This window comes from Ranitomeya imitator, chromosome 5 (assembly GCF_032444005.1).
Source record: "Ranitomeya imitator isolate aRanImi1 chromosome 5, aRanImi1.pri, whole genome shotgun sequence".
Lineage (NCBI taxonomy): Eukaryota > Metazoa > Chordata > Amphibia > Anura > Dendrobatidae > Ranitomeya > Ranitomeya imitator.
In genome coordinates this window covers 263,616,372-263,677,319 of record NC_091286.1, presented here as the reverse complement: position 1 = coordinate 263,677,319, position 60,948 = coordinate 263,616,372, and the positions used below count along the sequence as shown (strand labels likewise).

The 60,948-nt window shown below is 44.9% G+C and overlaps 1 protein-coding gene across 1 annotated transcript; it reads right to left on the bottom strand.

The window, feature by feature from the left end:
• Positions 1–1,087: 1,087 nt before the first annotated feature.
• On the bottom strand, positions 1,088–31,670 carry SERINC1 (serine incorporator 1). The gene is made up of 10 exons (XM_069726133.1): positions 31,439–31,670; positions 30,361–30,522; positions 30,058–30,251; positions 26,241–26,320; positions 24,698–24,835; positions 10,705–10,874; positions 7,482–7,572; positions 5,325–5,466; positions 4,704–4,931; positions 1,088–2,337 (listed from the first exon to the last, which is right to left on the bottom strand). Exons 1-10 carry the CDS (start codon positions 31,475–31,477, stop codon positions 2,199–2,201), a joined length of 1,383 nt encoding a protein of 460 aa, XP_069582234.1. The 5' UTR covers positions 31,478–31,670; the 3' UTR covers positions 1,088–2,198.
• Between the last annotated feature and the right edge of the window lie 29,278 nt (positions 31,671–60,948).

Sequence of the window (60,948 nt, the reverse complement as noted above, 5' to 3'; positions counted from 1 at the left end):
GTCAACCCATACTATCCCTCGGCGTTTGAATGAAAAGGGACTGTATGGTAGGAAACCCAGGAAGACCCCACTTCTTACCCCCAGACATAAAAAAGCCAGGCTGGAGTTTGCCAAAACTTACCTAAAAAAGCCTAAAACTTTTGGAAGAATGTTCTCTGGTCAGATGAGACAAAAGTAGAGCTTTTTGGGCAAAGGCATCAACAGAGTTTACAGGAGAAAAAAAGAGGCATTCGAAGAAAAGAACACGGTCCCTACAGTCAAACATGGCGGAGGTTCCCTGATGTTTTGGGGTTGCTTTGCTGCCTCTGGCACTGGACTGCTTGACCGTGTGCATGACATTTTGAAGTCTGAAGACTACCAACAAATTTTGCAGCATAATGTAGGGCCCAGTGTGAGAAAGCTGGGTCTCCCTCAGAGGTCATGGGTCTTCCAGCAGGACAATGACCACACACTTCAAAAAGCACAAGAAAATGGTTTGAGAGAAAGCACTGGAGACTTCTAAGGTGGCCAGCAATGAGTCCAGACCTGAATCCCATAAAACACCTGTGGAGAGATCTAAAAATGGCAGTTTGGAGAAGGCACCCTTCAAATATCAGGGACCTGGAGCAGTTTGCCAAAGAATGGTCTAAAATTCCAGCAGAGCATTGTAAGAAACTCATTAATGGTTACCGGAAGCGGTTGGTCGCAGTTATTTTGGCTAAAGGTTGTGCAACCAAGCATTAGGCTGAGGGTGCCAATACTTTTGTCTGGCCCATTTTTGGAGTTTTGTGTGAAATGATCAATGTTTTGCTTCATTCTCCTTTGTGTTTTTTCATTTAAGACAAATTAAATGAAGATAATAATACCAAAGAATGTGTTTGCAATCATTTTCAGGAAGAAAATGAGTATTTTATCTGACAGAATTGCAGGGGTGTCAATACTTTTGACCATGACTGTATATCGGACTGTCAGCTGATTGTCCACTAATCTGCTTCTTTATCTGCAAAAAATTGATCATTATCAAAATTCTCAATTTGGATTTACAAAATATGGGCATTCCAGAAATAGTGAATATTATTATTTTGTATCAAGTAAAAAAGGCCTGTGCTGCAATAGAAGTATTTGCTTTATTTAGTAAGACAACACATAATTCCACAAATAGAAAGAAACTGATGGCATTGTATTGTAATATCATAATTATACGACCTAGGTTTCCATTTACACAAAAAAAAGCCTGAAAAAATACAAAACCAAAAACACGTAAATAAATCACACTTACACTATACATCTATTGTCACAAAAGCATCGGAGAGTGGGTGTCCCACTTTACAATACTGACCTCTGGACAAGTGACTGCTCATTCTTTACACACAATTCATTGTCAGTACATCCTTGCCCAACCATGAATTCATCTGGTTATACATTCTTTTCTTTGGAACTTCAGGTACAAACAACGGAGAACTACCATCTATGTCAGGCCATATGTAGGTTCTGTGCAAAATATACATCTATAGCCATTAACACTGGTAACTGCAAGTTTCCTCAGAAATGAATGGATTAAAGAGGGTACACCTTTTTGTCATTGACCTAAGCGCTCCGACCTCTTAAAATTAACGTCATCAGTTCTGATGACTCTAAAGCACCGTACGTGGGGTTATGGAGACATTTTAGATCACATCCAAGTACAGTAGTAATAAAGCACCTTGACTCTTAGGTCTCAAATGCTGTGGGGTATTGGTGGTCAATTATCCCATCTTGAGATACCTAGATGAAAAACGGCTAAACGTAGAGGTGTCCAGAAACTCTCTAGGCCCTATATACCGATTTAGGGGTTGTCAAATCTGCATTTAAATTTTATGTAGTCTTGTTATTTTCCTACTGCCAGATAGGAAATGTGACTATCTGCTTGCACAGTAATGTCTCCTTCGTCGTCTACTACTGACTTATGTGACAAACAATTATAATACAAGTGTGTGTTTTCTTATTAAATATGGATCTCTTCAGAAGCCATATCTCACACAGTTACACTACAACAAAACCGCAGTGAAAAAGGGAATGAGCAGATTCTATGGAGTGTAGCTTTAACGACTAATCTTACAGGGCAAACTGTAGCATCATGCAAAGGTAATGGGAAGACAACATGCAAAACTGGCAAATGTTACTATACAAGCCTAGTGCTCCCGGCACGTGGTGGCATACTGCATACTATATTCACTTCACTAGTCAAAGTCACGATTGGTCAGCACCAATGGAGCCACCAGTGTCCAAACATACAGAACAATGCACACCCAGCTTGATGAGATCTTCACCCAGACAGAGGGCCATTTGCTCGTCATGGTCTCATAGGAAGAGTCAGGGCTAGGAACAAAAGAAGGAAAAGAAAGTCAGTAGATGGTTCTACTATATACAGTGGGGCAAAAAAGTATTTAGTCAGTCAGCAATAGTGCAAGTTCCACCACTTAAAAAGATGAGAGGCGTCTGTAATTTACATCATAGGTAGACCTCAACTATGGGAGACAAACTGAGAAAAAAAAATCCAGAAAGTCACATTGTCTGTTTTTTTAACAATTTATTTGCATATTATGGTGGAAAATAAGTATTTGGTCAGAAACAAAATTTCATCTCAATACTTTGTAATATATCCTTTGTTGGCAATGACAGAGGTCAAACGTTTTCTGTAAGTCTTCACAAGGTTGCCACACACTGTTGTTGGTATGTTGGCCCATTCCTCCATGCAGATCTCCTCTAGAGCAGTGATGTTTTTGGCTTTTCGCTTGGCAACACGGACTTTCAACTCCCTCCAAAGGTTTTCTATAGGGTTGAGATCTGGAGACTGGCTAGGCCACTCCAGGACCTTGAAATGCTTCTTACGAAGCCACTCCTTCGTTGCCCTGGCGGTGTGCTTTGGATCATTGTCATGTTGAAAGACCCAGCCACGTTTCATCTTCAATGCCCTTGCTGATGGAAGGAGGTTTGCACTCAAAATCTCACGATACATGGCCCCATTCATTCTTTCATGTACCCGGATCAGTCGTCCTGGCCCCTTTGCAGAGAAACAGCCCCAAAGCATGATGTTTCCACCACCATGCTTTACAGTAGGTATGGTGTTTGATGGATGCAACTCAGTATTCTTTTTCCTCCAAACACGACAAGTTGTGTTTCTACCAAACAGTTCCAGTTTGGTTTCATCAGACCATAGGACATTCTCCCAAAACTCCTCTGGATCATCCAAATGCTCTCTAGCAAACTTCAGACGGGCCCGGACATGTACTGGCTTAAGCAGTGGGACACGTCTGGCACTGCAGGATCTGAGTCCATGGTGGAGTAGTGTGTTACTTATGGTAGGCCTTGTTACATTGGTCCCAGCTCTCTGCAGTTCATTCACTAGGTCCCCCCCGCGTGGTTCTGGGATTTTTGCTCACCGTTCTTGTGATCATTCTGACCCCACGGGGTGGGATTTTGCGTGGAGCCCCAGATCGAGGGAGATTATCAGTGGTCTTGTATGTCTTCCATTTTCTAATTATTGCTCCCACTGTTGATTTCTTCACTCCAAGCTGGTTGGCTATTGCAGATTCAGTCTTCCCAGCCTGGTGCAGGGCTACAATTTTGTTTCTGGTGTCCTTTGACAGCTCTTTGGTCTTCACCATAGTGGAGTTTGGAGTCAGACTGTTTGAGGGTGTGCACAGGTGTCTTTTTATACTGATAACAAGTTTAAACAGGTGCCATTACTACAGGTAATGAGTGGAGGAAAGAGGAGACTCTTAAAGAAGAAGTTACAGGTCTGTGAGAGCCAGAAATCTTGATTGTTTGTTTCTGACCAAATACTTATTTTCCACCATAATATGCAAAAAAAATATACTTTTTTGCCCCACTGTATATATATATATATATATATATATATATATATATATATATATATAGTAACTTTATACAGTATATAATATGTACAGCAACAACTGGACTTTCAGACTTAAAGGGGTTTTCCCAGGAACAACGATATGTTGTGCAGCACATAAGACCATTGCCTGAGGAGGAGCGCCATCCTGTGTAAGCAGGACTCGAACTACTGGGAAAATGTCAGGCTACGTGCACTGAGTGATCCATTATAGTGCACGGTATTTGCTTTGGTCAGCTTGTGTAAACAGGCACTCAAACAACCACTGATTTTTTTCACTGACGACATCTGTCGGGGAAGCCTTGAGAGGTCCCACCAACATGAGTGGGTTCAGCCATCTTTCATCCACTGTGTATGTTGGCTGTAAATATTGAAATACCAGCGGGGAAAACAAAGCGTTACATGGTTCTCACTGAAATCATGGCTGTCCATGTAATGCACAGACGTGCCTGTAAGCTTCTAACCGAGGGGCTTCTCTTTATTCTTAACAGGATATTAAAAACACGATGACCTGCAGAAATGATGTGAAATACAATAATTCATGGCAGGCTGCTCTGTGTCACTTGGTGTCAATCCCAGCAGCCAAGCTTCCTGCTGGCTCAGGCCCCAGCTCCTTCTGTATTCATAGGATTATAAATCTAAACTCAAGTCTCATTAAATCAAATCTGAAATTGGTTTTGTATTCAGAAGACAGGAGTAACTGCAGACAGAGCTGACAAGGAGCAGCCATGCTACATGCAAGGGAATAATATTTAGAGCATTGCCTTCGATCGCAGGTTTCCAGACACATTCTAAATTAACTTCAATTTGGAAATATGATAAAACGCACCTGTACCAATTGGTAAGGGTCATCATGATGTAAAGAGAAGCCAGGAAAAGCATGAAGTGAAAGAATGAGTAGCTGTAAGTGACGCCATCCCGCTCGTTGTCTACAGCACGATGCACGTCATCAGACTCGCCCTGGGAACCATCGCTTCTACTCCCATCTTCTATCAGAGTGGACTCATCACTGGTCAGCGTCAGCTTGTTCACCTGGCTGTTACTTGATGTCCGGATGCTGCGGAACAGAAGCCATACTAAATGTTCAGTGACTAAGTATATCTCGAATGCAGAATATTGAAAACGTGTGTATAAACTAAATATTCCTGTAGACCGGGGGCACAACCCACGGCCACTCGTGGTCCTCAATGCCTTTCTGTGCAAGTATATGCTTAGACTCCTCATAGATACAGGGAAAAGTGAAGCACCCAACTGTGCAAGCATGTCACACACGCTACAATGGAGAACGTGGAATCCAGGGTCTCTTCCATTCAGGACTGTGTATAGGAGAGAAGATGACTTGTATTCTCCAGCGCCTATTAGATATTTCTGTTGTGATGTTGTACTGCGCCCCATGCAGTAGGTTCAACTTGACAATGTGGCACTAGACCCAAAAACTACGTGCTAATACCTTGAGTACAAGACGCAGAGCAAGAAGAGAACAAGTCCAACGATTCCTTGCGCGTCCCACCACTGCACTACCTGAACCTGACCTGGAGAGGTAGTGGAATTGTAGCCGATGATGCGGAGCAAGCTGGGATTACATTTCCGATCTACAAACCAAAGGAGAAAAAAACAGTCGTTTTTTTATCATATGTAGGTGCTGGGAAATCTTTATTAAACCATATTTAAAAAAAAAAAAAAATAATAATCTGTCTATTGGTTTTTGCTGCCCCATCTGAGAGCAGCAAGATGTAGGGGCAGAGAGCCCGATTCCAGCATTGTAAACTTTACTGGACTACTTCCTACAGTTTTGGTAAATTCACTGTTTTATCGGATGAATATCTACCAGTTCTCTGTGCATAACCCTGCCCACACCACTGATTGGCATAGTATACACAGCTGCCAATCAGTGGTGGGGGCAGGGTTATATAGAGCTCATAAATATAGAGAACTACAAGACAGCAGGTTTACTACACCTATAGTGATAATCTCCTGCTGATAAAACTGTGACTATATCACAACAATAGCAAATAGCCCAGTAAGGGACACTTCACTAAAATAAGGCTCTCTGTCTATACCTTATATTGCTTTCAGATTAAGTGGCAAAAAACTGTTTATTGATTCTCTTTAAAAGAAACCTAAGCATAAAAATGAGTAATTACTTTAAAAAAGAAATAAACGTATTTTACTCACTACTTGCTAAGCCCCCCATACATTTTAGATAGCCGTCAACAGAACAATTGTTAAGTCGGATCATTTGTCTGGAAGCTAACTCTCCCATACACAGAAGAACTGGCACTGCTGAGACCTCCCATGTTCTTTATTTAAGGCAGGAGACCAGGCTAGGAAGTCTGAAATCGGACAAGCCAGATCATTAAAGCCATTCACATCTTAGGCTACTTTCACACTAGCGTCGGACTCGGCCCGTCGCAGTGCGTCGGGCCGAGATTCCGACGCTAGCAGTGAAATGCGCAGCACAACGGAGGCAGCGGATGCATTTTTCCTGCGCATCCGCTGCCCCATTGTGAGGTGTGGGGGTGGAGTTCCAGCCGCACATGCGCGGTCGGAAAAAGCGGTCTGTCGGCAGCAAAGAACGTTACATGTAACGTTTTTTGCTCCCGGCGGTCCGCCACAACACGGCACAACCGTCACACGAAGGTTGCGACGTGTGTCAATGCGTCGCAATGCGTCGCTAATGTTAATCTATGGGGCAAAAACGCATCCCACAAACAACTTTGCAGGATGCGTTTTTTCCCATAAACGACGCATTGCGACGTATTGCAAAAACGCCAGTGTGAAAGTAGCCCTAGTGGGAAGTCGGGAGCCTTCATACACATTAGGAAATCAGAGAATTCCCGACAATTCATGGAAGATGTAACCTTATATCTTTATTACATCGTACTGATCCAACTGAACATTTCAGCCCATCCCGACCTTTCCATGAGCGTCGAGACTTCTGATCATGCACCAATTACCCTCCTCGTGCACCATCCCTACAATGGAGTGCCGATCAGTTTGGAATTCATATACATTGGACCGTCGGCTAAATCCATTGATATCAGCGGGCTCGGCAGACGTTAGTCTAAAATGTATGGGGGATTAATCTCCTGCTCACTAGCTCCATCCTTTATCTAAAACCCTACCCGCTATCTTTTGGCCCTCCCCAAACATGCCAACCAATGGAGGCTTTAACTGCAGCCAATTATCTTACAGCCAGAAGACAGTGAGCAAGACATGGCAGATCTCCTGAGGCAAATTGATGATTTCATTAATATTTCTAATATTTAGGGCTCGTATTTTTGGTCAGTATTCTGTCTGTGTGTTAACGCACAACACACTGCTGCGCACATCAAAATCATAGCATGCACTAGTCTGGTCCGAATTACGGGCCGACCTAGTGCATTTCTATAACAAGGAGCTCCAGAGCACAAACACAGGAGCTGCACAGGTTATCAGTCATGTTTTAAGTCTTAATACAGCTGTTTGTGCGTGACCTTAATGAAGATACAATTGAAGCAAATGAATGGAGGAGATAAAGGAACAAAGCGCTTGGATATTTATTTTTTTTGCTTTTTCTATGTTTATTATTCCTTTAATTGCTCAGAGTGCCATGTCATGTACATACCAGGCTCATTGGTCATTGCAGACCAAGTGAGATACATGGTGTAAATGGTTATCACGGAAGATTGCAGCAAACCAGATCTGGGCTGTGATTCCTATAAAAGAAAATGAAGAGAAATTGGTAAGTTTTCAAAAATATTTAACTCATCTGTATCATCAGGAAAAATAGGCTCAGGATATACAGTGCCTTCTTCCACATGCCATATAGGGGGCAATGTGATACTGTAGCATGTGGGAGAAGGTGCTCTGGTCAGATGAGGCCAAAGTGGAATTTTTGGGCTAAATGTAAAATGCCATGTGTGGTGGAAAACTAACAGCACAAAACCCTGAAAACACAAACCCCACTGTCAAACATGGTGGTGGCAACATCATGCTGTGGGGATGCTTTTCTTCAACAGGGAAGCTGGTTAGAGTTGATGGAAAGATGTATGACGCCGAGTACAGGACAATCCTGGAGGAAAACCTGTTAGAGGCGGCAAAAGACTTGAGACCCACATTGGGCGCAGGTTGCAAGACAACAACTCTAAATATACTGCCAGAGCTACAATGGGATAATTTAGATCAGAGCATATTCATGAGTGTGAATGGCCCAGTAAAAGTGCAGATCTAAATCCCATTGATAATCTGTGGCAAGACTTGAAAATTGCTGCTCACTGATGTTCTCCATCCAATCTCACTGAGCAAGAGCTAGTTTGGGCAAAGAAGAATGGGCAAACATGTCATTCCCTAGATGTGCAAAGCTGGTAGAGATGTACCCATAAGACCTGCTGCAGTAATTGCAGCAAAAGGTGGTCCTACAAAGTGCTGACTCAGGAGGACTGAACATACTGTAAATGGACGTCACAATTTTCAGATTTATATTTTTATAATATTTAGAAACCATGTATCACTTTCTTTACTCTTCACAAATAGTTGCTACTTTGTGTTTGTATATTACATAAAATCTATTTAATTTTGTGGGTCTAACTCGAAAAAATGTGGAAAGTTCTCAGGGTATGAATACTTTTTCAAGGCACTGTAGGCAATATTTCTACTAAAGATTGGAGATTTAGCACTTTATAGCAGAATTGACATTCTATTATCTGATGACTGTGGAAATGTATGTGAATTTTCTCTGCTTTTTTAAGAAATAAAACTAGTGAAAAATCCACTTATGGATGTTCCAATATAAGAAAGATAGTAGTGAAAGTGTTTCACACATACGTGGCGGAAATGATGGAGGACGTTTCTGATTTATGCTGCAGTTAGTTCAAGCAATATGAATCAGCTGTCAGATTCCCTTTAACTCCTTCAAGACCATACATGTACATCATCGGCTGTGTCACTGACTTTGATGCGTGCTCACACCCTTAGCCCGTACCTTTTCCCCACACTTCATGGCTGATGTAATCAGCCATCTAGTGTCTCTAACATCACCTGGTGGATAAGAGATTCACCAGTGGCTGTTGACCAGTTAAAGTCAATTACAGGCAGCAGCATAGACAGGCAGCACTTCATTGATCCGACCATTGCATGCCAGTCAAATGATAGCGGGGCACCGATGGGTTGTCATGACAGCTGGGGGTCTCTTGAAGACCCTCGTGCCGGTCATCACAATCCTCCTGTGAACGACCGCCCAATGCCTGCGTTCATAGAAGATCTTGACGTTTGCTATGCACAGCAGCGCTGAAGCTGATGTCAAATACAGTAAAAGAATTTTGCTCCATTAAAAATGAAAAAATAAATAAAAAATACACATATTTGATACCGCCGCGTTAAGAAAGGTCTCATCCTTCAAAATATAAATGAATCCTGTTTTGTTAGCGCCGTAATGCTAAAAAAGAAATAAAAACGCCAGAATTACTTTTTTGGTTGCTGCAACATTACAATAAAATGCAATAACACGAGATCAAAACATCGTATCTACCCCAAAATGGTATCAGTGAAAACGTCAACACAGCCCCAGATCTTGAAAAATTAGAATGCTACTAAACTCAGAAAATGGTGACAAAAGCGTAAGAATTTTTTTTTTTCTGCGTCCTCGTACTTCCTTGGGAAATCTTGTTGCCAGGTCAGTTTTACAATAAATTGAACATAGTAGAAAAATAAAAAACAAAACCATTCTGGAATTCAACTTTTCAATTTCACCGCACTTGGATTTTTTTTTCCTGTTTTGAAGTACACTATGTGGCAGAATGAATGGTGGCATTCAAAAGTCCAACTCGTTCCCCAAAAAACAAGCTTTCATACGGCTATATTGATAAAAAAAATAATGAAGTTATGGCTCTGGGAAGAGGGGTAGGAAAAAACTAAAAAAACACTGAGAATTGTGGGTGAAGGGATCAACACTATAGACACACAACATGATCCCACATGAGATGCCATTACCATCACTGCCTATATCATGAGATGCCATTACCATCACTGCCTATATCATGAGATGCCATTACCATCACTGCCTATATCATGAGATGCCATTACCATCACTGCCTATATCATGAGATGCCATTACCATCACTGCCTATATCATGAGATGCCATTACCATCACTGCCTATATCATGAGATGCCATTACCATCACTGCCTATATCATGAGATGCCATTACCATCACTGCCTATATCATGAGATGCCATTACCATCACTGCCTATATCATGAGATGCCATTACCATCACTGCCTATATCATGAGATGCCATTACCATCACTGCCTATATCATGAGATGCCATTACCATCACTGCCTATATCATGAGATGCCATTACCATCACTGCCTATATCATGAGATGCCATTACCATCACTGCCTATATCATGAGATGCCATTACCATCACTGCCTATATCATGAGATGCCATTACCATCACTGCCTATATCATGAGATGCCATTACCATCACTGCCTATATCATGAGATGCCATTACCATCACTGCCTATATCATGAGATGCCATTACCATCACTGCCTATATCATGAGATGCCATTACCATCACTGCCTATATCATGAGATGCCATTACCATCACTGCCTATATCATGAGATGCCATTACCATCACTGCCTATATCATGAGATGCCATTACCATCACTGCCTATATCATGAGATGCCATTACCATCACTGCCTATATCATGAGATGCCATTACCATCACTGCCTATATCATGAGATACCATTACCATCACTGCCTATATCATGAGATGCCATTACCATCACTGCCTATATCATGAGATGCCATTACCATCACTGCCTATATGGCCATACCTGGATTTTGGGTAAAACCGACATTATAGAAGCTCCGATGCACAGAAGCAAATTGACACTGATGAAAGCTTTATTTTCCGTGCAGCCATCGGGATGAGTGTAGTAGACATAGAACAGCACGACTGCCACCAGTGACAGGGCATAATTAATACCAGTGGCTGACAGCAGAGCTAGGAAACAAAGAAATATGGATTAGACAAGCTAAAGTGAGGAGCTTAACAATATAATAAAGATATTATTTCCGTATAACTTACACTGTGATGCAGAAATTTACCTATGTCTTAAAAGACATCGTTCACCTTGGGAAACATTTTTTTTATAGTTAAATACAAGTATTTACATCTAAAAATCATCTTTGCAATTGGTTTTGTTAAAAATGTTGTAGTTTTGCTTTTACAAATAACTACCCTGCACATTCAACTTTGATGAAGTCTGTGGCCATAAACAGCTGAGCGAAGCCCAGAAAAAGACATAAAAGACTTACAAACCATATTAGCGGGCTGACGGACTCTCAGTTAAAAGGAATCCGTCACCCGGTTCCTGCTACCTCATCTGAGAGCAGCATGATGTAGGCAAATAGACCCTGATTCCAGCAATGTATCCCTACGATTACTGAGTGCAGCAATTCTGACAAAATCAGAGTTTTTCGATTTTGCAATGAAGCAGAGCTGAGAAAGCTAACCCCGCCCACATCAAGCTCTGTATATAGGGATTTTTGTGTACTCACCGTAAAATCCTTTTCTCCGAGCCATTCATTGGGGGACACAGACCATGGGGTGTATGCTGCTGCCAATAGGAGGCTGACACTAAGTGATACAAAAAAAGTTAGCTCCTCCCCTGCAGTATACACCCTCCTGCTGGCTCTCAGCTAACCAGTTCGGTGCAAAAGCAGTAGGAGATCAATAACAATATATGAGCGTATAGCATGTCATATTCTAAAAAACAAGCATAAGCTAATAATAGGGTGGGAGCTGTGTCCCCCAATGAATGGCTCGGAGAAAAGGATTTTACGGTGAGTACACAAAAATCCCTATTTCTCCTTCGCCTCATTGGGGGACACAGACCGTGGGACGTCCCAAAGCAGTCCCTGGGTGGGGACAACAATAGATCAGGCCCTGTGTAACCGCTACTTACAAGTGCGCCACCGCGGCCTGCAGAGTCCGCCTGCCCAGACTCACATCTGTGGAAGTGTGGGAATTATAGTGCTTCAAGAATGCATGCGGACTGGACGAATCCGCAAGCTTGCAGGTGTGCCTTGCTGACGCCTGGTGCCTAGAACCCTTGATAGACAGGGAGATAGGCTGACATCTAGCACGGAAGGACTCCTGGATGGTGAAAAGAATTCACCATGTTATCATGGTCGATGAAATGGCTAAACCCTTCCTGAAAATGTCAGGAAGCCTTCCTCTACCGTCAGGAAGCCCAAATAAAACGTCCAACCTTCAGAAGGACGCCGTCCTCAAGACGTACCTACTCAGAGCACTCACTTCGTCCAGAATATGGGGGATCTTATTCCATTTTGTGGACTGGAGCCAAAAGAGATGACGGAAGAACTATGCCCTCATAACAGTGGTAATACAGTACCACCTTGGTAACAAGGGATGGAGATGGCCTGAGGACAACCTTGCCTCGAAGGTAATAAGGGAAAAAAGTCTGAAAGAGCAGAGAAGCTAGCTCCGAAGCTCCGACCTGATAGTAAAGTCTGCCCGGATGAAAAAGGAGCCTACTGTAAGGCTCCTAGGTATAATAAGGTCCCAATGATCTAACGGTATGCGATAGGGAAGAACTACGTGTGAAAACTCCCTGTGAGAAAGTCCCTACTTGCAGTTGTGCTGCGATAAGGCGAGAAGATACTAGCTCCGCAAACAAAAAACGGACGTGGTCAGTGCGGATCTCTGAAGATCACTGGGGCCCCTTTCTGCGTCCGAAAGGCTTTCGGAAGCAGTGGAAGGTGAGTTATGGAAACTGGTACCACGGCAAAACCAGAGCATGGAGAGCGATGGCTCTTGGATCTCGAGGCCGAACCACGAACTCGAGTACATTGGCCTTCAGTCTGGATGTCATCCCACCTACAACTGGAGAGCTCCAGTAAGGACAGATCTGATGGAAGACTTCGGGGTGAAGTTCCCACTGACTTGAGGCAGAACCCTGACGGCTGAATTTGTTTGCCGTTCAGAGTTCTACTTCTGGGATATATACTGCCGAGATCACCGAATAATAGACTTCGGCCCATCAGAGAAAGTGAGGTACCTCGGTCATGGCGCCTGACCGTGGGTACCTGCTAAATGACTGACGTAAGTCACCGCCGTGGCATTATCCAATTGAATTCGGATAGGGAGACCCGCCAGAAGGCAGTGGACCTGCTGTAAGACTACCGTTCGGATCTCCAGAACAATGATGGGGAGAAGAAGACTGGCATTGGTAGTTACTAATAACCATTGAACCGGGAGAAAGGCCCTCGATGAAGAAGGAGCTCAGAGACTATTGTCTGAAAGTCTGTTTGACTTGCTGAAAACGAGCGGAGCGAAGGAAACCGCTTCCATTGTCGTCACCATTTTTCCTCAGAACTCTCTTAGCAAATCGAATGAAATGAGGGGGTGAGTAATCAAGTCCTCAGAACTCTCCTTGCGCGAGCTCCCTGTTGAAGGGCGATGACCTTGTCTCGAGGAAGAATTACCATCCTTCTAGAAGTGTGCAGGATCATCCTCAAAAAGGATATCTGCTGGGCTGAAAATGAGGAGAACTTGTCTAAGTGTAGCTGCCAGCCCAGGAGAGAAGGTATCGCAAGAGATCTAGACGACTCAGCGTAGTCCTGGAAGGGCGGCTAGACAGACCAAACAGGGCAGGACGAGCACGCCTCTAGAGTGCAAGAGAAACATGACATCCGCCATGACCCGAGCGAACACTCTGGGTGCGGAAGCAAGGCCGAAGGACAAGGTTGTGACTTGAAAATGCTGTTGATGAATGGAAAGGCGAAGGAATTTTTGCAGAGGGCAAGCAACCCGAATGTCGATGGATGCCGGAAACTGCACTTTTTTCTGTTGAAGTAATGGCTGAGCGGAGGAACTCCATCCAAAGAAGGAGGACCATGTCAAAGGTTGTTAGAAGTTTGAGGTCCAGGGTCGATCTTACTTTTCGTTCCCCTGTTTGAAACCAAGATCCCTTAGATCTAGACTGTGCTGGACAATCCTTATACAATCCTTTGTCAGTCTCCCGCTCAAAGGATTTGATTGGCCAGTTGTTGCTGGTGTGAATCAAGGTAGTTAAGGTCTCCAGCCAGTAGACCATTGCTCTAGCAATCCATGCGGCCGCTAGGGAGGATAGAGCGCTGGACCCGAAGCCGCAAGACGGAACGAACCAGATTTGCCATCTGACAGTCCGTGGTATTTTTAATTGATGACCCATCAGGTAGGGATACTGGTAGGTATACCACAGGAGATTCTACCCGGTTAATCTGCCCCATGGCAGAATGTGCGGCTGCATCCAGCAGGTCATAGTCTCTTGCCATCTCCTCTTTTCACGGTGCAGAGATAAAAATTAGGAACCCTCGATCCATCAACCTCTTAACAGGGAAGTGGAGAGGAATTGTCCGCCTTCTTGCATCATCCACTAAATAGTAGTGATGCAGAGGGGGGAGCTCATACGCCAAAAATGGTGCCTCTATATGTCCACAGAGTTCAGGTCTCCAGGTGGACAGGACAGGTTGTCTGGCGTTAGGCCTGGATGCAGAAGAGGAAACATGGAGACGACACTCCGTGTGCTCGTCTGTTGATGGTGTGGGGAGATCGGTGCCCTTTAAAGGACCCGTCGCCCTTAAAAAACAGGCCAGGCATGGCATCCCACGTAGAGGCTTCTGTCCAGTGAATCGCTTATCCGAATTGAATGGCAAATGCTCTTGAGGGAGTTTAGTCTCTGAAGCTCTGGCAAGCTCAGGCAATATCCAATCCATATTCAGAGCCTTGTTGTCATCAAATCATTGGTGAGGGAGCAGGAAATGAAAAACTTCCGTTTTCTAGATGCCTGTAAGTTTCTAGACGCCTGCACGTTTCTAGAATACTTGCGGCCCCTGCTAGCCGACGGCTCCCATGTAGGATAGGGACCATGTATATTGGTTCTGCGAGCACTCCAAACACAGAGGGTACACAGAGGGATTCAATCTCTTGGTCAGAGAACCATGGATTGGTCAGTGAAGAAGTCCACTGAGGGGAACTAGAGGATAAAGCTGGGGTCGGCGGCGGAGGGCTCCTCGGACTGATCAAGCGCCTTTAAGACCAGGGAATACTGGTCATGCACCTTTAAGACCAGGAAATACTGGTCATACGCCTTTAAGACCAGGGAATACTGGTCATGCGCCTTTAAGAACAGAGAATACTGGTCATGCGCCTTTAAGATCGGGGAATACTGGCCATGCGCCTTTAAGACCGGGGAATACTGGTCATGCGCCTTTAAGACCAGAGAATACTGGTCATGCGCCTTTAAGACCAGAGAATACTGGTCATGCGCCTTTAAGACCAGAGAATACTGGTCATGCGCCTTTAAGACCAGAGAATACTGGTCATGCGCCTTTAAGACCAGAGAATACTGGTCATGCGCCTTTAAGACCAGAGAATACTGGTCATGCGCCTTTAAGACCAGAGAATACTGGTCATGCGCCTTTAAGACCAGAGAATACTGGTCATGCGCCTTTAAGACCAGAGAATACTGGTCATGCGCCTTTAAGACCAGGGAATACTGGTCATGCGCCTTTAAGACCAGGGAATACTGGTCATGCACCTTTAAGACCAGGGAATACTGGTCATGCACCTTTAAGACCAGAGAATACTGGTCATGCGCCTTTAAGACCAGAGAATACTGGTCATGCGCCTTTAAGACCAGAGAATACTGGTCATGCGCCTTTAAGACCAGAGAATACTGGTCATGCGCCTTTAAGACCAGAGAATACTGGTCATGCGCCTTTAAGACCAGGGAATACTGGTCATGCACCTTTAAGACCAGGGAATACTGGTCATGCACCTTTAAGACCAGGGAATACTGGTCATGCACCTTTAAGACCAGGGAATACTGGTCATGCACCTTTAAGACCAGGGAATACTGGTCATGCACCTTTAACCCCTTCCCGACCTGTGACACAGCGTATGCGTCATGAAAGTCGGTGCCAATCCGACCTGTGACGCATATGCTGTGTCACAGAAAGATCGCGTCCCTGCAGATCGGGTGAAAGGGTTAACTCCCATTTCACCCGATCTGCAGGGACAGGGGGAGTGGTAGTTTAGCCCAGGGGGGGTGGCTTCACCCCCCCATGGCTACGATCGCTCTGATTGGCTGTTGAAAGTGAAACTGCCAATCAGAGCGATTTGTAATATTTCACCTAAAAAACTGGTGAAATATTACAATCCAGCCATGGCCGATGATATTGTAAATACTAATGTGCCCCCACCCCACCGATCGCCCCCCCCCCCAGCCCTCCGATCTGTGCAGCGCTCCCCTCCGTCCTGTGCTCCGCTCCCCCGTCCTCCTGTCCGCTCCCCCCATGCTCCAGTCAACCCCCCCCGCACTCCGATCACACCCCCCGCACAGCGATCCCCCCCCCGTGCTCCGATCACCCCCCCCTGCACAGCGATCCCCCACCCCGTGCTCCAATCCACCCGCACGCACACCGATCCTCATCCGTGCTCCGACGCCCCCCACCCCGTGCTCCGACGCCTCCCCCCCGTGCCCTGATCTCCCCCCCTTATACTTACCGAGCCTGCCGGTGTCCGTCTTCTTTCCTGGGCGCCGCCATCTTCCAAAATGGCGGGCGCATGTGCAGTGCGCCCGCCGAATCTGCCGGCCGGCAGATTCGTTCCAGAGTGAATTTTGATCACTGAGATATAACCTCTCTCAGTGATCAAAATAAAAAAATAGTAAATGACCCCCCCCCCTTTGTCACCCCCATAGGTAGGGACAATAAAAAAAATAAAGAATTTTTTTTTTTTCACTAAGGTTGGAGTTAGAACTAGGGTTAGGGGTAGGGGTAGGGTTAGGGTTAGGGTTAGGGTTCGGGATGTGCACACGTATTCTGGTCCTCTGCGGATTTTTCCGCAGAGGATTTGATAAATCCGCAGTGCTAAACCGCTGTGGATTTACCGCGGTTTTTCTGCGCATTTCACTGCGGTTTTACAACTGCGATTTTCTATTGGAGCAGTTGTAAAACCGATGCGGAATCCGCAGAAAGAAGCGACATGCTGCAGAATGTAAACCGCTGCGTTTCCGTGCAGTTTTTCTGCAGCATGTGTACACTGAACTGTAAACTCATGGGAAACTGCTGCGGATCCGCAGCGTTTTCCGCAGCGTGTGCACATACCGTTAGAATTAGGCTATGTGCACACGGTGCGGATTTGGCTGCGGATCCGCAGCGGATTGGCCGCTGTGGATTCGCTGCAGTGTTCCATCAGGTTTACAGTACCATGTAAACATATGGAAAACCAAATCCGCTGTGCCCATGGTGCGGAAAATACCGCGCGGAAACGCTGTGTTGTATTTTCCGCAGCATGTCAATTCTTTGTGCGGATTCCGCAGCGTTTTACACCTGTTCCTCAATAGGAATCCACAGGTGAAATCCACACAAAAAGCATTGGCAATCCGCGGTAAATCCGCAGGTAAAACGCAGTGCCTTTTACCCGCGCATTTTTCAAAAATGGTGCTGAAAAATCTCATACGAATCCGCAACGTTGGCACATAGCCTTAGGGTTGGGTTGGAATTAGGGTTGTGGTTAGGGGTGTGTTGGGGTTAGGGTTGTGATTAGGGTTACGGCTACAGTTGGGATAAGGTTTAGGGGTGTGTTGGAGTTAGAATTGAGGAGTTTCAACTGTTTAGGCACATCAGGGGGTCTCCAAACACAACATGGCGCTACCATTGATTCCAGCCAATCTTGTATTCAAAAACTCAAATGGTGTCCCTCACTTCCGAGCCCCGACGTGTGCCCAAACAGTGGTTTACCCCCACATATGGGGTACCAGCATACTCAGGACAAACTGCGCAACAATTACTGGGGTCCAATTTCTCCTGTTACTCTTGAGAAAATAAAAAATTGCTTGCTAAAACATAATTTTTGAGGAAAGAAAAATGATTTTTTATTTTCACGGCTCTGCGTTGTAAACGTCTGTGAAGCACTTGGGGGTTCAAAGTGCTCAGCACATATCTAGATAAGTTCCTTGGGGGGTCTAGTTTCCAAAATGGGGTCACTTGTGGGGGGTTTCTACTGTTTAGGCACACCAGGGGCTCTGCAAACGCAACGTGACGTCCGCAGACAATTCCATCAAAGTCTGCATTTCAAAAGTCACTACTTCCCTTCTGAGCCCCGACGTGCGCCCAAACATTGGTTTACCCCCACACAAGGGGTATCGGCGTACTCAGGAGAAACTGGACAACAACTTTTGTGGTCCAATTTCTCCTGTAACCCTTGGGAAAATAAAAAATTCTGGGCTAAAAAATTATTTTTGAGGAGAGAAAACGTATTTATTATTTTCACAGCTCTGCGTTATAAACTTTTGTGAAGCACTTGGGGGTTGAAAGTGCTCACCACATATCTAGATAATTTCATTTCGGGGTCTAGTTTCCGAAATGGGGTGACTTGTGGGGGGTTTCTACTGTTTAGTCACATCAGGGGCTCTGCAAACGCAACGTGACGCCCGTAGAGCATTCCATCAAAGTCTGTATTTCAAAACGTCACTACTTCACTTCCGAGCCCCGGCAAGTGCCCAAATAGTAGTTTACCCCCACATGTGGGGTATCACCGTACTCAGGAGAAACTGGACAACAACTTTTGGGGTCAAATTTCTCCTGTTACCCTTGGGAAAATAAAAAATTGCGGGCTAAAAAATCATTTTTGAGAAAAGAAATTTTTTATTTTATTTTCATGGCTCTGCGTTATAAACTTCTGTGAAGCACTTGAGGGTTCAAAGTGCTCACCACACATCTAGATTAGTTCCTTTGGGGGTCTAGTATCCAAAATGGGGTCATTTGTGGGGATCTCCAATGTTTAGGCACATAGGGGCTCTCCAAACGCGACATGGTGTCCGCTAATGATTGGAGCTAATTTTCCATTTAAAAAGCCAAATGGCGTGCCTTCCCTTCTGAGCCCTGCCGTGCGCCCAAACAGTGGTTTACCCCCACATATGGGGTATCTGCGTATTCAGGACAAACTGGACAACAACATTTGTGGTCCAATTTCTCCTATTACCATTGGCAAAATAGGAAATTCCAGGGTAAAAAATAATTTTTGAGAAAAGAAAACATTTTTTATTTTCATGGCTCTGCATTATAAACTTCTGTGAAGCACCTGGGGGTTTAAAGTGCTCAGTATGCATCTAGATAAGTTCCTTGGGGGGTCTAGTTTCCAAAATGGGGTCACTTGTGGGGGAGCTTCAATGCATAGGCATGGTGTCCGCTAACAATTGGAGCTAAATTTCCATTCAAAAAGTCAAAAGGCGCGCCTTCCCTTCCGAGCCCTGCCGTGTGCCCAAACAGTGGTTTACCCCCACATATGAGGTATCGGCGTACTCGGGAGAAATTGCTCAACAAATTTTAGGATCCATTTTATCCTATTGCCCATGTGAAAATAAAAAAATTGAGGCGAAAATAAATTTTGTGTGAAAAAAAAGTACTTTTTCATTTTTATGGATCAATTTGTGAAGCACCTGAGGGTTTAAAGTGCTCACTAGGCATCTAGATAAGTTCCTTGGGGGGTCCAGTTTCCAAAATGGGGTCACTTGTGGGGGAGCTCCAATGTTTAGGCACACAGGGTCTCTCCAAACGCGACATGGTGTCCGCTAACGATGGAGATAATTTTTCATTCAAAAAGTCAAATGGCGCTCCTTCCCTTCCGAGCCTTACCATGTGCCCAAACAGTGGTTTACCCCCACATGTGAGGTATAGGTGTACTCAGGAGAAATTACCCAACAAATTTTACGATCCATTTTATCCTGTTGTCCATCTGAAAATGAAAAAATTGAGGCGAAAATAATTTTTTTGTGAAAAAAAAAGTACTTTTTCATTTTTACAGATCAATTTGTGAAGCACCTGGGGGTTCAAAGTGCTCACTATGCATCTAGATAAGTTCCTTGGGGCGTCTAGTTTCCAAAATGGGGTCACTTGTGGGGGAGCTCCAATTTTTAGGCACACGGGGGCTCTCCAAACGTGACATGGTGTCCGCTAAAGAGTGCAGCCAATTTTTCATTCAAAAAGTCAAATGGCGCTCCTTCCCTTCCAAGCCCTGCCGTGCGCCCAAACAGTGGTTTACCCCCACATATGAGGTATCAGCGTACTCAGGACAAATTGGACAACAACTTTCGTTGTTCAGTTTCTCCTTTTACCATTGGGAAAATAAAAAAATTGTTGCTGAAAAATCATTTTTGTGACTAAAAAGTTAAATGTTAATTTTTTCCTTCCATGTTGCTTCTGCTGCTGTGAAGCACCTGAAGGGTTAATAAACTTCTTGAATGTGGTTTTGTGCACCTTGAGGGGTGCAGTTTTTAGAATGGTGTCACTTTTGGGTATTTTCAGCCATATAGACCCCTCAAACTGACTTCAAATGTGAGGTGGTCCCTAAAAAAAATGGTTTTGTAAAGTTCGTTGTAAAAATGAGAAATCGCTGGTCAAATTTTAACCCTTATAACTTCCTAGCAAAAAAAAATTTTGTTTCCAAAATTGTGCTGATGTAAACTCTCTGGTTTAACAGAATAAAATTTCAAAATGTGAAAATTGCGAAATTTTCAAAATTTTCGCCAAATTTCCGTTTTTATCACAATTAAACACAGAATTTATTGACCTAAATTTACCACTAACATGAAGCCCAATATGTCACGAAAAAACAATCTCAGAACCGCTAGGATCCATTGAAGCGTTCCTGAGTTATTACCTCATAAAGGGACACTGGTCAGAATTGCAAAAAACGGCAAGGTCTTTAAGGTCAAAATAGGCTGGGTCATGAAGGGGTTAAGACCAGGGAATACTGGTCATGCACCTTTAAGACCAGGGAATACTGGTCATGCACCTTTAAGACCAGAGAATACTGGTCATGCACCTTTAAGACCAGGGAATACTGGTCATTCACCTTTAAGACCAGAGAATACTGGTCATTCACCTTTAAGACCAGGGAATACTGGTCATTCACCTTTAAGACCAGGGAATACTGGTCATGCACCTTTAAGACCAGAGAATACTGGTCATTCACCTTTAAGACCAGAGAATACTGGTCATTCACCTTTAAGACCAGGGAATACTGGTCATTCACCTTAAAGACCAGGGAATACTGGTCATGCACCTTTAAGACCAGAGAATACTGGTCATTCACCTTTAAGACCAGGGAATACTGGTCATGCACCTTTAAGACCAGAGAATACTGGTCATGCACCTTTAAGACCAGGGAATATTGGTCATGCGCCTTTAAGACTGGGAATACTGGTCATGCGCCTTTAAGACCAGGGAATACTGGTCATGCGCCTTTAGAGGGTATACTCTCCGTGCTCGCCTGTTGATGGTTCGGGGGAGATCGGAACCTTGAAAGGAACCGTCGCCCCCTTCACTCCGTTAATTAAAAAATAAAAATTTACAGAAAAGTAAACAATAAAATAAAAACGTTGGGGTCTGAAACAGACCCATGTGCCTCCTACAGACACTAAGCAAGAACTGGTTAGCTGAGAGCCCGCAGGAGGGTGTATACTGCAGGGGAGGAGCTGAGAGCCCGCAGGAGGGTGTATACTGCAGGGGAGGAGCTGAGAGCCAGCAGGAGGGTGTATACTGCAGGGGAGGAGCTGAGAGCCGGCAGGAGGGTGTATACTGCAGGGGAGGAGCTGAGAGCCAGCAGGAGGGCGTATACTGCAGGGGAGGAGCCGAGAGCCAGCAGGAGGGTGTATACTGCAGGGGAGGAGCTGAGAGCCAGCAGGAGGGTGTATACTGCAGGGGAGGAGCTGAGAGCCAGCAGGAGGGTGTATACTGCAGGGGAGGAGCTGAGAGCCAGCAGGGGGGTGTATACTGCAGGGGAGGAGCTGAGAGCCAGCAGGAGGGTGTATACTGCAGGGGAGGAACTGAGAGCCAGCAGGGGGGTGTATACTGCAGGGGAGGAGCTGAGAGCCAGCAGGAGGGTGTATACTGCAGGGGAGGAGCTGAGAGCCAGCAGGGGGGTGTATACTGCAGGGGAGGAGCTGAGAGCCAGCAGGGGGGTGTATACTGCAGGGGAGGAGCTGAGAGCCAGCAGGAGGGTGTATACTGCAGGGGAGGAACTGAGAGCCAGCAGGGGGGTGTATACTGCAGGGGAGGAGCTGAGAGCCAGCAGGAGGGTGTATACTGCAGGGGAGGAGCTGAGAGCCAGCAGGGGGGTGTATACTGCAGGGGAGGAGCTGAGAGCCAGCAGGGGGGTGTATACTGCAGGGGAGGAGCTGAGAGCCAGCAGGAGGGTGTATACTGCAGGGGAGGAGCTGAGAGCCAGCAGGGGGGTGTATACTGCAGGGGAGGAGCTGAGAGCCGGCAGGAGGGTGTATACTGCAGGGGAGGAGCTGAGAGCCAGCAGGGGGGTGTATACTGCAGGGGAGGAGCTGAGAGCCAGCAGGAGGGTGTATACTGCAGGGGAGGAACTGAGAGCCAGCAGGAGGGTGTATACTGCAGGGGAGGAGCTGAGAGCCAGCAGGAGGGTGTATACTGCAGGGGAGGAGCTGAGAGCCAGCAGGAGGGTGTATACTGCAGGGGAGGAGCTGAGAGCCAGCAGGGGGGTGTATACTGCAGGGGAGGAGCTGAGAGCCAGCAGGGGGGTGTATACTGCAGGGGAGGAGCTGAGAGCCAGCAGGAGGGTGTATACTGCAGGGGAGGAGCTGAGAGCCAGCAGGGGGGTGTATACTGCAGGGGAGGAGCTGAGAGCCAGCAGGGGGGTGTATACTGCAGGGGAGGAGCTGAGAGCCAGCAGGAGGGTGTATACTGCAGGGGAGGAGCTGAGAGCCAGCAGGGGGGTGTATACTGCAGGGGAGGAGCTGAGAGCCAGCAGGGGGGTGTATACTGCAGGGGAGGAGCTGAGAGCCAGCAGGGGGGTGTATACTGCAGGGGAGGAGCTGAGAGCCAGCAGGAGGGTGTATACTGCAGGGGAGGAGCTGAGAGCCAGCAGGGGGGTGTATACTGCAGGGGAGGAGCTGAGAGCCAGCAGGGGGGTGTATACTGCAGGGGAGGAGCTGAGAGCCAGCAGGGGGGTGTATACTGCAGGGGAGGAGCTGAGAGCCAGCAGGGGGGTGTATACTGCAGGGGAGGAGCTGAGAGCCAGCAGGGGGGTGTATACTGCAGGGGAGGAGCTGAGAGCCAGCAGGGGGGTGTATACTGCAGGGGAGGAGCTGAGAGCCAGCAGGGGGGTGTATACTGCAGGGGAGGAGCTGAGAGCCAGCAGGGGGGTGTATACTGCAGGGGAGGAGCTGAGAGCCAGCAGGGGGGTGTATACTGCAGGGGAGGAGCTGAGAGCCAGCAGGGGGGTGTATACTGCAGGGGAGGAGCTGAGAACCAGCAGGAGGGTGTATACTGCGGGGGAGGAGATCACTTTTTTTGTATCACTTAGTGTCAGCCTCCTATTGGCAGCAGCATACACCCACGGTCTGTGTCCCCCAATGAGGCGAAGGAGAAATACAATTTCCATAGACAGTGAGCTGCCTATCACAGGAGTGGGATTGTCAGACTTGCATGCACATGCTGCTGTGTCACAACAATGATAATCTCCTGGTGCTAAAACAATCATGATAAGCAAACAAAACCTTGGACCTTGATAAGAGGCATTGCTGAAATCTGTGTTTAACCCTTAGCTCATGATGTCTTCAGATTACATAGCAAAAACCTGCTGACAGATTCCCTTTAACTCATTCTTTAGCCAGCACTAAACAGTGCAACACAGAGGATATAGAGGGTAAATTGTGCAAAATCTTTACATTCACTTAAGTTAACCCCTTAGTGACGGAGCCAATTTTTTAAAAATCTGACCAGTGTCACTTTATGTGGTAATAACTCTGGAACTCTTCAATAAATCCCAGTGATTTTGAGAATGTTTTTTCGGGACACATTATACTTTATGATCATGGTAAATTTAGGTTGATATGATTTGTGTTTATTTATAAAAAATATCAGAAATTTGAGAAAAATGTTAAAAGATTAGCAATTTTCAAACTTTGAATGATTATCCCTTTAATCCAGATAGTCATACCACAGCAAAATATTAATAAATAACATTTCCCACATGTTGGCTTTACATCAGCAACATTCGTAAAATGTTCTTTTATTTTGTTAGCATTTTAGGAGGTTTAAAAATGTAGAAGTAATTTTTCATTTTTTCAAATAAATTTACAAAATTTATTTTTTAGGGACTTATCCATGTTTGAAGTGTCTTTAGGGGTCCAATATATTTGGAAACCCCCAAAAGTGATACCATTTTAAAAACAGCACCCCCTGACATTGAAAACTGCTGTCAGGTAGTTTATTAACCCTTCAGTTGCTTCTCAGGAATTAATGCAAAGTGACATGACAGAAATGACAATGTGCATTTTTACCACCTAAATGCCTCTAACTTCTGAACAGGTTACAACAGCCGTCAGACTCTAAGGCCAGAATTTGGTCATGACTGGCCAATCGCAAACATCAGGACCATATAATCATGATCTGGGGACACCAATTGGGATTAGGAGAAATCCCCCACAGTCTATTAACCATTTATAATGATGTAGTCACTATTGAAAGCAGCATCTAAGGGGTTAAACAGATTTGGACAAACACAGATCGTGGCTGATGCAGCAAGTCATCAGCTATGGTTTACAGCTGACAGCTGCGGGATTGTCAGCTGTATGGGGAGGCTATTCTCTTATATCTCAGGCCAGTTAAAAGACGTATTGGTTGTCATTAAGGGGTTAAAAAAAACATTCCCAAGGTGTAGACGCCCTTTAAGTGTATAGGTTAGGAAGTTTTACTGCACAGGACCGAACAAGTGTGGCTAACCTGCATACCAGCACCGCGAGTTTCCTTCTTCCATCTTTTCAACCCAGGATTCATTCCAAGAATGAGCAAAATCAATCAGCAAAACAAGCTGGATGAGTATGAAGCAGAATGCACCACCCATGCCAACATAGAACCACACTGAAAAACAAAAAATATTACCTATCATAACTACTTATGTAACAAACATGTCCACAGCTAGAGCAGGAAAAGCACAATGTCCATCACAGCTGACCAAATAATATCAAGAACTCCCAAGATCTACAGATCACCATGCAATGATGTCAGTGATCAAACACAGCATGGCCATCACCGAGTCTCCGTCCCGCAGTAGTGGACGTATGCTGGATTAGGCCGGTTTCGAATGTTCTGATATTTCCGGTACCAGCAAAACCAGTACCGGAGATATCAGTGTCCGTGTGTGTAACACTTGCGGTACACGTGTGGCAACCGTGTGCGGAATCAGTACCATATGTGCCGGCTGCTGGGAAGCTGCGGTACAGTTAGCGCTGTTCCCCAACGCCAGGTGCTGAAGACTGCTCGCATCGTTCTCACCTGCTCTGCCGGCGATCAGCACGAGCAGAGGACAATGCTGATAGTTCTATTCAACTGATAGCAGTGAGAGTAGGCGGCAGCTGATGGGAATTTATCAGCTGCCGCCTGCGCTATAAATAAAAAAAAACAGTGTATTTTTGACAGCCAGCCAGGCAAAACCATCCTTTAGCAAGCTTGGTTATCAAGAATAGAAGGGTTCCCACGCTGTTTTTATTTGAATAATTCAAAAAAGTGGCGTGGCCCCCAACTCCCCATTTTTGACAACCAGATGTGCTAAAGCAGACAGCTGGGGGCTGGTACTCTCAAACTGGTAATGGGCCAGTGATATTGCCCTCTATCCCCAGCCTAAAAATAACAGCCCGCAGCTGCTGAGAAAAGGCACATCTATTAGATGCTCCAATTTGGGTGTGTTGGCCGGATCTTCCCACTTGCCCCGAAGCGGTGGCAAGTGGGGTTCACATTTGTGTGGTTGATGTCACCTTTGCATTTTCTGGTGACATCAAGCCCACGGCTTAGTAATTGTCGGCAGAGTAGGGGAGAATGATGAGAGCCGTTTTCAGCACTCGTCGCCAGCTATCAGCGTGAACTGTACGGCTGCTTCCCAGGCATCGGGGCATGTCACAGTGATGACACACAGATGTCATCCGTGTGCATGCATGAGAGATGTTTTGCGGCCCATGCTGCTGTTAATAAACAGACATGTCAGCGTATTTTGATTACGGACACCCTGGAAACACACTGATATGTGCACAGACCCATTCACTTGAATGGGTCTAGGTGTGGAAGTGTCTCCGCTACGTGTGAAAACTGTCATTTTATGTACTAGAGACACTGACGTGTGAAAGAGGCCTTAGAGAAATAGAGTATGTGTCTGTCAGATGGACATTATGCCCTTTCCTGGACATTTTCACCTTTCCTAAAATCTTTAGTTTGCTATTGGTTCTTCACTAAATGTCTACATGAAATGTCCTCCTGAAAAGGAGAGGCTTACCTGTGGTGAAAGGTCCTTCAGGGATGAAAAACGCACCAACTGTAATCCCAATGGCTGCCGCAAACTTGAAGAACCAGAAGCTGCAGAGAGAAAGTCACAAGTGAATAATCATTCATATAAAGTGGTGACTGATGTGGGAAATCATGAACTTGTATGAGTAGGATATGAAGCTGCAGACCAGAGGTTACACATGACTGTCCCTAAATTCAGGAAACACTAACCTACTGCAGCGCTTGTACATACCTACTACCACCCCCACACAAAGCCTGGGAAACCCATGCTGAACTCCACTGCCTGGAACTCCCATAGATTCTGAATGTAGATGAGTGTGATGTATCAATCTTGGCACAACCCCATTTAACCCTTTCTCTGCCAGGGGGCTTTGTTATTTTGTACCTCTGGTAGCCAAAGCAATTTCTGCACTTTTGACATGTATGAAAAAACTAAAATAAAATTACAAAATTAAAAAAAAAAAATGTATATCACTATATATTTTGTGAAAGTAAACACCTGTCAGATTGTCAAAGTGTTGCTCGACACTTTATACACGCAGGCAAGGTCCCCAAATTTGCCTATGTCTATATTTCATTTATCTTTCTAAAGACAGAGCTGGAAAGAGCAAACATCTAGTTTTATCCTAGAAAATTCAGATCTGGCATGTGTCACTTTATGCAGCCATAATTTTGGGATGCCTTTACGTACTGCAGTGGTTTTTAATGACACATTGTAGCTTACAATAATAGTACATTTAAATTGAAAAATAAATGAATAAGAAGTTTGCAAAAAGTACCATATCTCTCATATGCCTACTTTACGTTGGCATCATTGTTTTATATACCGTATATACTCGAGTATAAGCCGAGATTTTCAGCCCAAATTTTTGGGCTGAAAGTGCCCCCCTCGGCTTATACTCGAGTCACGGTAGCGGTGGGGTCGGCGGGTGAGGGGCTGAGGGCGCTGAGGCATACTTACCTAGTCCCAGCGATCCTCGCGCTGTCCCTGCCGTCCCACGGGCTTCGGCGCTGCAGCTTCTTCCTCTCTTCAGCGGTCACGTGGGACCGCTCATTACAGAAATGAATAAGCGGCTCCACCTCCCATAGGGGCGGAGCCGCTTATTCATTTCTCTAATCAGCGGTGCCGGTGACCGCTGATAGAGAAAGAAGCTGCGGCACCGAAGACCAGGCAGAGGGACAGCGCGAGGATCGCCAGGACTAGGTGAGTATGTTATATTCACCTGTCCACGTTCCAGCCGCCGGGCGTCGCTCCATCTTCCCGGCGTCTCCATCTTCCCGGCGTCTGCACTCTGACTGTTCAGGTCAAAGGGCGCGATGACGCATACAGTGTGCGCGGCGCCCTCTGCCTGATCAGTCAGAGCAGAGACGCCGGGAAGATGGAGGCGCCGGAACGAGACGCCGGGAGCTGCAATCAAGGGAGGTGAGTATGTGTTTTTTTTTTTTTATTGCAGCAGTAGCAGCGGCAGCACAGATTAATGTGGAGCATCTATGGGGCACAATGAACGGTGCAGAGCACCGTATATGGAGCACATCTATGGGGCACAGTGAACGGTGCAGAGCACTGTATATGGCACATCTATGGGGCACAGTGAACGGTGCAGAGCACTGTATATGGCACATCTATGGGGCACAGTGAACGGTGCAGAGCACTGTATATGGCACACCTATGGGGCACAATGAACGGTGCAGAGCACTGTATGGCACAGCTATGGGGCACAGTGAACGGTGCAGAGCACTGTATATGGCACACCTATGGGGCACAATGAACGGTGCAGAGCACTGTATATGGCACAGCAATGGGGCACAGTGAACGGTGCAGAGCACTATATGTGGCACAGCTATGGGGAAATATGAACGGTGTAGAGCACTATATGGCACAGCTATGGGGAAATAATTATCTATTTTTATTTTTGAAATTCACCGGTAAATGCTGCATTTCCACCCTAGGCTTATACTCGAGTCAATAAGTTTTCCCAGTTTTTTGTGGCAAAATTAGGGGGGTCGGCTTATACTCGGGTCGGCTTATACTCGAGTATATACGGTACATTCATTGTTTTGGCAACATTAGACAGCTTCTAAGTTCCCCAGCCATTATTTAGGGCCTGTTTTAGTTCTCAAGTGACTTTAATGGGCCTATATATTAAAAACCTCAAATAAAATCACCCCATTTTAAAAAGTGTGCTCCTTACAGTATTCACACTATGGTAATATTTAGGAAAGTTGGTTAACCCGTCAGGTGTTTCACATGATCCAACATGAAATGGAATGAATAAATGAAAAATGTAATTGTTTTATCCACAATTTTTTTCCCCAAAATGGTGTAATAGGAGAGAAATAACCCCACAATGGTTTAGACTATTACTTGCAAGTACAGCGATATCCGATATGTGGTTGACACTACTGACGTGGCGCACGGCACAGATCAGATGAGACGGAGCTCAAATTCTGCATGAATAGTTTCCTGTTGGCAGAGGAAACTTCTAGTACAGAGGAAAATTCTAGAAGGTGACCCCATGTTTGGAAACTACCACCTTCAAGGCATTTAAAGGCGTCTTGTGATCATTTCTCCCAAATTCCTCATTAACCCTGATTCTTAATGCAAGCAAATTAACTTTATCCAGTGCCATACATTATGACTGGACAAGAACACCCCAGCATGGTGGGTTGATTTGATTCACATCGTATTATGCTCTCCTACTTTATAGGGTTATAAGGAACTAGGCTCCATTTTAGGCCTCCTTCGCACCTCCTGGTGACCCTGTACTGGAAAAACAAGTACTGGTGAAAACCGTGGTCCATGTGTGACGTCCGTGAAATATGTCAATGTGTATTCTAAACAGTGCTTTGCATGCTTATTTTTCTGTATTTGAATTTTTTTTTTTTTAAATGGCATGGGCCCCCCCCCCAAAGCAAGATTGCTTTGCGCAGGCGTGTACTACGGAGGACAGAGAATGAACTTCAATCCAATATTGCAGCCAGCAAGCAGCCATCGGGTAAGGAAAGGGTGAATCAAACACCCGAAAACTCCGCCCATATGACCCAAAACCAGTCCCGCCAAATTCAGGTGACAGAGTCCCTTTAAAATATCAGGACATAAGTGCCGTGCCTGTGTGGGACGTGGAATCCACTGCATCCACAGCATAAGGAGACTTGAGAGATTCCTGATCTCCAAACTCTGTGCTGCACATGTTCAGAAGCAAGACAGATAACATTATCCAACACTACTGAGCAGGGAAGCTGTGAATCCAGCTCTGGGGCGAGATAAAACACTTAGAAGAAAGCAGCGGCACAGTCCATGTCTCAGTCAGCGGTAACATGCCACCTCAGTGAGCTGAAAGCTCATCTTGTTTTGAGCAGTATGGATTTTAACAGTTTAAGAACACTGATGAGTTCAAGAACGGTCTGCGGAGAAAGCTCAGGCAAGTCAGCGCTGTCAATCACCAGTGAGGAAGGCGGAGGCATGCACTATCAGTGAGCGGAACGGTGCACTAGGTTTCTCGGCCATTGATTAAAGTTCAGGTTCTGCAGCATAGAGGCAGCGATCAGAACTCTAGCTCCGGGTTTGTATACGGCCTATATCCCCTATAGGCTATGTGCTTAGTTCACACTGTCAGTTTGGGCTCACAGACTCCCTTTAAAGAAAGCAGATGTAGTAATGCAGAAGCAAATTAATGTATCATTTAGTAACCAAGGAAACCTATATGACAGCCAATATGGAGGATGCAAGGCAGTCATCCAGTTTTCCCACAAACAACTTCATATTTTAGAAATCTACTGATCTTTGGCAAACAGATCATTCTCACCCATTATGCACCGCAGCACGCGGATCCTGGCTACTCTTCACTTTAATCATAAGAAGGGAGAAGAGAAGGAAAAACATGGCCATTCCGAAGCACACGCGATACACCGCTTTGTACCCAACCAGCACGTCACAGTTCACATGTGCACTGACTCCTGGAATGGAAGATCCCATCCCTCCCTCGCAGAAGCCAGGAATCTGGAAAATAACAGGTCATGGTGTTATAAAAAAACAAAACACAGACGTGGTATAGCGCACATGATTGGTTTCCGTACTGTTGGAATATGAGACTTAGCTATTTTCTGACCTTTTTTAGATGCTCCTCCATTCCTGGCATTAACATCACACAAGCAACTCCCACCCCAAGAAGTAAAAAGAAGGCGTAGATGAGACGGGTAACGGTGGAGTTGTTCCCACTCGGGCAGCAGCGACACAGGAGGCATGGCGCACTGCCACATAGGCAGGGAAGCTGAAAGATAACCATCCAGGAGCATTAAACGGAGATCTCCACTGCTGGGCAACAGAACAAACCAGTTACGGCATTGGATAATATTCAGAAACATTAAGAGCCTAAAGGTGTTTCCAGCAATGAAAGAAAAGCCATAAATGTCTGGTTGCTGCAGAGAAAAAATGTTATGAAAAAAAAATTGTTAATGTTTTTTTTAAAAAAGCAGCGTTGACATGTCAGAATTTTTTTAATCACGGGTGTCGAGACTCCCCACCAAAAATAGCGGAAACAGAGGGTTAATCTACCCCGCTCACTACGCATCAGGAGGTAAGCGGGGCGGATGACGTCAGACCTGCCGACTGCTCGCGTGATCCAGCAGTAGACGGACGTCAGAAGCCCCCGGCCACCTCCTGATACAGAGGTCAGCAGAGGAGGAATACCCCTTTAAGTTGAGCGCTGTTCCTCTCTTCCCTGGGAGCGCGGGGAAACATATTCATGGCAAATATGAAGAGATTGGATGTGAGAGCAGATCAGAAGATGGTACATATTAACCCTTTATACGCAGCTCAGCATTCAGACAGACACATTGCTGGAATCAGCGGCTCCGCCCCTTCATCCGGCTGCTCTCATGATTCTCACCACCAATATGTAATATTATACGCTTAACCCTTAGTTTACTGTGTAACTCCCTCATGTATTTCTGACAGTATTAGGATACCAGACACAGCCACTAAGGTCCCATGATCGGTGAAGGTCTGAGCTGTCGGACCCCCAATCAGACACCTGCATGAGACCCCAATAAATGCCTGGAGTGTGAAAGTAACAGCAGCTGTGTCCTACCACACGGGGCGGCCATGTCACTGGCACACGTCCATGGTGGATGTGTCAGCAGCACCACACACTCCCTGTCACCCACACTGCAGCCCCCGGTAATTACCCAGCTGGCGGCGGAGCACAGGCCGAGGACTCCCCCCATATCGGCCTCGACGTCGTAGAACAGAAAATGGATCCTCTACTCCTTGTTTACAGCCAAAGCATTGAGCAAGCTGCAGTACGCCACTTCCGCCGCTAGATTCCACCCTGTGAGACGTCACCACTGCACTGTGACCGCCATTTTCCTGGAGACCAGTCGGCAGTTAGAATCCTACAGTGACACATGCAGAAGAGACAGTGGGAGTGGCGAGAGTAGGTCCTCTTGTGTGCGGCGTTATGCTGTCACGTGATATTGTTGTGTTTCTCTACGCTAGAGCGATTTTGGGTGACGTCACTTTTCCGTACGACATCGGGAAAATTGCGTAAATAACTATTCTTTTATGAAAATCCCCCTAGAGTGCAGAACAGTAGTGTCCACACTGTATGTATAACTATGGCTACAAAAACCCCATATACATACTAACAGACCGGGGTGCTGACATAGGTTGTCCGCAACCCCCTGATAAATATCACTAGACAAGTAGGAGGGAAAGGAGCAAACTAATTACATCTAGTAAAATCAATCATCTCATTTTATTAGTTCATTATATTGTAGAAAAGTATTTATAAAATGTTACAACAATACATAAAGTGCCATAAACAATGCAGATAGCTAAATATCCCACCCTCCCCCTTCCCCACACCGCAAATGTATATCAACCCCTTATATACCCATAAAGGTCCAGTGACCGTAAGAGGGGAAAAGACAATACATTGCAGATAAGCATCTAGGAGATCGGTGTAGTTAAATCGGATAGCTGGGAGAAGAAATTCCCAATGTATCTATTATTAGAAGATGCAATGATAGGCAATAAAGTGTACAGTGCTTACCAGCAAATAGGTGGGGAACTGGAGGTGTCGGATAGAAGGTCCCGACGCGCATTTCGTGGCAACGTGGGGCCGCTTTCTCAAGTGGCCCCGCGTACCTTCTTGCCACAGCTCGCATTGATGCGCCATCCTGGATGAGCTGCACTAACTGAGCTACTTCTATGGGATGTAGAGTCCGTCTCATGCTACCACGAGTGTGAAAGCACAACCAACATTCAAAAGTGACTAAAACATCAGCCAGAAAGCATTGTTACTGAGATGTGGTCTATGGTCCCCACCTGCAGAACCACTCCTTTGAGGGTGTCTTGATAATTGCCAATAATTTCCATCTGTTGTCTATTCCATTTGCACAACAGCATGTGAAATTGATTGTCAAACAGTGTTGCTTCCTAAGTGGACAGTTTGATTTCACAGAAGTTTGATTTACTTGGAGTTATATTCTGTTGTTCCCTTTACTTTTTTGAGCAGTGTATATATATAATATATCTAATATATAATTGCCTAGAATACTACTTCCTGCAATTTGTGCCAACTTCCGTGGCTTTGTCCGGAGCTAATGTCCGGAGCTAATGTCCGGAGCTAATGTGCGGAGATAATGTCCGGAGCTAATGTCCGGAGCTAATGTCCGGAGATAAGTGACGTCAACAGTGTCCAGTGTCTGATTGGTTGCCGCCTGCTGCGAGCGACCAATCAGAAACGTGCCGTACTGTGACACACTCCGCCCGCCATTTTGGTGTGATTTTTGAATTTTTACCTCACAGCAAGTTTCTACTGCGTGGAGGCGGGCCCAGTGACGTTGCTCTTCAAGCTCCTGCCGAATTTCGTCAAAAAAATGATAATACCATTTACCAAAACTATATATATTTAGTTGTGAAGTGGTTCAGTGACATTTTCACACCAATTTTGAACTTTTGTTTGGTGTTTTCTCCATATACTGCCTATTATTCACTGACTGTTATACTGAGAGACTGCCGTTTATTAACCTCTTCTTTGCCACATTGGGTATATTGCTCTATTATTTGCCACATAAGGACATTGTCCATTATTGCCCAGCAATTTCTCTGCAATATAAACTGCCTATTTATTAATATCTGCATTCCTGCAAAGAACTATTGCCTATTATTAACTGGCTATTTTCCTACTACCTGACACTGCCTCTTATTAACCTGTTGTTTGCCACCACCACGCTTAAAGCTGTTTAGCTTAGCCAACATGAGCTCTAATAGTAAGGATACTAGTGACACAGAGCCCAAAGCTGCTGATGGCGCACGTAAGATTAGGTCTGAGAGAAAGTATACTAATAATGCAGAGCAAAAAGACGCCGATGCCGCACGTAAGCGCAAACAGCGTGCTAACAAGAGTACAGAGGATAGATGCAAGCGCATGGACACTGTTAAGTATACTAATGACACAGAGTCCAAAGCTTATGATGGCGCACGTAAGATCAGGTCTGATATAAAGTATGGTAATGATGCAGAGCGAAAAGCCGCCGATGCCGGACGTAAGCGCAAACAGCGTGTTAACAAGAGTACAGAGGATAGATGCAAGTGCCTGGATACTGTTAAGTATACTAATGACACAGAGCCCAAAGCTGCTGATGGCGCACGTAAGATCAGGTCTGATATAAAGTATGGTAATGATGCAGAGCGAAAAGCCGTCGATGCCGCACGTAAGCGCAAACAGCGTGTTAACAAGAGTACAGAGGATAGATGCAAGCGCCTGGATACTGTTAAGTATACTAATGACACAGAGTCCAAAGCTGCTGATGGCGCACGTAAGATCAGGTCTGATATAAAGTATGGTAATCATGCAGAGCGAAAAGCCGCCGATGCCGCACGTAAGCGCAAACAGCGTGCTAACAAGAGTACAGAGGAGAGATGCAAGCGCCTGGACACTGTTAAGTATACTAATGACACAGAGCCCAAAGCTGCTGATGGCGCACGTAACATCAGGTCTGATAATAAGTATACCAATGACGCTGAGCGAAAAGCCGCCGATGCCGCACGTAAGCACAAACAGCGTGCTAACGAGACTACAGAGGACAGACATAAGCGCCTGGACACTGTTAATGCTGCTTGCAATAAACGCATTACTAATGAGTCTTTTGAGGACAAAACTAATCGATTAAGTAATAAAGCTGTTGCTGCACGCTCTCAACGTTGCAAACATAATATTTCCACGTCCTCAGTCATAGATTCTGCCCACAATACAGCTTCTTTGTCTCCATTCATAGAATGTGTGCAGCTTGAAGCTCCTTTAACCGTTGGTAAATCTGCACGTAAGCGCAAACACTGTCCTACTTACACTCCAAATGATAAACGCCGTCGCCTGCACACTGTTAAGTCTGCTTATAAGACATGCTTCACACCTGACTCTTCTAAGGCAACAAACAAACCATTACCAAATGCAGCTGGTGCACGCCGTGAATGGCGCAAAAAAACCGCTTGCACCTCCATATTAATAAACTCTGACCACGATACACCTTCCAACTCCTCAGTGATTGAATCTGTGGACAGTGAAGATCCTCTACCAGGTCCACGCTTTATATATGTTGGCTTACAGAAACATTCCAATGCTCCGTTATCACAACCTGTACCTCAACATCCTACAGGTTTTACTAATGATGACAGTACCATAGTAGAACACTCCTGTGGTCCTATGAACTATTTATGTGAACATTGTCAAGCATTACATTTTAATGCTGAGATACCAGCAGATAAAAATTTTACTCTGTGTTGTCACAAGAGTAAAGTGCATATACCTATACCCCAATATCCCGAGGTCTTTAAACGATTGCTGACAGGGGAGAGTGAGTTCAGTAAGAATCTCATGGAAAATATTCGTAGTATTAACAGCTCATTTGCTTTCGCCTCCATGGGTGCCAATATATCCCCTCCACCTGGACATGGCCCTTACTGTTTCCATATACATGGACAAATATATCATCGTACTGGAACTCTACATCCCAGTGATGATCAAGTTCCAGCTTATGCCCAACTATATTTTGGATACCGCTACCGCGAATGAACAACGTTTAAACTGTGAACAAAATCAAAAATGTCATCCCACTTTGATGAGTATAATTGCTCTTTAGTTAGACAATGTGAATCCCTTTGTTGCTGCCTACAAAATGTTACGAGATGTGGAACATGAAGAACATCTTAAAGCTGAAGCTAATGGCACTCTCATGCCAAATATCATCATGGCCCTTAAACAAGATCGGAATCAAGACCCTCGCCGATATAATAATCCAACTGTCGATGAAGTTGCTGTCGTATTTGAAAATGACAATGGAGAGCCACCATTTAATCGTGATATTTTAATACAATTACAACCGGACCCCAAAAATCCTTTGGCGCCAAGAACACAACAGGTCAGCATTCTACACAGTAATTTAGATGCTTTACTCTATCCTTTATTTTTCCCTTACGGAGACCAGGGCTGGCATGATGGCCTCAAGCAACAAGGGCAAAGTCCACGCAGAGTTACACAACTGCAATATTACTGCTATGTGCTGTCTGTCCGTAATCAGTTTAATCCACTCCTGAATGGTGGCAAACTCACTCAGCAGTACTTAGTGGATGCTTATGTGAAAATCGAGGCAAATCGCCTAAATTATATCCGTCAACACCAAAAGGATTTGAAAGTAGAGGATTATTGTGTACTCCAGGAACATCTCCAGAAAAAATCCATTGAGAAGGGCATCCCCATTGGAAAAACGGTCATTTTACCATCTTCGTTTGAAGGCAGTCCCAGGAATATGCAGCAGCGGTACCAGGATGCCATGGCTATTGTGACTAAATATGGTCGTCCTGATCTATTCATCACCATGACCTGTAATCCGAAATGGAATGAGATTACTGAGAATTTGGAACCTTGGCAGCGTGTGGAACATAGACCTGATTTGGTGGCACGTGTTTTCAAAATAAAACTGGAAGCACTCTTAAAAGACATTAACAATGGATTATTTGGGAAAGTTTGCGCTATGGTTCATGTAATTGAATTTCAAAAACGTGGCCTTCCACACGCTCACATTTTGATTATTCTGGACAGCAACTCCAAACTAAGGACTGAGGAGGACATAGACAATACAGTGTGGGCTGAAATTCCCAATCCTACCCACTACCCTCAGCTCCATAAAATTGTTCTCCAACATATGATTCATGGTCCGTGTGGAGAACACAACCCAAATTCTCCCTGTATGGATCTGGGGAAGTGTACAAAAGGTTTCCCTAAAGATTTGCAACCAAGAACCATCATAGCTAAGGACGCCTATCCTACTTACCGCAGACACTTTGGCCCATCTTTTCAACACCATTCTAACATGATTGATAATTCGTGGGTGGTTCCATATAATCCGTTCCTGCTATTAAAATACAAGTGCCATATAAATGTCGAAGTTTGTGGTTCCATTCAGGCTGTGAAATATTTATTTAAATACGTCTACAAAGGACATGATAAAGCCAATCTTGAAATCTGCCAGACTAACATCCAACATGATGAAACACACCAATTCATGGATTCAAGATATGTCAGTGCACCAGAGGCAGCTTGGCGAATATTCTCATATCCAATGCATAAACAATCTCATAGCATCATTCGCCTTGCTGTACATCTACCGCATTCTCAGCCACTCTATTTTCATGAGGATGACTCTATTGGAAACATCAAACAAAAGCTCCATCAAAATTCTACACTTATGGCCTACTTCAAGCTTAATCAGAACGACCATCATGCTCATATTTATTTACACCGTGAAATTCCCGAAAACTATGTTTGGAAAGAAGGTTCTTGGGAAGTTAGAAAGCGAGCAGGTGGTTCTGTGATTGGACGAATGTATACTGTCAGTGTGAAAGACCAAGAACGCTACTATTTAAGATTGTTATTGTTACATGTCAAAGGTGCAACCAGTTTTGACAGCATAAAAACTGTACACGGAGTCACACATGAAACCTTCAAAGATGCGGCATTAGCTCTTGGCTTACTATTTGATGATAGTCTGTGGAGAAATACATTACTTGATGCCAGTATTCTCAACATGCCAGCAGAGCTACGTGACATGTTTGCCTACATTTGTATTTTTGGTCCTCCAGCTAAACCTCGGGACTTATGGGATGAATTTAAGGAACACTTTGTAGAAGACTACTGCCATGCATACCACTCCGACACTCTGGAGTTTGTCAATTGTGAAGGCTATGCTATGACAGATGTCCAACATGTTCTTAAAGCTCATGGCAAAACTTATATTGATTTTAATTTGCCACGTCCAGTCAAGAAACAACACCTCCTCCCACAGTATGATAAAGATTATGAGTTATCAGCAGCTGCTGAAATGAAAGCTACTCTAAATGAGGACCAACTTTTTGCTTTTGATGCTATCACTCAAGCTTTAGAAGACACTAATTCTACAGCAAAGTGTTTTTTCCTTGATGGTCCTGGTGGCAGCGGAAAAACGTACCTATATCATCTACTCCTACATCAGCTAAGAGGACAAGGAGACATTGTGTCACCTGCTGCCACTACTGGAATTGCCGCCAACTTGCTACAAGGTGGACAAACCATTCATTCTCTTTATGGGATTCCAATTCCTGTGAATGAAACATCTGTTTCCAGGATTAAGAATGATACCGATGCAGCAAAAGATTTGCACAGCACTAAACTTTTTATTATTGATGAGTGCACAATGCTATCCAAATATGCATTGCATGTCATTGATAGAGTTTTACGTGATGTCATGACAACAAATGTAGCTCACAAAGAAAAAACACCGTTTGGAGGTAAAGTGATTGTTTTTGGAGGCGACTTTAGACAATGTCTTCCTGTCATCCCTCATGTGACAAGAACTGATGTTGTAGAGAGCTGTATAAAATATTCACAACACTGGCAACATTTTACTCGCCTGCCACTTATTAACAACATGCGCTCCATTGATCCTCACTACAGCAGTTGGTTGCTTCAACTGGGAAATGGTGAACTATCTAATGAACATAACCTTGGAGATGATGTAATTGAAATTCCTCCAGACATGGTATGTACTGGCTCTTTAATAATTGAAATTTTTGGAGATAATCTTTGTATTGATGTGAATGACACCGAAAGTATAAATACAGCTGCATCTCATGCAATTTTATGTCCAAAAAATGAGGACGTTGAGAAAGTCAATTCCCAAGTCATGGATTTATTGATAGGTGACTATACTGAATATATCAGTGATGATTCCATCGATCCTGATGAAGCTGATGACCTCGATCAATACCCACTTGAGTTTTTGAATTCACTAACACCAACTGGTATGCCTTCACATCGGCTGAAACTTAAAATTGGCACCATTGTCATGTTATTACATAATGTGAACACGAACAAAGGTCTCTGCAATGGTACGCGGCTCATTGTCACTGCCTTACATGCCAATATCATACTGGCTAAAGTAATTAGTGGGTCAGCAGCAGGAAATGTGGTATTCATTCCACGAATTGATTTGTGTCCATCAGAGACTGGATTACCTTTTAAATTAAGACGGAGACAATTTCCCATCAAGCCCGCATTTGCAATGACCATAAATAAATCTCAAGGCCAGACCCTCCATCGAGTTGGCATTTATCTACCAGAACCTGCTTTTGCCCATGGTCAATTGTATGTTGCTTTTTCCAGGGTGAAGCAATGTTGCAATGTGAGGGTTAAAGTGGTTAATACACCACTTCAAGGACAATTATTGGCTGATAGTACTAAAGTCTTCACACATAATATTGTGTACAAAAATATTTTAGTTTAAACTTAATTTTCTTTTTTTTCATTATTCAGTTTTTCTAATAACATAGACAGCAATAGGCAAATTCTATGTGTAGAGATAAGGAAAAATAAAAAAATAAAAAAAAATTAGTGTAGCCATAGACATATAGATTTTAAACCCTTCATGACCCAGCCTATTTTGACCTTAAAGACCTTGCCGTTTTTTGCAATTCTGACCAGTGTCCCTTTATGAGGTAATAACTCAGGAACGCTTCAACGGATCCTAGCGGTTCTGAGATTGTTTTTTCGTGACATATTGGGCTTCATGTTAGTGGTAAATTTAGGTCAATAAATTCTGCGTTTATTTGTGATAAAAACGGAAATTTGGCGAAAATTTTGAAAATTTCGCAATTTTCACATTTTGAAATTTTATTCTGTTAAACCAGAGAGATATGTGACACAAAATAGTTAATAAATAACATTTCCCACATGTTTACTTTACATCAGCACAATTTTGGAAACAAATTTTTTTTTTGTTAGGAAGTTATAAGGGTTAAAATTTGACCAGCGATTTGTCATTTTTACAACGAAATTTACAAAACCATTTTTTTTAAGGGACCACCTCACATTTGAAGTCAGTTTGAGGGGTCTATATGGCTGAAAATACCCAAAAGTGACACCATTCTAAAAACTGAACCCCTCAAGGTACTCAAAACCACATTCAAGAAGTTTATTAACCCTTCAGGTGCTTCACAGCAGCAGAAGCAACATGGAAGGAAAAAATGAACATTTAACTTTTTAGTCACAAAAATTATCTTTTAGCAACAATTTTTTTATTTTCCCAATGGTAAAAGGAGAAACTGAACCACGAAAGTTGTTGTCCAATTTGTCCTGAGTACGCTGATACCTCATATGTGGGGGTAAACCACTGTTTGGGCGCACGGCAGGGCTTGGAAGGGAAGGAGCGCCATTTGACTTTTTGAATCAAAAATTGGCTCCACTCTTTAGCGGACACCATGTCACGTTTGGAGAGCCCCCGTGTGCCTAAAAATTGGAGCTCCCCCACAAGTGACCCCATTTTGGAAACTAGACGCCCCAAGGAACTTATCTAGATGCATAGTGAGCACTTTGAACCCCCAGGTGCTTCACAAATTGATCCGTAAAAATGAAAAAGTACTTTTTTTTCACAAAAAAATTCTTTTAGCCTCAATTTTTTCATTTTCACATGGGCAACAGGATAAAATGGATCCTAAAATGTGTTGGGCAATTTCTCCTGAGTACACCAAAACCTCACATGTGGGGGTAAACCACTGTTTGGGCACATGGTAAGGCTCGGAAGGGAAGGAGCGCCATTTGACTTTTTGAATGAAAAATTATTTCCATCGTTAGCGGACACCATGTCGCGTTTGGATAGCTCCTGTGTGCCTAAACATTGGCGCTCCCCCACAAGTGACCCCATTTTGGAAACTAGACCCCCAAAGGAACTTATTTAGATGCCTAGTGAGCACTTTAAACCCTCAGGTGCTTCACAAATTGATCTGTAAAAATGAAAAAGTACTTTTTTTTCACAAAAAAAATATTTTCGCCTCAATTTTTTTCATTTTCACATGGGCAGTAGGATAAAATGGATCATAAAATTTGTTGGGCAATTTCTCCCGAGTACGTCGATACCTCATATGTGGGGGTAAACCACTGTTTGGGCACTCGGCAGGGCTCGGAAGGGAAGGCGCGCCATTTGACTTTTTGAATGGAAAATTAGCTCCAATTGTTAGCGGACACCATGTCGCGTTTGGAGAGCCCCTGTGTGCCTAAACATTGGAGCTCCCCCACAAGTGACCCCATTTTGGAAACTAGACCCCCCAAGGAACTTATTTAGATGCATATTGAGCACTTTAAACCCCCAGGTGCTTCACAGAAGTTTATAACGCAGAGCCATGAAAATAAAAAATAATTTTTCTTTCCTCAAAAATGATTTTTTAGCCTGGAATTTCCTATTATGCCAAGGATAATAGGAGAAATTGGACCCCAAATATTGTTGTCCAGTTTGTCCTGAGTACGCTGATACCCCATATGTGGGGGTAAACCGCTGTTTGGGCGCACGGCAGGGCTCGGAAGGGAAGGCACGCCATTTGGCTTTTCAAATGGAAAATTAGCTCCAATCATTAGTGGACACCATGTCACGTTTGGAGAGCCCCTGTGTGCCTAAACATTGGAGATACCCCAGAAATGACACCATTTTGGAAACTAGACCCCCAAAGGAACTAATCTAGATGTGTGGTGAGGACTTTGAACCCCCAAGTGCTTCACAGAAGTTTATAACGCAGAGCCATGAAAATTAAAAAAAAAAATTATTTTCTCAAAAATGATCTTTTAGCCTGCAATTTTTTATTTTCCCAAGGGTAACAGGAGAAATTTGACCCCAAAAGTTGTTGTCCAGTTTCTCCTGAGTACGCTGATACCCCATATGTGGGGGTAAATCACTGTTTGGGCACATGCCGGGGCTCGGAAGTGAAGTAGTGACGTTTTGAAATGCAGACTTTGATGGAATGCTCTGTGGGCGTCACGTTGCGTTTGCAGAGCCCCTGATGTGGCTTAACAGTAGAAACCCCCCACAAGTGACCCCATTTTGGAAACTAGACCCCCAAAGGAACTTATCTAGATGTGTGGTGAGCACTTTGAACCCCCAAGTGCTTCATAGAAGTTTATAATGCAGAGCCGTGAAAATAATAAATACGTTTTCTTTCCTCAAAAATAATTATTTAGCCCAGAATTTTTTATTTTCCCAAGGGTTACAGGAGAAATTGGACCCCAAAAGTTGTTGTCCAGTTTCTCCTGAGTACGCATGAGTGGGGGTAAACCATTGTTTGGGCACACGTCGGGGCTCAGAAGGGAAGTAGTGACTTTTGAAATGCAGACTTTGATGGAATGGTCTGCGGGTGTCGCGTTGCATTTGCAGAGCCCCTGGTGTGCTTAAACAGTAGAAACCCCCACAAGTGACCCCATTTTAGAAACTAGACCCCCCAAGGAACTTATCTAGATATGTGGTGAGCACTTTGAACCCCCAAGTGCTTCACAGACGTTTACAACGCAGAGCCGTGAAAATAAAAAATCATTTTTCTTTCCTCAAAAATTATGTTTTAGCAAGCATTTTTTTAGATTCACAAGGGTAACAGGAGAAATTGGACCCCAGTAATTGTTGCGCAGTTTGTCCTGAGTATGCTGGTACCCCATATGTGGGGGTAAACCACTGTTTGGGCACACGTCAGGGCTCGGAAGTGAGGGAGCACCATTTGACTTTTTGAATACGAGATTGGCTGGAATCAATGGTGGCGCCATGTTGCGTTTGGAGACCCCTGATGTGCCTAAACAGTGGTAACCCCTCAATTCTACCTCCAACACTAACCCCAACACACCCCTAACCCTAATCCCAACTGTAGCCATAACCCTAAACACAACCCTAACCGCAACACACCCCTAACCACAACCCTAACCCCAACACACCCCTAACCATAACCACAACCCTAATTCCAACCCTAACCCTAAGGCTATGTGCCCACGTTGCGGATTCGTGTGAGATATTTCCGCACCATTTTTGAAAAATCCGCGGATAAAAGGCACTGCGTTTTACCTGCGGATTTTCCACGGATTTCCAGTGTTTTTTGTGCGGATTTCACCTGCGGATTCCTATTGAGGAACAGGTGTAAAACGCTGCGGAATCCGCACAAAGAATTGACATGCTGCGGAAAATACAACGCAGCGTTTCCGCGCGGTATTTTCCGCACCATGGGCACAGCGGATTTGGTTTTTCATATGTTTACATGGTACTGTAAACCTGATGGAACACTGCTGCGAATCCGCAGTGGCCAATCCGCAGCCAAATCCGCACAGTGTGCACATAGCCTAATTCTAAAGGTATGTGCACACGCTGCGGAAAACGCTGCGGATCCGCAGCAGTTTCCCATGAGTTTACATTTCAATGTAAACCTACGGGAAACAAAAATCGCTGTACACATGCTGCGGAAAAACTGCACGGAAACGCAGCGGTTTACATTCCGCAGCATGTCACTTCTTTGTGCGGATTCCGCAGCGGTTTTACAACTGCTCCAATAGAAAATCGCAGTTGTGAAATGCGCAGAAAAAAACGCGGTAAATCCGCCATAAATCCGCAGCGGTTTAGCACTGCGGATTTGATAAATCCGCAGCGGAAAAATCCGCAGAGGACCAGAATACGTGTGCACATACCGAAACCCTAACCCTAGCCCTAACCCTACCCCTAACCCTAACCCTACCCCTAACCCTACCCCTAACCCTAACCCTACCCCTAACCCTACCCCTAACCCTAACCCTACCCCTACCCCTAACCCTAACCCTAACCCTATTCTAACATTAGTGGAAAAAAAAAATTTCTTTATTTTTTTATTGTCCCTACCTATGGGGGTGACAAAGGGGGGGGGTCTTTTATTATTTTTTTTATTTTGATCACTGAGATATAATCTATCTCAGTGATCAAAATGCACTTTGGAACGAATCTGCCGGCCGGCAGATTCGGCGGGCGCACTGCGCATGCGCCCGCCATTTTGGAAGATGGCGGCGCCCAGGGAGAAGACGGACGGGACCCCGGCTGGATCGGTAAGTATGATGGGGTGGGGGGGGACCACGGGGGGGGATCGGAGCACGGGGGGGAATCGGAGCGCGGGAGGGGTGGAACGGAGCACGGGGGGCGTGGAACGGAGCACGGGGGGGCAGGAATGGAGCACGGGGGGGTGGAACGGAGCACCGGGGGGGGTGGATCGGAGTGCAGGGGGGGTGATTGGAGCACGGGGTGGTGATTGGAGCACGGGGGGAGCGGACAAGAGCACGGGGGGGAGCGGAGCACTGGACGGAGGGGAGCCGGAGCAGTGTACCGGCCAGATCGGGGGGCTGGGGGGGCGATCGGTGGGGTGGGGGCACATTAGTATTTCCAGCCATGGCCGATGATATTTCAGCATCGGCCATGGCTGGATTGTAATATTTCACCAGTTATAATAGGTGAAATATTACAAATCGCTCTGTTTGTCAGTTTCACTTTCAACAGCCAATCAGAGCGATCGTAGCCACGAGGGGGTGAAGCCACCCCCCCTGGGCTAAACTACCACTCCCCCTGTCCCTGCAGATCGGGTGAAATGGGAGTTAACCCTTTCACCCGATCTGCAGGGACGCGATCTTTCCATGACGCCACATAGGCGTCATGGGTCGGATTGGCACCGACTTTCATGACGCCTACGTGGCGTCATGGGTCGGGAAGGGGTTAAGTACTTATGTAGGAAATACGTATATAACATACGTACTCATTAGCATATAGGGTTAATAACTATATCATATCTACATAAATTTAGAAATATGATATATCAATACATATTTTTATAGGTAAGTAGAACACACATTAAGTACAAGATGTAAGCTGTGTATCATTCAAATGCCTGTATTTGGTGATAGGAACCTGTATTTGAAGCTCCAGCAGTATAGCTGCTGAGAGATTTCATTTTGTTTTTAAAAAGGGTGAGGTTTTTGTGAACAGGTAAGAGACGGGTGGGATGGCTGTTCACACACATCTCTATCTTCAGGTGTGTTCTGTACATAGAAATATATATATAGATAGGTACATTTTTAGATAGATAGGGAAAGAATAGAGATTTTGCTTTCACATCAACATTTTTCTGCTATTTGGAGAATTTATGGTGGAAAAAAGGCTATTTCTGCACTTCCTGCCTAAGGGCTGACCCACGCCACTCTTGCTGTAAGTTGCATGCAATGTATACGGAATTTGTACTTCACTTGCGGCAGGTGCGGCACATGTGGTTTCTGCTGTTTTCGCCACAAAATCTCCACTTACCAGTGTTTTTGTTGTGGCTGCATTTAATGCAATTGCCGAAGCCGCGTTTGCTGCATTTACTGCAAGTTAACTCCAAGCTTCATCTACATTGCATGGCACTTGCTAAAAGTGTGTTGTAGGTCAGTTCTTTGGTGCCAAGTGTGGAAGTTGTATTGTTTTTAACATTACTTCTGCAAATATCAGAAACATGCAGATGTGAAAGAGGTCTGAGTATTAAGAAATAGGAATCAGTTAGTTAGGACCCATCAGTTCAAAGGCTACCGTGATGTGGTTGATGGGCATGCTTATATTAGCCCATCGGTGTACTATGAACGTTGATTTCTTAAATTTTACACTTCTGTAAAAATAAACACAAAAAATTTGGGTACACAAAAAGGCTTTTATTTCTGTTGTACCTATTAGAATTATTTAAAATGAAGGCTTAGCTAAGCCCAAGAGATGATTAAAAACGTTTCATACCAACCCATCAGATGTAAAATTACTGTGAAAATACCTGATAGGCACACAAGTATGCGCCAGTATGGGTACTAAGAGCCTTTCCACATAATAATGAAATATTTTAAAATGTCATAGAACATACCAATATACATAGTTATTGATACATATTATTTATTATTTACATTATTGTTCTTAACCCCTTAGCGACCGCCGATACGCCTTTTAACGGCGGCCGCTAAGGGTACTTAAACCACAGCGCCGTTAATTAACGGCGCTGTGGAAAAAGTACATAGCGCCCCCCACAGGCCGATTTTCTCCGGGGTCTCGGCTGCCGAGGGTAGCCGAGACCCCAGAGAACATGATTCGGGGGGTTTTTAACCCTCCCCGCATTTGCGATCACCGGTAATTAACCGTTTACCGGCGATCACAAAAAAAAAAAAAAAGCGATCTCTTTTTAATTTCTCTGTCCTCCGATGTGATCGCACATCGGAGGACAGAGAAAAGGGGTCCCAGGTGGCCCCCCAATACTCACCTAGCTCCCCCGATGCTCCTCGTGTCTCCCGGTGGGCGCCGCCATCTTCAAAATGGCGGGCGCATGCGCAGTGCGCCCGCCGGCCGGCATCGGGAGAATCTTTGGGGTCTCGGCTGCCGGGGGTAGCCGAGACCCCAAAGAGCATGATCGGGGTCGGTATTACCGACCCCTGTTTTGCGATCGCCGGTAATGAACTGTTTACCGGCGACCGCAAAAAAAAAAAAAAAAAGTAAAGTGTAATTCTCTGTCCTCTGATGTGATCGCACATCAGAGGACAGAGAAATAGGGGGATTCAGGGACCCTATCATACTCACCTAGGTCCCTGGATCCTCTTGCTGATCCTCCTGGCCGCCGGCAGAAGAATCTGTCTCCATCTGCCGGCCGGCAGGAGAACAGCAGTTAGGGCTAAAATTAGGGTTAGGGGTAGGGTTAGGGTTAGGGGTAGGGTTAGGGTTAGGGGTAGGGTTAGGGGTAGGGTTAGGGTTAGGGGTAGGGTTAGGGGTAGGGTTAGGGTTAGGGTTAGGGTTAGGGCTAGGGTTAGGGTTAGGGGTAGGGTTAGGGGTAGGGTTAGGGGTAGGGTTAGGGTTAGGGGTAGGGTTAGGGGTAGGGTTAGGGTTAGGGGTAGGGTTAGGGCTAGGGTTAGGGTTAGGGTTAGGGGTAGGGTTAGGGTTAGGGTTAGGGGTAGGGTTAGGGGTAGGGTTAGGGCTAGGGTTAGGTTAGGGGTAGGGTTAGGGGTAGGGCTAGGGGTAGGGTTAGGGGTAGGGTTAGGGCTAGGGTTAGGTTAGGGGTAGGGTTAGGGGTAGGGTTAGGTTAGGGGTAGGGTTAGGGGTAGGGTTAGGTAAGGGGTAGGGTTAGGTTGGGGGTAGGGTTAGGGCTAGGGTTGGGGCTAAATTTAGGGTTAGGGTTGGGGCTAAATTTAGGGTTAGGGTTGGGGCTAAATTTAGGGTTAGGCTTCTTTCACACTTACGTCGGTACGGGGCCGTCGCAATGCGTCGGCCCGACATACCGACGCACGTTGTGAAAATTGTGCACAACGTGGGCAGCAGCTGTAGTTTTTCAACGCATCCGCTGCCCAATCTATGTCTTGGGGAGGAGCGGGCGGAGTTACGGCCACGCATGCGCGGTCAGAAATGGCGGATGCGACGTACAAAAAAAACGTTTCATTGAACTTTTTTTGTGCCGACGCTCCGCCAAAACACAACTGATCCAGTGCACGACGGACGCGACGTGTGGCCATCCGTCACGATCCGTCGGCAATACAAGTCTATGGGCAAAAAACGCATCCTGCGGGCACATTTGCAGGATCCGTTTCTTGTCCAAAACGACGGATTGCGACGGAATGCCAAACGACGCAAGTGTGAAAGTAGCCTTAGGGTTGGGGCTAAAGTTAGGGCTAGGGTTGGGGCTAAAGTTAGGGTTAGAGCTAGGATTAGGGTTAGGGTTTGGATTAGGGTTGGTATTAGGGTTAGGGTTGGCATTAGGGTTACGCTTGGGATTAGGGTTAGGTTTGGGATTAGGGTTAAGGTTAGGGTTGTGATTAGGGGTGTATTGGGATTAGGGTTAGGTTTGAGGTTAGGGTTGAGATTAGGATTAGGGGTGTGTTGGATTTAGGGTTTTGATTAGGGTTATGGTTAGGGTTGACATTAGGGTTGTTTTGGGGTAAGGGTTGTGATTATGGTTAGGGTTAGTGATTAGGATTATGGATCAGGTTGGGATTAGGGTTAGGGTTGTGTTGGGGTTAGGGTTGGAGCTAGAATTGGGGGGTTTCCACTGTTTAGGTACATCAGGGGGTCTCCAAACACGACAGCCAATTTTGCGCTCAAAAAGTCAAATGGTGCTCCCTCCCTTCTGAGCTCTGCCGTGCGCCCAAACAGTGGGTTACCCCCACATATGGGGCATCAGCGTACTCGGGATAAATTGGACAACAACTTCTGGGGTCCAATTTCTCTTGTTACCCTTGTGAAAATAAAAACTTGGGGGCTACAAAATCTTTTTTGTGAAAAAAAAATATTTTTTATTTTCACGACTCTGCATTCTAAACTTCTGTGAAGCACTTGGGCATTCAAAGTCCTCACCACACATCTATATAAGTTCCTTGGGGGGTCTAGTTTCCAAAATGGGGTCACTTGTGGGGGGTTACTACAGTTTAGGTATATCAGGGGCTCTGCAATCGCAACATAATGCCCACAGACCATTCTATCAAAGTCTGCATTCCAAAAAGGCGCTCCTTCCCTTCCGAGCTCTGCCGTGCGCCCAAACAGTGGTTCACCCCCACATATGGCGCATCAGCGTACTCGGGATAAATTGGACAACAACTATTGCAGTCCAATTTCTCCTGTTACCCTTGTGAAAATAAAAACTTGGGGGCTACAATATCTTTTTTGTGGAAAAAAAAATATTTTTTATTTTCACGACTCTGCATTCTAAACTTCTGTGAAGCACTTGGGCATTCAAAGTTCTCACCACACATCTAGATAAGTTCCTTGGGGGGTCTAGTTTCCAAAATGGGGTCACTTGTGGAGGGTTTCTACTGGTTAGGTACATCAGGGGCTCTGCAAACGCAACATAATACCCGCAGACCATTCTATCAAAGTCTGCATTCCAAAACGGCGCTCCTTCCTTCCGAGCTCTGCCATGCGCCCAAACAGTGGTTTACCCCCACATATGGGGTACCAGCATACTCAGGACAAATTGGACAACAACTTTTGGGGTCCAATTTCTCTTGTTACCCTTGTGAAAATAAAAACTTGGGGGCTAAAAAATCTTTTTTGTGGAAAAAAAAATATTTTTTATTTTCACGGCTCTGCATTATAAACTTCTGTGAAGCACTTGGGCATTCAAGGTTCTCACCACACATCTAGATAAGTTCCATGGGGGGTCTAGTTTCCAAAATGGGGTCACTTGTGGGGGGGTTTCCACTGTTTAGGCACATCAGGGGCTCTCCAAACGCGACATGGCGTCCAATCTCAATTCCAGCCAATTCTACATTGAAAAAGTAAAACAGCACTCCTTCTCTTCCAAGCTCTGCGGTGCGCCCTAACAGTGGTTTACCCCCACATATTGGGTATCAGCGTACTCAGGAGAAATTGCACAACAACTTTTGTGGTCTAATTTCTCCTGTTACCCTTGTGAAAATAAAAATTTGTGGGCAAAAAGATCATTTTTGTAGAAAAAATGCGATTTTTTTTTTTCACGGCTCTACGTTATAAACTTCTGTGAAGCACATGGGGGTTCAAAGTGCTCGCCACACATCTAGATAAGTTCCTTAAGGGGTCTAGTTTCCAAAATGGTGTCACTTGTGGGGGGTTTCCACTGTTTAGGCACATCAGGGGCTCTCCAAACGCGACATGGCGTCCAATCTCAATTCCAGCCAATTCTACATTGAAAAAGTAAAACGGCGCTCCTTCACTTCCAAGCTCTGCGGTGCGCCCAAACAGTGGTTTACCCTCACATATGGGGTATCGACGTATTCAGGAGAAATCGCACAACAACTTTTGTGGTCTAATTTCTCCTGTTACCCTTGTGAAAATAAGAATTTGTGGGCGAAAAGATCATTTTTGTGTAAACAAAAGCGATTTTTTTATTTTCACGGCTCTACGTTATAAACTTCTGTGAAGCACTTGGGGGTTCAAAGTGCTCACCACACATCTAGATAAGTTCCTTAAGGGGTCTAGTTTCCAAAATGGTGTCACTTGTGGGGAGTTTCCACTGTTTAGGCACATCAGGGGCTCTCTAAACGTGACATGGCGTCCGATCTCAATTCCAGCCAATTCTGCATTGAAAAAGTCAAACGGCGCTCCTTCACTTCCAAGTTCTGCGGTGCGCCCTAACAGTGGTTTACCCCCACATATGGGGTATTGGCGTATTCAGGAGAAATTGCATAACAAAATTTATGGTTACATTTCTGTTTTTACACTTGTGAAAATAAAAAAAATGGTTCTGAATTAAGATGTTTGCAAAAAAAAGTTAAATGTTCATTTTTTCCTTCCACATTGTTTCAGTTCCTGTGAAGCACGTAAAGGGTTAATAAACTTCTTGAATGTGGTTTTGAGAACCTTGAGGGGTGTTGTTTTTAGAAAGGTGTCACACTTCATTATTTTCTATCATATAGACCCCTCAAAATGACTTCAAATGTGATGTGGTCCCTAAAAAAAAATGGTGTTGTAAAAATGAGAAATTGCTGGTCAACTTTTAACCCTTATAACTCCCTAACAAAAAAAAATTTTGTTTCCAAAATTGTGCTGATGTAAAGTAGACATGTGGGAAATGTTATTTATTAACTATTTTTCGTGACATATCTCTCTGATTTAAGGGCATAAAAATACAAAGTTTGAAAATTGCAAAATTTTAAAAATTTTCGCCATATTTCCGTTTTTTTCATAAATAATCGCAAGTAATATCGAAGAAATGTTACCACTAACATGAAGTACAATATGTCACGAAAAAACAATCTCAGAATCAGCGGGATCCGTTGAAGCGTTCCAGAGTTATAACCTCATAAAGTGACAGTGGTCAGAATTGCAAAAATTGGCTTGGTCATTAAGTACCAAATTGGCTCTGTCACTAAGGGGTTAAGCAAAGAACCGTTGTTGTGGTATTTGCCACAACACGCAAAGTTGTCGTCTGATGTCTTTCATCCCTCCCCTCATAAGCATGTTCATGGATCCTGTGTAACTGTACCTTAAATAACAAGAATTGTCAAGAGCTGGTGAGTGCAGCCATTTTTTGTTCTTTCTTACTATTATTTATTAATTGTATTATTCTTACATTTGAATAAATAAAGTATATATGGATTCTAGACTCCCGATTCTTTAGAATCGGGCTGCCATCTAGTAATATATAAAGCTGAATGTGTGTGTGTATGTGTGTATGTATGTATGTATGTCTGGGATTGGCATCTGCACCGTCGCAGCTACAGTCACAAAATTTTGCACAGTCACACGTCTGGCCCCCGAGAGCGTCATAGGCTATGTTGTGAGGCAAAATTTTAACCTCGCGCGTTCCAATTCACCAAACAATTTTGCCCCTATCTACATAATGGGGAAAAAGTGTAAGGGAAAGTGTTGGAGGCGTCGCAGCTACAGCCACAAAATTTTGCACAGTCACACGTCTGGACCCCGAGAGCATCATAGGCTATGTTGTGAGGTGAAATTTTAACCCTGCGCTTTCCAATTCACCAAACAATTTTGCCCCTATTTACATAATGGGGAAAAAGTGAAAGGAAAAGTGTAGGAGTCAAATTGACAGCTGCCAGATGTGAACAAGAGCGATGGCGCCAAAGAGTATATACCGTACAGTTGCTAAGGTGGGGCCCCGACATGGGATAGTCACCACACACGGGGATATGAACACACACAAAATGCGCCACACACTACCACGTGCTTGAACACATATCACCCTCAGCACACATTTCACCACACATACACCAACCTCGCCACATAAAAGTCGAAACACAAAAGTCGCCGCTCAAAACTCACCACGCGCAAAACTCGCCACATGCAAAACTAGGCTCACGCAAAACTCGCCACACGTGCAAAACTCACCTCATGGAAAACTCGCCACACGCAAAACTTGCACACGCTGAAAAATTGCCACATGCACAAAAGTTGCAACACATGCAAAAGTTGCCTCACACAGAACTTGCACATACTTGAAACGCACCACACATAAATCTCGCCACGTGCAAAACTCGCCATGCGCAAAACTTGCTGCACACAACTTGCTACACTAACCTGTCACATGCAACTCGACACACAAAAAGTTGCTACACGCATGTCGCCACACAAAACTCATCTCACAAAAGTCGCTACATGCATGACGCCACATGCAACTCAACACACACAACTTGACACATGAAACTTGCCCTAAAACATACACAAGTCTGGTATTATCCTTCAAAAATAAAAATCTGATTAATAAGCAGACAAACTACAAGAGCAACAAATGTACCATATAGGAAAAATATCAATTTTTAAAATGACTAATAATATCACATACAAGGAACAAATACAGCATCATGACCAGACCACATATTACCATGAGTGACCGAATAATATCACATACAAGGAACAAATACCACCGCACCATGACCAGACCACATATTACCACCACAAAGTGACCGAATAATATCACATACAAGGAACAAATACCACCGCACCATGACCAGACCACATATTACCACCACATAGTGACTGAATACAATGCTGATCAGTAATAAAAAAAACCACAATACTAATATCACCATCAGTGCCATTATACACAGGAGATATGTACTTAGTATGCATTGTATGTGTACAGGTTATACAGTGATCACCGGTGGTGACATTATACACAGGACCTCTGTATATAGTATACAGTGTATAGTGTCAGTGTATAGGTAACACACTGACTCCCCAGTGACATCTAGGTGAAGTCTTTCGTCTTTCATCCAGCACAGACCGCCATCATTTCTTCCAGCCAGGACTCGTCTCTGCAGGAAATAACAGTTATCTCGAGCTCCGCTTGCAGAACACATTACTTAGTTTTTTCCAACTTCTACATTACACCACATGAAGAAAAAAAGGCAACATAGTGTCACTCTTCACAGTAACAGGACCGCCCCCCATTTAAAACAGTGTCCTCAAAAAATAAGATAAAAACATCACTGCAGTAAAAATATCCCTTTATTAGCCCCTATGGTAATAATAATATCCCCCACCCTGGCCCCATGTGTCTCATTCCTGGCTTCAGCCATATGTTCACCCATCCTGCCCTCATGAGTATCCATCCTGCCCCATATGATCTCCCCATCCTGCCCCATCTGTCTCCATTGTATCCGTCCTGTCCCATGATCCTGCATGATCTGTCTCCAACCCTGCTCCATCTGTCTCCAATCATGCCCCCATGTTTTTCATCCTGCTCCGTGTCTCCAATCATACCGTGTATCTCCATTCTGCCCCGGGTCTCCAATCATGCCCGTATCTCCATTCTGCCCCTATGGCTCCAATAATGCCCCCATGTCTCCAACTATGCCCCCTGTGTCTCCATTCTACCCCATCTGGCTCCAGTCATGCCCCCAGTGTCTCCAGTCATGCCCTGTATCTCCATCGCATTCTGTCCCTGTGTCCAGCATTCTGCCCCTGTATCCAGCATTCTGCCCATGTCTCATAGTCTGCCCCTTGTGTCCGGCATTCTGCCCCTGTGTCCAGCATTCTGCCCCCATGCCTCACACAGTCTGCCCCTCGTGTCCAGCATTCTGCCCCCGTGTCCAGCATTCTGCCCCTGTGTCCAGCATTCTGACCGTGTCCAGCATTCTGCCCCGTGTCTCACATTCTGCCCCTGTGTCTCACAGTCTGCCCCTGTGTCCAGCATTCTGCCCCCATGTCTCACAGTCTGCCCCTCCTGTCCAGCATTCTGCCCCTGTGTCCAGCATTCTGCCCCGTGTCTCACATTCTTCCCCTCGTGTCCAGCATTCTGCCCCGTGTCTCACAATCTGCCCCTCATATCCAGCATTCTGCCCCTCATGTCCAGCATCCTGCCCCCTTGTCTCACAGTCTGCCCCTCGTGTCCAGCATTCTACCCCTCGTGTCCAGCATTCTGCCCCTGTGTCCAGCATTCTGCCCCATGTCTCACAGTCTTTCCCCGTGTCCAGCATACTGCCCGTGTCCAGCATTCTGCCCCCCATGTCCAGCAGTCTGTTCCCCATGTCCATCATTCTGCCCCCATGTCCAGCATTCTGCCCCCTGTGTCCAGCATTCTGCCCCTGTGTCTCAGTCTGCCCCTCGTGTCCAGCATTCTGCCCCTCATGTCCAGCATTCTGCCCCCGTTTCCAGCATTCTGCCCCTGTGTCTCACCGTCTGCCCTTGGTGTCCAGCATTCTGCCCCTTGTGTCCAGCATTCTGCCCCCGTATCCAGCATTCTGCCCCTGTGTCTCAGTCTGCCCCTCGTGTCCAGCATTCTGCCCCTGTGTCCAGCATTCTGCCCCCGTGTCTCACAGTCTGCCCCTCATGTCCAGCATTCTGCCCCTGTGTCCAGCATTCTGCCCCTGTGTCCAGCATTCTGCCCCTGTGTCCAGTATCTCTGCCCCAGCGTGTCCAGCATTCTGCCCCGGGGTCCTCTGGATCGCCGCTCTCAAAAAGAAAAACACAAGTTCTTACCTGGCCGTGCTCCTGCGGCGGGCGAAGCTCACTCCCTCCATGCAGGTGAAGCACGCACTCGCCGGCAGCTGATAATGACGTCAGACGCCGGCGAAATGCGCACTGCAGCTCAAGTCAGCTGCCAGCCTCCAACTGGCTGGCGGCTGTTAACTATTGACGTGCAGGCGCGGGCCCGCACGTTAATAGCGTGCCGCAGCGCCTGTAGGGGGGGCCCAGTGAGCAGATGAGATGGGGCCCGTTGCAGGCCCCCTTTGCCCACTGGGCCCCATACGCCAGTCATAACAGTAATGTAATGATGGTGGCCCTGCCACCAGATCCCCTAAAGTCTCTGATGACAGGTACCAGTACAATATCAAAGCATTTCTTGGACAACATCAAGAAGTACAACTCCTGCTTCCAAATGACATCATTTGGTGCAACAAAAGAAATGTTTGCAACAGGATTTATGCCGACATTTAAAGTTCAAGGACAGGTTTACCACTCAATTTACTCACTGCTTCCATTACAAGGAGAAGAACCTCAATTTATTCAACTCTTTTTCATGGGAAATGCAGAAGCAGAGGCTCAGCGGAGATGCTCTTTAATTCCTATCACTCTTCCTGATATTGTCACTATTTTGCAGCAGTTCCTTCACTCCAACAATCCATATGTTCAACTTTTCAAGACTGCACTTGAATGCATGCCAAACGACGATTACAAGGTTGTCCTTCGAGCTGACAAAACACCACAAGGTGAACATCAGCAACGTTTCAATGCTACCACATTTGATGAGGTAGCCATCTTGATTGTAGGTAATGATTTTCAAAGCCGTGACATTGTGCTTCAGAAAAGGAACAATAGTTTGCAACGAGTAGCAGAAACTCACAGGTCCTATGATGGTCTGCAATATCCAATCATCTTTTGGCAGGGACAGGATGGCTATCACTTTAGAATACCTCAGACAGATCGTACGACAGGCAACCCTTCAGGAAAAAAGTGTCTTCCATGGTTTTCTATGCATATAGGATCATGACAAGATTTGCAGAGGAAAATCACATCTTGAAATGCAAACACCTCTTCCACCAATTTATTGTTGACATGTATGCAAAGATTGAGAGTGAACGTCTTTTATATATTATTATTATTATTATTTATTGTTATAGCGCCATTTATTCCATGGCGCTTTACATGTGAGGAGGGGTATACATAATAAAAACAAGTACAATAATCTTAAACAATACAAGTCATAACTGGTACAGGAGGAATGAGGACCCTGCCCGCGAAGGCTCACAATCTACAAGGGATGGGTGAGAATACAGTAGGTGAGGGTAGAGATGGTCATGCAGCTGTTTGGTCGATCGGTGGTTACTGCATATATCCGACTAAATCAAAAGAAGCTCAGGACATAGGAATATATTCACCTTAGAGATGCTGTTTCAAATGATGCTGATCCAAAAGAGTTGGGGAAAATGGTTATTCTTCCATCAACGGTCACTGGAAGCCCACAGCACATGCATGAATACACAGGATGCAATGACTTATGTGAGAAAGTATGGCCATCCAGATCTTTTCATCACCTTTACTTGCAATCCTGCCTGGGAGGAAATTGGAGGGCACCTGTTCCCGGGCCAAAAAACAGTGAATCGCCATGACCTTATTGCTCGGGTTTTCAAACAGAAATTTTAAAAAATGACTAATCTCATCACAAAATCACATATTTATGGTGAGACACAGTGCTGGATGTATTCAGTTGAATGGCGGCAAAAAAAGAGGCCTTCCTCACGCCCACATCTTGAGCTGGCTGAAGCAAAAAATACAGCCTACTGAAATTGACAATATCATCAGTGCTGAATTGCCAGACCTTCAGATTGATCCATTGCTGTTTGACACCATCACAAAAAACATGATCCATGGTCCGTGTGGGAGTCTCAACAAAAATTCTCCCTGTATGATTGATAGCTGGTGTTCAAAGCATTACCCATGATCTCTGGTCCTAGAAACCCAAACAGGACAAGTTGGATATCCAGTCTACTGAAGAAGAAAGCCAGGGGATGGTGGTTTCACAGCAAAGCTCAAAATGTGTGTTGGATCATCACACCAAGAGATAGAAATTGACAACAGGTGGGTAGTGCCTTACAACCCTTTTCTCGCAAAAATCTTCCAGGCCCACATAAATGTTGAATCTTGACACTTTGTGAAATCAATCAAGTATATCTGCAAATATGTCCAAAAACAAAGTGATCAAGCAGTTTTTGAACTCCAGAAAAATGGACCTAATATTGATGAAGTAGATGCATTCCAGATGGGCAGGTACATAAGCAGCAATGAAGCTGTTTGGAGATTACTAGGATTCTCCATTCATGAGCGCTACCCACCAGTTGTGCATCTGAGTGAGCACTTGGAAAATGGACAGAGAATTTACTTTAATCCAGCAAACTTGCAGCAGCAGCTCCTAACACCACCTAAGACCACCCTCTTGGCATTTTTTGAGCTGTGTCAATAAGACCCTTTTGCAAAAACAATTCTCTACTGTGATTTACCAAAGTTGGAATGCCTCCAGAAAAACACTGGAACGGAGGAAACGGGGGCTTGATATTGAAGGCTATCCAGGGGTGAAAGCAACTGATACTCTTGGTCGCGTCTACACTGTTCATCCGTCAGATTTTCATAGAAACAAATTACAATAACAATAACACTTCTGACTCTGCTGCACGGCATCTTCACTTCCGGCATTCCTCTCAAAGCGGCACCCGTTTTCTTCTTCACGCTCTTTTCGGCCAGCTCCGCCCACAAAGGTATGTCTCCTCCCCCTAGCGCTCCACGCGGCACGGCAATGGCAGTTTTCAATCTGTCTCAATCTCTGGCACACAGTACCTGGCGATGCCAGGGCACAAAATCCTGTTCGTGACGCCAAAAGATGAGTCGCTCACCAGGGCAGCGGGGTACTCGGCACCAGGTCCGGTCACTATTGAAAGGGAAGTCACGGTGGCTGCGACCCGGTCTGTGACCCTGGGACTCACTGTAAAAGGGGAACGGTCTTTAAAGGGAATTGTAATAAAGTCTGTTGTGATGCCACCAGTGGAGTTTGGTCAATTGGGGGCACAGATGCTGCTTTAAAGGGGTCCTCTGTGGGATGTTGTTGCAGCAATGATGGTAATGCTCCCCACAGGTGAAGCGGGGTCCCCAGGGCTCCCAAGGTGTATGGCAATGATGGTGTTTGCCAGTCAATGAGTAAAGGACACAGCGTTGCAGTCTTTACCTGGTTTACTGAAGTTGTCACAGGCTTCAGTCCAGGGTACCGGCAACAGGTACATAAGGAGTCCAGGCAGCCCGGAAACAAGTGAAATCTCCTTGGCAAGTCAGGTTGGGAGCCTTCCACTTTGTGCTCGCTATAAGTCTCTTGCTGCCTGAAGTGTCCTAACAATGTCCTGGTCCTTTTTCTGTCCTGGAACAGTGCCTCTATGATAGGCAGCTTGTGCCGTTGTTTCTCGGGTCTCTGCACGGTGACTCCCGGCTCCAGAATGCTGCTGTACCCCAGACTTAATTTGGGCAGTACACGTGTAGTTTTGTGCCCTCCAGTTCCGCTATGGGGCTTGCAGTTCCCCACAGCCTCGGGCTCCTGGCACCCGGTCTCTGCGCTCTGGCTCCTCGGAGGCCTCCTCGCAGCCTCCTTGAGCCCTCAAATCTCTCCTCTACTCCTTTCCTGTCTCTCTTCACTCTCAACTGATCTAGCTCCTCCTCCAGACCAGGATCTTTATTCAGGGAGGTTCCCCTAAAACAGGGTTTTGAGCTCCCCTCCTGGCCTGGATTCAGAAGGTGTGTGTGTGATTTACCTGCCAAAGAGATCCCTCTTGTTTCCAGGCATAGCACTACCCTCCCCGAGAGGAAGGCAGCACTACTGTGGTACCCGAACTCTTGGGGTGCCACATATACTCAACACAAACTGTGCATGGTATGCATATCAGACACACAATGCACACACTCCAGTCATGTACAATGCACACCTGTGGGTGTTACAGGCACAATCTGCACACAGTATATACTCCAGACACATGCTGCACACTTTATACACTCCACATGCTGCTTAACAGTACACACACTCCAGTAAACACACTGCACACATGAGTCACGCACACTGTATGTGGCATTCACTCCAGACAGACACTTCACATCTTATACACACACCACAAATTGTATATACTCCAAACATATACTGCATATTTTACACACACTAAACATCAGTACACACACACACACACACACCAGTCACACACACTGAGCTATTCAGCTCACTGGACACTTCCTTGCTAACCCAGATACTAGTATCTGTGTGACTCTTGAATGTTTCCACCCTGAGTTCCTGATTGGCTCAACACTAAGTTCCTGATTGGTTCCACTCTGATTGAACACCCTACTTAAACCTGGCCTTACGTTACACCATCCTTTCTGAGCCCTGCCGTGCACCCAAACAGTAGTTCCTCCCCCCCACATATGGGGTATCTAAGTACTCAGGAGAGTTTTTTTCCTGTTACCCTTATGAAAATAAAAACATTGAGGTCTAAAGTAAAAATGTTGTGAAAAAAAAGATAAATATTAATTTTTTTCCTTTCACATTCTGTTAATTCCTGTGAAGCTCCTGAAGGGTTAATAAAAAAAACTGTTTAAATAATTGTGCTGATGTAAAGTAGACATGTGAAAAATGTTATTTATTAACTATTTTGTGTGACATAGCACTCTGATTAAAGGGCATGAAAATTAAAAGTTTGAAAATTGCTAAATTTTCACCAAATTTCAGATATTTTTACAAATAAATAAAAGTTATGTCGAACAATTGTTACCACTTTCACAAAGTACAATATGTCATGAGCAAACATTCTGAAAATCCATGGGATCCGTTGAAGCGTTCAAGAGTTATTACCACACAAATTAACACTGGTCAGAATTGTAAAATTTGGTCTTTTCGGGAAGGTGAAAACAGGCTTCGGGGAGAAGGGGTTAAGCAAGAAGCACCACTATCCAAACACCATCAAGACCAAGATGATCTATGAAGTAGTCAGGGACAAAGTTGTTGTAGTGGAAGTCAGGGTTAGGTTAGAAAAAGAAATCCCAATCTCTGATGATCCACCTGAGCGCCATCAAATCCATTATCATCAAATGGAAAGAACATGGTACCACAACAAACCTGCCAAGAGGTGATCAGAGTTTTTTCTGTCCATTTGACTACAAAAAGCCATACACGTCATAGAGGTAGCCTTTATTGAAGAGTGGGCAGAAAAAGTCCTTTACCTACACACAATAATTGGAAGGCTCGTTTTGAGTTTGCCAAAAGAAATGTGGGAGACTCCCCAAATGTATGGAGGAAGGTGCTGTTGTCAGATTGGACCAAAATGTAACTTTCTGGTCACCAAGGTAAATGCTATGTTTGGCGTCAAGCCAACGCAGCTAATCACCTCAGGAACACCATTTTGGCAGCAGGGACAGGGAAAATGGTCCGAGTCAAGGGCAAGATGGATGGTGTGAAATATAGGGATAATCTTGAGCAAAACCTGTAACAGTCTGTCAGTGATTTGAGACTGTTATGGAGGTTTATCTTCCAACAAGACAATGACCCAAAGCATACTGCTAAAGCAACAGTGTGTTTTAAGGGTAAATGTGCAAATGTTTTGGAGTGACCTAATAAAAGTCCACACCTTAATCCATTTGAGAATCTGTTATCAAACTTGAAAATTGCTGTTCCCCCAAAGGAAACCATCTAACTTGAAGGAGTTGGAGCAGTTGTGTCTTGAGGAATGGGCAACAATCCCAGTTGCAAGATGTGGAAAGCTCATAGAGACTAACCCAAAGCGACTTGCAGTTGTAAAAAGAGCTTCTACAAAGTACTGACTTCAGGGGGTGAATAGTGGGAGTAGTAGTCCCATCAGCCGACGCCAGTGATGAGAGGTAAGCTTTTAACCTCTGATCACAGATATGGGCTCATGCTTTCATTTGACAGCATGATTTTACCACCGATAAGAGGCAGTGTTTGCTGCGCTGTCATGCATATGACAGCGTAGTAAACACTGGATATTCGGGCCCCAATTCAAGTGAATGGGGTAAGGGAACTATTCTGGTACCCAATCCAAATTATTTTAACTGTTTGGCCGGACCCGAACATCCAGAGGTTTGCCCATTACTACTCCAGGCATACACTGTTCACTGAGGGAGAAAAAATGAAACTATCAGGTCACCGGTGTGGGACTTGCCACAAGTTTTGGTGGGGTGCAAGGAAGCATAAGGCTAGTTCCTGAGTAACAAGTCAAAAAATGTAAGAAAACATACATCAATCTAAAATGTCTCATTTAAGCAAATGATTAAAATGAGGGAAAGTGCATTAAAAGCATGAAACATGGGAAGGGACAAAGGAAAGACATCAGGTCTACGAGTTTCAAGCTATGTAGCTCTTGGTCCTGACCAACATAGCACAAAACGCTTACACCAGAGGTCTTTTTCCTTTCTCCCTTCAATGGTTTCCTGTTTTTAATGCACTTTAATGCTTTTATTAACAGCTGCCTTAAAAAAATCTTGGTGTAGGCCAGTCATAATTCATAGTTTTCCAGGAAAAAAAACAAACATCACAGAGTTCTACGGAAAGGTACTTAAAAATTGTTAGTCCTTGATCACATTATGTTTTTGTCTTACATTTAGCATATATAAAAGGAAAGTCCCTAACAAACATTGTTTATGGTTCCTTGTGAAAGATTGATCATTTTCTTCATCAGCTCCATTGTGGTCTGTCTTAAAGGTAATCTGTCAGAAGGTTTTTACTTTTTATTCTAAGGACAACAAGAGGTAGGAGCTGAGGCACTGATTTCAGCAATGTACAATATATTAGGCTGTGCGCAGTTTCAATAAAATGAGTGTATTATCAGCTAGAGATTATCAATTCAGGACTAGCTGCTTGCAACCTCTTAGTCTAAAGGTAC

Bases quoted from the DNA above. Each gene is read 5' to 3' on its own strand.
- SERINC1 (XM_069726133.1), bottom strand. From the start codon at position 31,477: ATGGGGGGAGTCCTCGGCCTGTGCTCCGCCGCCAGCTGG. The intron at 30,523-31,438 runs GTAATTACCGGG...GTTATCTTTCAG, and splicing joins TGTGCTCCGCCGCCAGCTGG to CTTCCCTGCCTATGTGGCAG. The intron at 2,338-4,703 runs GTGCGTTTTATC...TTTTGTTCCTAG, and splicing joins ACCCTTACCAATTGGTACAG to CCCTGACTCTTCCTATGAGA.